Genomic DNA, 69,813 nt, shown 5'->3' with positions numbered 1-69,813 from the left:
GGCTAGCTAGCAGGGCTAGCAATGCTGACTTTGAGAGAGGAGATGATGAATGATGGTATGTGGTGAGGCGGTTTAGGCTAGCTAGCAGGGCTAGCAATTCTGACTTTGAGAGGAGGGTGATGAATGGTGGCCTATGGTGAGGTGGCTTAGGCTAGCTAGCAGGGCTAGCAATGCTGACTTTGAGGTTGGAGATGATGAATGGTGGTCTATGGTGAGATGGCTTAGGCTAGTTAGCAGGGCTAGCAATGATTTCTTTGAGAGGGGAGATGAAGAATGGTGGTCTGTGGTGAGGCGTCTTAGGCTAGCTAGCAGGGCTAGCAATTGTGACTTTGAGAGGGGAGATGATGAATGGTGGTCTATGGTGAGGTGGCTTAGGATAGCTAGCAGGGCTAGCAATTCTGACTTTGGGGGTGGAGATGATGAATGGTGGTCTATGGTGAGATGGCCTAGGCTAGTTAGCTGGGCTAGCAATGCTTGCTTTGCGAGGGGAGGTGATGAATGGTGGTCTGTAGTGGGGTGGCTTAGGCTTGCTAGCAGGGCTAGCAATGCTGACTTCGAGAGGGTAGATGATGAATGGTGGTCTGTGGTTAGGTGGCTTACACTAGCTAGCAGGGCTAGCAATGCTGACCTTGAGAGGGGAGGTGATGAATGGTGGTCTGTGGAGAGGCACCTAGGCTACCTAGCAGGGCCAGCAATGCTGACTTTGAGAGGGGAGGTGATGAATGGTGGTCTGTGGTGAGGTGGCTTAGGCTAGCTAGCAGGGCTAGCAATGCTGACTTTGAGCGTGGAGATGATGAATGGTGGTCTATGGTGAGGTGGCCTGCTGACTTTGAGAGGGGAGATGATGAATGGTGGTCTGTAGTGGGGTGGCTAAGGCTTGCTAGCAGGGCTAGCAATGCTTACTTTGAGAGGGGAGGTGATGAATGGTGGTCTGTAGTGGGGTGGCTTAGGCTTGCTAGCAGGGCTAGCAATGCTGACTTCGAGAGGGTAGATGATGAATGGTGGTCTATGGTGAGATGGCTTAGGCTAGCTAGCAGGGCTAGCAATGCTGACTTTGAGGGTGGAGATGATGAATGGTGTTCTGTGGTGAGGCGCTTAGGCTAGCTAGCAGGGCTAGCAATGCAGACTTTGAGAGGGGAGGTGATGAATGGTGGTCTGTGGTGAGGTGGCTTAGGCTAGCTAGCAGGGCTAGCAATGCTGACTTTGAGCGTGGAGATGATGAATGGTGGTCTATGGTGAGGTGGCCTGCTGACTTTGAGAGGGGAGATGATGAATGGTGGTCTGTAGTGGGGTGGCTAAGGCTTGCTAGCAGGGCTAGCAATGCTTACTTTGAGAGGGGAGGTGATGAATGGTGGTCTGTAGTGGGGTGGCTTAGGCTTGCTAGCAGGGCTAGCAATGCTGACTTCGAGAGGGTAGATGATGAATGGTGGTCTATGGTGAGATGGCTTAGGCTAGCTAGCAGGGCTAGCAATGCTGACTTTGAGGGTGGAGATGATGAATGGTGTTCTGTGGTGAGGCGCTTAGGCTAGCTAGCAGGGCTAGCAATGCAGACTTTGAGAGGGGGGTGATGAAAGGTGGTCTGTGGTTAGGTGGCTTACACTAGCTAGCAGAACTAGTAATGCTGACCTTGAGAAGGGAGGTGATGAATGGTGGTCTGTGGAGAGGCACTTAGGCTACCTAGCAGGGCCAGCAATGCTGACTTTGAGAGGGGAGGTGATGAATGGTGGTCTGTGGTGAGGTGGCTTAGGCTAGCTAGCAGGCCTAGCAATGCTGACTTTGAGCGTGGAGATGATGAATGGTGGTCTATGGTGAGATGGCTTAGGCTAGCTAGCAGGGCTTGCAATGCTGACTTTGAGAGAGGAGATGATGAATGATGGTCTGTGGTGAGGCGGATTAGGCTAGTTAGCAGGGCTAGCAATGCTTACTTTGAGAGGGGAGAACACAAATGGTGGTCTGTGGTGAGGCAGCTTAGGCTATCTAGCAGGGCTAGTAATTGTGACTTTGAGAGGGGAGATGATGAATGGTGATCTATCATGAGGTGGCTTAGGCTAGCTAGCAGGGCTAGCCATTCTGACTTTGAGAGGGGAGATGATGAATGGTGGTCTATGGTGAGATGGCTTAGTTTAGCCATCAAGGCTAGCAATGCTGACTTTGAGGGTGGAGAGGATGAATGGTGGTCTATGGTGAGGTGCTTAGGCTAGCTAGCAGGACTAGCAATGCTTACTTTGAGAGGGGAGGTGATGAATGGTGGTCTGTAGTGGAGTGGCTTAGGCTTGCTAGCAGGCCTAGCAATGCTGACTTCGAGAGGGTAGATGATGAATGGTGGTCTATGGTGAGATGGTTTAGGCCAGCTAGCAGGACTAGCAATGCTGACTTTGAGAGGGAGATGATGAATGGTGGTCTATGGTGAGATGGCTTAGGTTAGCCATCAGGGATAGCATTGCTGACTTTGAGAGTGGAGAGGATGAATGGTGGTCTGTGCTGGGATGGCTTAGGCTAGCTAGTAGGACTAGCAATGCTGACGTTGAGGGTGGAGATGAAAGGTGGTCTTTTGTGAGGTGGCTTAGGCTAGTTAACAGGGCTAGCAATGCTTACTTTGAGAGGGGAGGTGATGAATGGTGGTCTGTAGTGGGGTGGCTTAGGCTAGCTAGCAGGGCTAGCAATGCTGACTTCGAGAGTGTAGATGATGAATGGTGGTCTATGGTGAGATGGCTTAGGCTAGCTAGCAGGGCTAGCAATGCTGACTTTGAGAGGGGAGATGATGAATGGTGGTCTATGGTGAGATGACTTAGGCTAGCTAGGAGGGCTAGCAACGCTGACTTTGAGGGCGGAGAGGATGAATGGTGGTCTGTGGTGAGATGGCTTAGGCTAGCTAGTAGGACTAGCAATGCTGATGTTGAGGGTGGAGTTGAATGGTGGTCTGTGGTGAGGTGGCTTAGGCTAGCTAGTAGGACTAGCAATGCTGACGTTGAGGGTGGAGATGAAAGGTGGTCTTTTGTGAGGTGGCTTAGGCTAGTTAGCAGGGCTAGAAATGTTGACTTTGAGAGGAAAGATGATGAATGGTGGTCTATGGTGAGATGGCTTAGGCCAGCTAGCAGGGCTAGCAATGCTGACTTTGAGAGGGGAGATGATGAATGGTGGTCTATGGTGAGATGGCTTAGGTTAGCCTTCAGGGCTAGCAATGCTGACTTTGAGGGTGAAGAGGATGAATGGTGGTCTGTGGTGAGATGGCTTAGGCTAGCTAGTAGGACTAGCAATGCTGACGTTGAGGGTGGAGATGAAAGGTGGTCTTTTGTGAGGTGGCTTAGGCTAGTTAACAGGGCCTGCAATACTTACTTTGAGAGGGGAGGTGATGAATTGTGGTCTGTAGTGGGGTGGCTTAGGCTAGCTAGCAGGGCTAGCAAAGCTGACTTCGAGAGTGTAGATGATGAATGGTGGTCTATGGTGAGGTGGCTTAGGCTAGCTAGCAGGGCTAGCAATGCTGAGTTTGAGAGGGGAGATGAAGAATGGTGGTCTATGATGAGATGACTTAGGCTAGATAGGAGGGCTAGCAACGCTGACTTTGAGGGCAGAGAGGATGAATGGTGGTCTGTGGTGAGATGGCTTAGGCTAGCTAGTAGGACTAGCAATGCTGATGTTGAGGGTGGAGTTGAATGGTGGTCTGTGGTGAGGTGGCTTAGGCTAGCTAGCAGGGCTAGCAATGCTGGCTTTGAGAGGGGAGATGACGAATGGTGGTCTATAGCCAGATGGCTTATGCTAGTTAGCAGGGCTAGAAATGCTGACTTTGAGAGGGGAGATGATGAATGGTGGTCAATGGTCAGATGGCTTAATCTAGTTAGCATTGCTAGCAATGCTGACTTTGAGAGGGGGAGATGATGAATGGTGGTCTATGGTGAGGTGGCTTAGGCTAGCTAGCAGGACTAGCAATGCTGACCTTGAGAGGGGAGATGATGAATGATGGTCTGTGGTGAGGCGGATTAGGCTAGCTAGCAGGGCTAGCAATTCTGACTTTCAGAGGGGAGATGATGAATGTTGGCCTATGGTGAGGTGGTTTAGGCTAGCTAGCAGGCCTAGCAATGCTGACTTTGAGGATGGAGATGATGAATGGTGGTCTATGGTGAGATGGCTTAGGCTAGTTAGCAGGGCTAGCAATGCTTATTTTGAGAGGGGAGATGACGAATGGTGGTCTGTGGTGAGGCGGCTTAGGCTAGCTAGCAATGCTAGCAATTGTGACTTTGAGAGGGGAGATGATGAATGGTGGTCTATGGTGAGGTGGCTTAGGCTAGCTAGCAGGGCTAGCAATGCTGACTTTGAGCGTGGAGATGATGAATGGTGGTCTATGCTGAGGTGGCCTGCTGACTTTGGGAGGGGAGATGATGAATGGTGGTCTATGGTGAGATGGCTTAGGCTAGCTAGCAGGGCTAGCACTGCTGATTTGAGCGTGGAGACGATGCATGGTGGTCTATGGTGAGGTGGCTTCGGCTAGCTAGCAGGGCTAGCAATGCTGACTTTGAGAGAGGAGGTGATGAATGATGGTATGTGGTGAGGCGGTTTAGGCTAGCTAGCAGGGCTAGCAATTCTGACTTTGAGAGGAGGGTGATGAATGGTGGCCTATGGTGAGGTGGCTTAGGCTAGCTAGCAGGGCTAGCAATGCTGACTTTTAGGTTGGAGATGATGAATGGTGGTCTATGGTGAGATGGCTTAGGCTACTTAGCAGGGCTAGCAATGATTTCTTTGAGAGGGGAGATGAAGAATGGTGGTCTGTGGTGAGGCGTCTTAGGCTAGCTAGCAGGGCTAGCAATTGTGACTTTGAGAGGGGAGATGATGAATGGTGGTCTATGGTGAGGTGGCTTAGGATAGCTAGCAGGGCTAGCAATTCTGACTTTGGGGGTGGAGATGATGAATGGTGGTCTATGGTGAGATGGCCTAGGCTAGTTAGCTGGGCTAGCAATGCTTGCTTTGAGAGGGGAGGTGATGAATGGTGGTCTGTAGTGGGGTGGCTTAGGCTTGCTAGCAGGGCTAGCAATGCTGACTTCGAGAGGGTAGATGATGAATGGTGGTCTGTGGAGAGGCACCTAGGCTACCTAGCAGGGCCAGCAATGCTGACTTTGAGAGGGGAGGTGATGAATGGTGGTCTGTGGTGAGGTGGCTTAGGCTTGCTAGCAGGGCTAGCAATGCTGACTTTGAGCGTGGAGATGATGAATGGTGGTCTATGGTGAGGTGGCCTGCTGACTTTGAGAGGGGAGATGATGAATGGTGGTCTGTAGTGGGGTGGCTAAGGCTTGCTAGCAGGGCTAGCAATGCTTACTTTGAGAGGGGAGGTGATGAATGGTGGTCTGTAGTGGGGTGGCTTAGGCTTGCTAGCAGGGCTAGCAATGCTGACTTCGAGAGGGTAGATGATGAATGGTGGTCTATGGTGAGATGGCTTAGGCTAGCTAGCAGGGCTAGCAATGCTGACTTTGAGGGTGGAGATGATGAATGGTGTTCTGTGGTGAGGCGCTTAGGCTAGCTAGCAGGGCTAGCAATGCAGACTTTGAGAGGGGGGTGATGAAAGGTGGTCTGTGGTTAGGTGGCTTACACTAGCTAGCAGAGCTAGTAATGCTGACCTTGAGAAGGGAGGTGATGAATGGTGGTCTGTGGAGAGGCACTTAGGCTACCTAGCAGGGCCAGCAATGCTGACTTTGAGAGGGGAGGTGATGAATGGTGGTCTGTGGTGAGGTGGCTTAGGCTAGCTAGCAGGCCTAGCAATGCTGACTTTGAGCGTGGAGATGATGAATGGTGGTCTATGGTGAGGTGGCCTGCTGACTTTGAGAGGGGAGATGATGAATGGTGGTCTATGGTGAGATGGCTTAGGCTAGCTAGCAGGGCTTGCAATGCTGACTTTGAGAGAGGAGATGATGAATGATGGTCTGTGGTGAGGCGGATTAGGCTAGTTAGCAGGGCTAGCAATGCTTACTTTGAGAGGGGAGAACACGAATGGTGGTCTGTGGTGAGGCAGCTTAGGCTATCTAGCAGGGCTAGTAATTGTGACTTTGAGAGGGGAGATGATGAATGGTGATCTATCATGAGGTGGCTTAGGCTAGCTAGCAGGGCTAGCCATTCTGACTTTGAGAGGGGAGATGATGAATGGTGGTCTATGGTGAGATGGCTTAGTTTAGCCATCAAGGCTAGCAATGCTGACTTTGAGGGTGGAGAGGATGAATGGTGGTCTATGGTGAGGTGCTTAGGCTAGCTAGCAGGACTAGCAATGCTTACTTTGAGAGGGGAGGTGATGAATGGTGGTCTGTAGTGGGGTGGCTTAGGCTTGCTAGCAGGCCTAGCAATGCTGACTTCGAGAGGGTAGATGATGAATGGTGGTCTATGGTGAGATGGTTTAGGCCAGCTAGCAGGACTAGCAATGCTGACTTTGAGAGGGAGATGATGAATGGTGGTCTATGGTGAGATGGCTTAGGTTAGCCATCAGGGATAGCAATGCTGACTTTGAGGGTGGAGAGGATGAATGGTGGTCTGTGGTGGGATGGCTTAGGCTAGCTAGTAGGACTAGCAATGCTGACGTTGAGGGTGGAGATGAAAGGTGGTCTTTTGTGAGGTGGCTTAGGCTAGTTAACAGGGCTAGCAATGCTTACTTTGAGAGGGGAGGTGATGAATGGTGGTCTGTAGTGGGGTGGCTTAGGCTAGCTAGCAGGGCTAGCAATGCTGACTTCGAGAGTGTAGATGATGAATGGTGGTCTATGGTGAGATGGCTTAGGCTAGCTAGCAGGGCTAGCAATGCTGACTTTGAGAGGGGAGATGATGAATGGTGGTCTATGGTGAGATGACTTAGGCTAGCTAGGAGGGCTAGCAACGCTGACTTTGAGGGCGGAGAGGATGAATGGTGGTCTGTGGTGAGATGGCTTAGGCTAGCTAGTAGGACTAGCAATGCTGATGTTGAGGGTGGAGTTGAATGGTGGTCTGTGGTGAGGTGGCTTAGGCTAGCTAGTAGGACTAGCAATGCTGACGTTGAGGGTGGAGATGAAAGGTGGTCTTTTGTGAGGTGGCTTAGGCTAGTTAGCAGGGCTAGAAATGTTGACTTTGAGAGGAACGATGATGAATGGTGGTCTATGGTGAGATGGCTTAGGCCAGCTAGCAGGGCTAGCAATGCTGACTTTGAGAGGGGAGATGATGAATGGTGGTCTATGGTGAGATGGCTTAGGTTAGCCTTCAGGGCTAGCAATGCTGACTTTGAGGGTGAAGAGGATGAATGGTGGTCTGTGGTGAGATGGCTTAGGCTAGCTAGTAGGACTAGCAATGCTGACGTTGAGGGTGGAGATGAAAGGTGGTCTTTTGTGAGGTGGCTTAGGCTAGTTAACAGGGCCTGCAATACTTACTTTGAGAGGGGAGGTGATGAATTGTGGTCTGTAGTGGGGTGGCTTAGGCTAGCTAGCAGGGCTAGCAAAGCTGACTTCGAGAGTGTAGATGATGAATGGTGGTCTATGGTGAGGTGGCTTAGGCTAGCTAGCAGGGCTAGCAATGCTGAGTTTGAGAGGGGAGATGAAGAATGGTGGTCTATGATGAGATGACTTAGGCTAGATAGGAGGGCTAGCAACGCTGACTTTGAGGGCAGAGAGGATGAATGGTGGTCTGTGGTGAGATGGCTTAGGCTAGCTAGTAGGACTAGCAATGCTGATGTTGAGGGTGGAGTTGAATGGTGGTCTGTGGTGAGGTGGCTTAGGCTAGCTAGCAGGGCTAGCAATGCTGACTTTGAGAGGGGAGATGACGAATGGTGGTCTATAGCCAGATGGCTTATGCTAGTTAGCAGGGCTAGAAATGCTGACTTTGAGAGGGGAGATGATGAATGGTGGTCAATGGTCAGATGGCTTAATCTAGTTAGCATTGCTAGCAATGCTGACTTTGAGAGGGGGAGATGATGAATGGTGGTCTATGGTGAGGTGGCTTAGGCTAGCTAGCAGGACTAGCAATGCTGACCTTGAGAGGGGAGATGATGAATGATGGTCTGTGGTGAGGCGGATTAGGCTAGCTAGCAGGGCTAGCAATTCTGACTTTCAGAGGGGAGATGATGAATGTTGGCCTATGGTGAGGTGGTTTAGGCTAGCTAGCAGGCCTAGCAATGCTGACTTTGAGGATGGAGATGATGAATGGTGGTCTATGGTGAGATGGCTTAGGCTAGTTAGCAGGGCTAGCAATGCTTATTTTGAGAGGGGAGATGACGAATGGTGGTCTGTGGTGAGGCGGCTTAGGCTAGCTAGCAATGCTAGCAATTGTGACTTTGAGAGGGGAGATGATGAATGGTGGTCTATGGTGAGGTGGCTTAGGCTAGCTAGCAGGGCTAGCAATGCTGACTTTGAGCGTGGAGATGATGAATGGTGGTCTATGGTGAGGTGGCCTGCTGACTTTGGGAGGGGAGATGATGAATGGTGGTCTATGGTGAGATGGCTTAGGCTAGCTAGCAGGGCTAGCACTGCTGATTTGAGCGTGGAGACGATGCATGGTGGTCTATGGTGAGGTGGCTTCGGCTAGCTAGCAGGGCTAGCAATGCTGACTTTGAGAGAGGAGGTGATGAATGATGGTCTGTGGTGAGGCGGATTAGTCTAGCTAGCTGGGCTAGCAATTCTGACTTTCAGAGGGGAGATGATGAATGGTGGCCTATGGTGAGGTGGCTTAGGCTAGGTAGCAGGGCTAGCAATGCTGACCCTGAGGGTGGAGGTGATGAATGGTTGTCTATGGTGAGATGGCTTAGGCTAGTTAGCAGGGCTAGCAATGCTTATTTTGAGAGGGGAGATGACGAATGGTGGTCTGTGGTGAGGCGGCTTAGGCTAGCTAGCAATGCTAGCAATTGTGACTTTGAGAGGGGAGATGATGAATGGTGGTCTATGGTGAGGTGGCTTAGGCTAGCTAGCAGGGCTAGCAATGCTGACTTTGAGAGGGGAGATGATGAAAGGTGGTCTATGGTGAGATGGCTTAGGCTTGCTAGCAGGGCTAGCAATGCTGATTTGAGCATGGAGACGATGCATGGTGGTCTATGGTGAGGTGGCTTAGGCTAGCTAGCAGGGCTAGCAATGCTGACTTTGAGAGAGGAGATGATGAATGATGTTCTGTGGTGAGGCGGATTAGTCTAGCTAGCAGGGCTAGCAATTCTGACTTTCAGAGGGGAGATGATGAATGATGGCCTATGGTGAGGTGGCTTAGGCTAGGTAGCAGGGCTAGCAATGCTGACCTTGAGGGTGGAGATGATGAATGGTGGTCTATGGTGAGATGGCTTAGGCTAGTTAGCAGGGCTAGCAATGCTTATTTTGAGAGGGGAGATGACGAATGGTGGTCTGTGGTGAGGCGGCTTAGGCTAGCTAGCAATGCTAGCTATCGTGACTTTGAGAGGGGAGATGATGAATGGTGGTCTATGGTGAGGTGGCTTAGGCTAGCTAGCAGGGCTAGCAATGCTGACTTTGAGGGTGGAGATGATGAAAGGTGGTCTATGGTGAGATGGCTTAGGCTAGTTAGCAGGGCTAGCAATGCTTACTTTGAGAGGGGAGGTCATGAATGGTGGTCTGTAGTGGGGTGGCTTAGGCTTGCTAGCAGGCCTAGCAATGCTGACTTCGAAAGGGTAGATGATGAATGGTGGTCTATGGTGAGATGGCTTAGGCCAGCTAGCAGGGCTAGCAATGCTGACTTTGAGAGGGGAGATGATGAATGGTGGTCTATGGTGAGATGGCTTAGGTTAGCCATCAGGGCTAGCAATGCTGACTTTGAAGGTGGAGAGGATGAATGGTGGTCTCTGGTGAGATGGCTTAGGCTAGCTAGTAGGACTAGCAATGCTGACGTTGAGGGAGGAGATGAAAGGTGGTCTTTTGTGAGGTGGCTTAGGCTAGTTAACAGGTCTAGCAATGCTTACTTTGAGAGGGGAGGTGATGAATGGTGGTCTGTAGTGGGGTGGCTTAGGCTAGCTAGCAGGGCTAGCAATGCTGACTTCGAGAGTGTAGATGATGAATGGTGGTCTATGGTGAGATGGCTTAGGCTAGCTAGCAGGGCTAGCAATGCTGACTTTGAGAGGGGAGATGATGAATGATGGTCTATGGTGAGATGACTTAGGCTAGCTAGGAGGGCTAGCAATGCTGACTTTGAGGGCAGAGAGGATGAATGGTGGTCTGTGGTGAGATGGCTTAGGCTAGCTAGCAGGGCAAGCAAAGCTGACTTTTAGAGGGGAGATGATGAATGGTAGTCTATAGTGAGGGGGCTTAGGCTAGCTAGCAGGGCTAGCAACGCTGACTTTGAGGGTGGAGATGATGAATGGTGGTCTATGGTGAGCCCATGCAGTATCATCAGACATTGTTTGTGCAGGCAAAAACAGTGTATTCCCAGGAGGAGTAAGGGGGTGTGACCACATAGGTTATATCAAAGTGGGCCTGGTTATTTGCATTGTCAAAAAAGGTTAAAAGTGAAATCACATTGCTAATCCCCTGAAAAGGTGCTGCCTTCCTGTGCATCATCAGAAGAACTGCTGGCACCGCATGCTGTTAATCACTAGAGATGGGTATTCATGATTGGTACAATTCTTTTTTCTGTGATATAAATCTCGGCACTAAATGATTACTATGGACCCAACAAGATAAAAATTCTGATCACAGGAAAAAGAGAAACAAAACCACCCAGAAGGTGGAATTGAACCATTCTGTCGCTAAACAGCTACAGGTTTGAAGCCTGCACCCCAGACCACTGAGGCTCATCCAGGCAGTGGTGGAGCAGAACAACACCATATATATGTCACCTGTAAACAGTATCTCTAACTAATAGAGTGGGAAAGAAGCCTTTTGAACTGAATTAAACTGAGTTTCTGCTTCAGGTTTAGGACACCATTATTGATAACCTTAACTGTCCTGCTTTGATAGAAACAAATCAAGGAAAACGACGCCACTACTTGTATGTAAATCACTGCATGGACTTCTGGGTAACTTGGAAGGAGCTGCTGCTTCCTTGTATAATGTGGTCAAAGTACAGGCAATATGTTCTTCACATGTGGCGATGCTGGCAGCGCCTTGAAATCCCTGATGCTGATCCGTGGAATTATCTATGAACTGATTTATGTTTAGTATTAGTAGAGCACAGAGTTCACCACCAGGGTGGCCTCTTGGCACTTTGTGTGTATTGTACATAATGCATTTACAGGAATTATAACGTGTACACCTATCTGGGGAGCAGTAGAGGCTGTACAAGGGTGGGGGAGGTTGACAATCGCATGATCATTAGAGGAGGGGGAGCAGACTAGAGAAATCAGGGGAGCAGGGCTGGGGCTCCCCATTCAGTGGCAGCTATCTGCTGTTTTTGCTCTTTAAGCGCACACGCATCACGTTCTCCTCACTGTTTTTTTTCAGCATTTTTAACTAGAAATGTTGAGCACAGGGTAATAATAATTTCTTCTTTGTATCGCTCTTTAGCCAAAAGCGCTTTACAGAGATCAAGTTTATAAAACGATTTTTGCCCAATCGAAATTTGTGTTCATTTTATCGACCTCGGAATGATGAGAGGCGGAGCTGACCTTCCAGGGATTCACAGCAGCTTCCTGCAAATTGCAGCAGCGAGCGCTCAACCTGCTGAGCTATCTCACCAGCTGCCCAGTACATGGGGAACGGTAGTGATATTACCGCTAAAACACTAGAGGTGGTGGAAGGAAGAATGAGAGGCAAGTGGGCAATGTGAGGCAAGGCTGTGAATATACATTATCCCGTTAGATTCCACACACACCCAGCTGAGTGTCCTCGAGCCACCGCTGTGGGTGCTGCTGGGGTGGAAGGGTGAACACCTGCTGGAGATCTTCAGTAGAGTGCAGAACTGCATTGAGGAGGTGCAGGAAGTCAAATGCCCTCAGGGTAAAGGGGTTCCTTCCACTTGAGAGCAAAGCAAAGGGCCTACATCTGGAAGCCGTGCAAGGCAATACTGGAGTTTTGAGGCAATGCTGACTTTGAGAGTGTAGGTGATGAATGGTGGTCTGTGGTGAGGTCTCTTAGGCTAGCTAGCAGGGCTAGCAATGCTGACTTCGAGCGTGGAGATGATGAATGGTGGTCTATGGTGATATGGATTATGCTAGCTAGCAGGGCTAGCATTGCTGATTTGAGCGTGGAGATGATGCATGGTGGTCTATGGTGAGGTGGCTTAGGCTAGCTAGCAGGACTAGCAATGCTGATCTTGAGAGGGCAGGTGATGAATGGTGTTCTGTGGTGAGGGGCTTAGGCTATCTAGCAGGGCTAGCAATACTGACCTTGAGAGGGGAGGTGATGAATGGTGGTCTGTGGCGAGGCACTTAGGCTAGCTAGCAGGGCTAGCAATGCTGACTTTGAGAGTGTAGGTGATGAATGATGTTATGTGGTGAGGCGGTTTAGGCTAGCTAGCAGGGCTAGCAATTCTGACTTTGAGAGGGGAGATGATGAATCGTGGCCTATGGTGAGGTGGCTTTGGCTAGCTAGCAGGGCTACCAATGCTGACTTTGAGAGGGGAGATGATGAATGGTGGTCTATGGTGAGATGGCTTAGTTTAGCCATCAGGGCTAGCAATGCTGACTTTGAGGGTGGAGACGATGAATGGTGGTCTATGGAGAGGTGGCTTAGGCTAGCTCGCAGGACTAGCAATGCTGAACTTGAGAGGGCAGGTGATGAATGGTGTTCTGTGGTGAGGGGTTTAGGCTATCTAGCAGGGCTAGCAATACTGACCTTGAGAGGGGAGGTGATGAATGGTGGTCTGTGGTGTGGCACTTAGGCTAGCTAGCAGGGCTAGCAATGCTGACTTTGAGAGTGTAGGTGATGAATGGTGGTCTGTGGTGAGGTCTCTTATTCTAGCTAGCAGGGCTAGCAATGCTGACTTCGAGCGTGGAGATGATGAATGGTGGTCTATGGTGAGGTGGCCTGCTGACTTTGAGAGGGGAGATGATGAATGGTGGTCTATGGTGAGATGGATTATGCTAGCTAGCAGGGCTAGCACTGCTGATTTGAGCGTGGAGATGATGCATGGTGGTCTATGGTGAGGTGGCTTAGGCTAGCTAGCAGGGCTAGCACTGCTGATTTGAGCGTGAAGATGATGCATGGTGGTCTATGGTGAGGTGGCTTAGGCTAGCTAGCAGGGCTAGCAATGCTGACTTTGAGAGAGGAGATGATGAATGATGGTATGTGGTGAGGCGGTTTAGGCTAGCTAGCAGGGCTAGCAATTCTGACTTTGAGAGGGGAGATGATGAATGGTGGCCTATGGTGAGGTGGCTTAGGCTAGCTAGCAGGGCTAGCAATGCTGACTTTGAGGTTGGAGATGATGAGTGGTGGTCTATGGTGAGATGGCTTAGGCTAGCTAGCAGGGCTAGCAATGCTGAACTTGAGAGGGGAGATGAAGAATGGTGGTCTGTGGTGAGGCGGCTTAGGCTATCTAGCAGGGCTAGCAATACTGACCTTGAGAGGGGAGGTGATGAATGGTGGTCTGTGGTGTGGCACTTAGGCTAGCAGGCAGGGCTAGCAATGCTGACTTTGAGAGTGTAGGTGATGAATGGTGGTCTGTGGTGAGGTCTCTTAGGCTAGCTAGCAGGGCTAGCAATGCTGACTTCGAGCGTGGAGATGATGAATGGTGGTCTATGGTGAGGTGGCCTGCTGACTTTGAGAGGGGAGATGATGAATGGTGGTCTATGGTGAGATGGATTATGCTAGCTAGCAGGGCTAGCACTGCTGATTTGAGCGTGGAGATGATGCATGGTGGTCTATGGTGAGGTGGCTTAGGCTAGCTAGCAGGGCTAGCACTGCTGATTTGAGCGTGAAGATGGTGCATGGTGGTCTATGGTGAGGTGGCTTAGGCTAGCTAGCAGGGCTAGCAATGCTGACTTTGAGAGAGGAGATGATGAATGATGGTATGTGGTGAGGCGGTTTAGGCTAGCTAGCAGGGCTAGCAATTCTGACTTTGAGAGGAGGGTGATGAATGGTGGCCTATGGTGAGGTGGCTTAGGCTAGCTAGCAGGGCTAGCAATGCTGACTTTGAGGTTGGAGATGATGAATGGTGGTCTATGGTGAGATGGCTTAGGCTAGTTAGCAGGGCTAGCAATGATTTCTTTGAGAGGGGAGATGAAGAATGGTGGTCTGTGGTGAGGCGTCTTAGGCTAGCTAGCAGGGCTAGCAATTGTGACTTTGAGAGGGGAGATGATGAATGGTGGTCTATGGTGAGGTGGCTTAGGATAGCTAGCAGGGCTAGCAATTCTGACTTTGGGGGTGGAGATGATGAATGGTGGTCTATGGTGAGATGGCCTAGGCTAGTTAGCTGGGCTAGCAATGCTTGCTTTGAGAGGGGAGGTGATGAATGGTGGTCTGTAGTGGGGTGGCTTAGGCTTGCTAGCAGGGCTAGCAATGCTGACTTCGAGAGGGTAGATGATGAATGGTGGTCTGTGGTTAGGTGGCTTACACTAGCTAGCAGGGCTAGCAATGCTGACCTTGAGAGGGGAGGTGATGAATGGTGGTCTGTGGAGAGGCACCTAGGCTACCTAGCAGGGCCAGCAATGCTGACTTTGAGAGGGGAGGTGATGAATGGTGGTCTGTGGTGAGGTGGCTTAGGCTAGCTAGCAGGGCTAGCAATGCTGACTTTGAGCGTGGAGATGATGAATGGTGGTCTATGGTGAGGTGGCCTGCTGACTTTGAGAGGGGAGATGATGAATGGTGGTCTGTAGTGGGGTGGCTAAGGCTTGCTAGCAGGGCTAGCAATGCTTACTTTGAGAGGGGAGGTGATGAATGGTGGTCTGTAGTGGGGTGGCTTAGGCTTGCTAGCAGGGCTAGCAATGCTGACTTCGAGAGGGTAGATGATGAATGGTGGTCTATGGTGAGATGGCTTAGGCTAGCTAGCAGGGCTAGCAATGCTGACTTTGAGGGTGGAGATGATGAATGGTGTTCTGTGGTGAGGCGCTTAGGCTAGCTAGCAGGGCTAGCAATGCAGACTTTGAGAGGGGGGTGATGAAAGGTGGTCTGTGGTTAGGTGGCTTACACTAGCTAGCAGAACTAGTAATGCTGACCTTGAGAAGGGAGGTGATGAATGGTGGTCTGTGGAGAGGCACTTAGGCTACCTAGCAGGGCCAGCAATGCTGACTTTGAGAGGGGAGGTGATGAATGGTGGTCTGTGGTGAGGTGGCTTAGGCTAGCTAGCAGGCCTAGCAATGCTGACTTTGAGCGTGGAGATGATGAATGGTGGTCTATGGTGAGATGGCTTAGGCTAGCTAGCAGGGCTTGCAATGCTGACTTTGAGAGAGGAGATGATGAATGATGGTCTGTGGTGAGGCGGATTAGGCTAGTTAGCAGGGCTAGCAATGCTTACTTTGAGAGGGGAGAACACAAATGGTGGTCTGTGGTGAGGCAGCTTAGGCTATCTAGCAGGGCTAGTAATTGTGACTTTGAGAGGGGAGATGATGAATGGTGATCTATCATGAGGTGGCTTAGGCTAGCTAGCAGGGCTAGCCATTCTGACTTTGAGAGGGGAGATGATGAATGGTGGTCTATGGTGAGATGGCTTAGTTTAGCCATCAAGGCTAGCAATGCTGACTTTGAGGGTGGAGAGGATGAATGGTGGTCTATGGTGAGGTGCTTAGGCTAGCTAGCAGGACTAGCAATGCTTACTTTGAGAGGGGAGGTGATGAATGGTGGTCTGTAGTGGAGTGGCTTAGGCTTGCTAGCAGGCCTAGCAATGCTGACTTCGAGAGGGTAGATGATGAATGGTGGTCTATGGTGAGATGGTTTAGGCCAGCTAGCAGGACTAGCAATGCTGACTTTGAGAGGGAGATGATGAATGGTGGTCTATGGTGAGATGGCTTAGGTTAGCCATCAGGGATAGCAATGCTGACTTTGAGAGTGGAGAGGATGAATGGTGGTCTGTGGTGGGATGGCTTAGGCTAGCTAGTAGGACTAGCAATGCTGACGTTGAGGGTGGAGATGAAAGGTGGTCTTTTGTGAGGTGGCTTAGGCTAGTTAACAGGGCTAGCAATGCTTACTTTGAGAGGGGAGGTGATGAATGGTGGTCTGTAGTGGGGTGGCTTAGGCTAGCTAGCAGGGCTAGCAATGCTGACTTCGAGAGTGTAGATGATGAATGGTGGTCTATGGTGAGATGGCTTAGGCTAGCTAGCAGGGCTAGCAATGCTGACTTTGAGAGGGGAGATGATGAATGGTGGTCTATGGTGAGATGACTTAGGCTAGCTAGGAGGGCTAGCAACGCTGACTTTGAGGGCGGAGAGGATGAATGGTGGTCTGTGGTGAGATGGCTTAGGCTAGCTAGTAGGACTAGCAATGCTGATGTTGAGGGTGGAGTTGAATGGTGGTCTGTGGTGAGGTGGCTTAGGCTAGCTAGTAGGACTAGCAATGCTGACGTTGAGGGTGGAGATGAAAGGTGGTCTTTTGTGAGGTGGCTTAGGCTAGTTAGCAGGGCTAGAAATGTTGACTTTGAGAGGAAAGATGATGAATGGTGGTCTATGGTGAGATGGCTTAGGCCAGCTAGCAGGGCTAGCAATGCTGACTTTGAGAGTGGAGATGATGAATGGTGGTCTATGGTGAGATGGCTTAGGTTAGCCTTCAGGGCTAGCAATGCTGACTTTGAGGGTGAAGAGGATGAATGGTGGTCTGTGGTGAGATGGCTTAGGCTAGCTAGTAGTACTAGCAATGCTGACGTTGAGGGTGGAGATGAAAGGTGGTCTTTTGTGAGGTGGCTTAGGCTAGTTAACAGGGCCTGCAATACTTACTTTGAGAGGGGAGGTGATGAATTGTGGTCTGTAGTGGGGTGGCTTAGGCTAGCTAGCAGGGCTAGCAAAGCTGACTTCGAGAGTGTAGATGATGAATGGTGGTCTATGGTGAGGTGGCTTAGGCTAGCTAGCAGGGCTAGCAATGCTGAGTTTGAGAGGGGAGATGAAGAATGGTGGTCTATGATGAGATGACTTAGGCTAGATAGGAGGGCTAGCAACGCTGACTTTGAGGGCAGAGAGGATGAATGGTGGTCTGTGGTGAGATGGCTTAGGCTAGCTAGTAGGACTAGCAATGCTGATGTTGAGGGTGGAGTTGAATGGTGGTCTGTGGTGAGGTGGCTTAGGCTAGCTAGCAGGGCTAGCAATGCTGACTTTGAGAGGGGAGATGACGAATGGTGGTCTATAGCCAGATGGCTTATGCTAGTTAGCAGGGCTAGAAATGCTGACTTTGAGAGGGGAGATGATGAATGGTGGTCAATGGTCAGATGGCTTAATCTAGTTAGCATTGCTAGCAATGCTGACTTTGAGAGGGGGAGATGATGAATGGTGGTCTATGGTGAGGTGGCTTAGGCTAGCTAGCAGGACTAGCAATGCTGACCTTGAGAGGGGAGATGATGAATGATGGTCTGTGGTGAGGCGGATTAGGCTAGCTAGCAGGGCTAGCAATTCTGACTTTCAGAGGGGAGATGATGAATGTTGGCCTATGGTGAGGTGGTTTAGGCTAGCTAGCAGGCCTAGCAATGCTGACTTTGAGGATGGAGATGATGAATGGTGGTCTATGGTGAGATGGCTTAGGCTAGTTAGCAGGGCTAGCAATGCTTATTTTGAGAGGGGAGATGACGAATGGTGGTCTGTGGTGAGGCGGCTTAGGCTAGCTAGCAATGCTAGCAATTGTGACTTTGAGAGGGGAGATGATGAATGGTGGTCTATGGTGAGGTGGCTTAGGCTAGCTAGCAGGGCTAGCAATGCTGACTTTGAGCGTGGAGATGATGAATGGTGGTCTATGCTGAGGTGGCCTGCTGACTTTGGGAGGGGAGATGATGAATGGTGGTCTATGGTGAGATGGCTTAGGCTAGCTAGCAGGGCTAGCACTGCTGATTTGAGCGTGGAGACGATGCATGGTGGTCTATGGTGAGGTGGCTTCGGCTAGCTAGCAGGGCTAGCAATGCTGACTTTGAGAGAGGAGGTGATGAATGATGGTATGTGGTGAGGCGGTTTAGGCTAGCTAGCAGGGCTAGCAATTCTGACTTTGAGAGGAGGGTGATGAATGGTGGCCTATGGTGAGGTGGCTTAGGCTAGCTAGCAGGGCTAGCAATGCTGACTTTTAGGTTGGAGATGATGAATGGTGGTCTATGGTGAGATGGCTTAGGCTAGTTAGCAGGGCTAGCAATGATTTCTTTGAGAGGGGAGATGAAGAATGGTGGTCTGTGGTGAGGCGTCTTAGGCTAGCTAGCAGGGCTAGCAATTGTGACTTTGAGAGGGGAGATGATGAATGGTGGTCTATGGTGAGGTGGCTTAGGATAGCTAGCAGGGCTAGCAATTCTGACTTTGGGGGTGGAGATGATGAATGGTGGTCTATGGTGAGATGGCCTAGGCTAGTTAGCTGGGCTAGCAATGCTTGCTTTGAGAGGGGAGGTGATGAATGGTGGTCTGTAGTGGGGTGGCTTAGGCTTGCTAGCAGGGCTAGCAATGCTGACTTCGAGAGGGTAGATGATGAATGGTGGTCTGTGGAGAGGCACCTAGGCTACCTAGCAGGGCCAGCAATGCTGACTTTGAGAGGGGAGGTGATGAATGGTGGTCTGTGGTGAGGTGGCTTAGGCTTGCTAGCAGGGCTAGCAATGCTGACTTTGAGCGTGGAGATGATGAATGGTGGTCTATGGTGAGGTGGCCTGCTGACTTTGAGAGGGGAGATGATGAATGGTGGTCTGTAGTGGGGTGGCTAAGGCTTGCTAGCAGGGCTAGCAATGCTTACTTTGAGAGGGGAGGTGATGAATGGTGGTCTGTAGTGGGGTGGCTTAGGCTTGCTAGCAGGGCTAGCAATGCTGACTTCGAGAGGGTAGATGATGAATGGTGGTCTATGGTGAGATGGCTTAGGCTAGCTAGCAGGGCTAGCAATGCTGACTTTGAGGGTGGAGATGATGAATGGTGTTCTGTGGTGAGGCGCTTAGGCTAGCTAGCAGGGCTAGCAATGCAGACTTTGAGAGGGGGGTGATGAAAGGTGGTCTGTGGTTAGGTGGCTTACACTAGCTAGCAGAGCTAGTAATGCTGACCTTGAGAAGGGAGGTGATGAATGGTGGTCTGTGGAGAGGCACTTAGGCTACCTAGCAGGGCCAGCAATGCTGACTTTGAGAGGGGAGGTGATGAATGGTGGTCTGTGGTGAGGTGGCTTAGGCTAGCTAGCAGGCCTAGCAATGCTGACTTTGAGCGTGGAGATGATGAATGGTGGTCTATGGTGAGGTGGCCTGCTGACTTTGAGAGGGGAGATGATGAATGGTGGTCTATGGTGAGATGGCTTAGGCTAGCTAGCAGGGCTTGCAATGCTGACTTTGAGAGAGGAGATGATGAATGATGGTCTGTGGTGAGGCGGATTAGGCTAGTTAGCATGGCTAGCAATGCTTACTTTGAGAGGGGAGAACACGAATGGTGGTCTGTGGTGAGGCAGCTTAGGCTATCTAGCAGGGCTAGTAATTGTGACTTTGAGAGGGGAGATGATGAATGGTGATCTATCATGAGGTGGCTTAGGCTAGCTAGCAGGGCTAGCCATTCTGACTTTGAGAGGGGAGATGATGAATGGTGGTCTATGGTGAGATGGCTTAGTTTAGCCATCAAGGCTAGCAATGCTGACTTTGAGGGTGGAGAGGATGAATGGTGGTCTATGGTGAGGTGCTTAGGCTAGCTAGCAGGACTAGCAATGCTTACTTTGAGAGGGGAGGTGATGAATGGTGGTCTGTAGTGGGGTGGCTTAGGCTTGCTAGCAGGCCTAGCAATGCTGACTTCGAGAGGGTAGATGATGAATGGTGGTCTATGGTGAGATGGTTTAGGCCAGCTAGCAGGACTAGCAATGCTGACTTTGAGAGGGAGATGATGAATGGTGGTCTATGGTGAGATGGCTTAGGTTAGCCATCAGGGATAGCAATGCTGACTTTGAGGGTGGAGAGGATGAATGGTGGTCTGTGGTGGGATGGCTTAGGCTAGCTAGTAGGACTAGCAATGCTGACGTTGAGGGTGGAGATGAAAGGTGGTCTTTTGTGAGGTGGCTTAGGCTAGTTAACAGGGCTAGCAATGCTTACTTTGAGAGGGGAGGTGATGAATGGTGGTCTGTAGTGGGGTGGCTTAGGCTAGCTAGCAGGGCTAGCAATGCTGACTTCGAGAGTGTAGATGATGAATGGTGGTCTATGGTGAGATGGCTTAGGCTAGCTAGCAGGGCTAGCAATGCTGACTTTGAGAGGGGAGATGATGAATGGTGGTCTATGGTGAGATGACTTAGGCTAGCTAGGAGGGCTAGCAACGCTGACTTTGAGGGCGGAGAGGATGAATGGTGGTCTGTGGTGAGATGGCTTAGGCTAGCTAGTAGGACTAGCAATGCTGATGTTGAGGGTGGAGTTGAATGGTGGTCTGTGGTGAGGTGGCTTAGGCTAGCTAGTAGGACTAGCAATGCTGACGTTGAGGGTGGAGATGAAAGGTGGTCTTTTGTGAGGTGGCTTAGGCTAGTTAGCAGGGCTAGAAATGTTGACTTTGAGAGGAAAGATGATGAATGGTGGTCTATGGTGAGATGGCTTAGGCCAGCTAGCAGGGCTAGCAATGCTGACTTTGAGAGGGGAGATGATGAATGGTGGTCTATGGTGAGATGGCTTAGGTTAGCCTTCAGGGCTAGCAATGCTGACTTTGAGGGTGAAGAGGATGAATGGTGGTCTGTGGTGAGATGGCTTAGGCTAGCTAGTAGGACTAGCAATGCTGACGTTGAGGGTGGAGATGAAAGGTGGTCTTTTGTGAGGTGGCTTAGGCTAGTTAACAGGGCCTGCAATACTTACTTTGAGAGGGGAGGTGATGAATTGTGGTCTGTAGTGGGATGGCTTAGGCTAGCTAGCAGGGCTAGCAAAGCTGACTTCGAGAGTGTAGATGATGAATGGTGGTCTATGGTGAGGTGGCTTAGGCTAGCTAGCAGGGCTAGCAATGCTGAGTTTGAGAGGGGAGATGAAGAATGGTGGTCTATGATGAGATGACTTAGGCTAGATAGGAGGGCTAGCAACGCTGACTTTGAGGGCAGAGAGGATGAATGGTGGTCTGTGGTGAGATGGCTTAGGCTAGCTAGTAGGACTAGCAATGCTGATGTTGAGGGTGGAGTTGAATGGTGGTCTGTGGTGAGGTGGCTTAGGCTAGCTAGCAGGGCTAGCAATGCTGACTTTGAGAGGGGAGATGACGAATGGTGGTCTATAGCCAGATGGCTTATGCTAGTTAGCAGGGCTAGAAATGCTGACTTTGAGAGGGGAGATGATGAATGGTGGTCAATGGTCAGATGGCTTAATCTAGTTAGCATTGCTAGCAATGCTGACTTTGAGAGGGGGAGATGATGAATGGTGGTCTATGGTGAGGTGGCTTAGGCTAGCTAGCAGGACTAGCAATGCTGACCTTGAGAGGGGAGATGATGAATGATGGTCTGTGGTGAGGCGGATTAGGCTAGCTAGCAGGGCTAGCAATTCTGACTTTCGGAGGGGAGATGATGAATGTTGGCCTATGGTGAGGTGGTTTAGGCTAGCTAGCAGGCCTAGCAATGCTGACTTTGAGGATGGAGATGATGAATGGTGGTCTATGGTGAGATGGCTTAGGCTAGTTAGCAGGGCTAGCAATGCTTATTTTGAGAGGGGAGATGACGAATGGTGGTCTGTGGTGAGGCGGCTTAGGCTAGCTAGCAATGCTAGCAATTGTGACTTTGAGAGGGGAGATGATGAATGGTGGTCTATGGTGAGGTGGCTTAGGCTAGCTAGCAGGGCTAGCAATGCTGACTTTGAGCGTGGAGATGATGAATGGTGGTCTATGGTGAGGTGGCCTGCTGACTTTAGGAGGGGAGATGATGAATGGTGGTCTATGGTGAGATGGCTTAGGCTAGCTAGCAGGGCTAGCACTGCTGATTTGAGCGTGGAGACGATGCATGGTGGTCTATGGTGAGGTGGCTTCGGCTAGCTAGCAGGGCTAGCAATGCTGACTTTGAGAGAGGAGGTGATGAATGATGGTCTGTGGTGAGGCGGATTAGTCTAGCTAGCTGGGCTAGCAATTCTGACTTTCAGAGGGGAGATGATGAATGGTGGCCTATGGTGAGGTGGCTTAGGCTAGGTAGCAGGGCTAGCAATGCTGACCCTGAGGGTGGAGGTGATGAATGGTTGTCTATGGTGAGATGGCTTAGGCTAGTTAGCAGGGCTAGCAATGCTTATTTTGAGAGGGGAGATGACGAATGGTGGTCTGTGGTGAGGCGGCTTAGGCTAGCTAGCAATGCTAGCAATTGTGACTTTGAGAGGGGAGATGATGAATGGTGGTCTATGGTGAGGTGGCTTAGGCTAGCTAGCAGGGCTAGCAATGCTGACTTTGAGAGGGGAGATGATGAAAGGTGGTCTATGGTGAGATGGCTTAGGCTTGCTAGCAGGGCTAGCACTGCTGATTTGAGCATGGAGACGATGCATGGTGGTCTATGGTGAGGTGGCTTAGGCTAGCTAGCAGGGCTAGCAATGCTGACTTTGAGAGAGGAGATGATGAATGATGTTCTGTGGTGAGACGGATAAGTCTAGCAAGCAGGGCTAGCAATTCTGACTTTCAGAGGGGAGATGATGAATGATGGCCTATGGTGAGGTGGCTTAGGCTAGGTAGCAGGGCTAGCAATGCTGACCTTGAGGGTGGAGATGATGAATGGTGGTCTATGGTGAGATGGCTTAGGCTAGTTAGCAGGGCTAGCAATGCTTATTTTGAGAGGGGAGATGACGAATGGTGGTTGGTGAGGCGGCTTAGGCTAGCTAGCAATGCTAGCTATCGTGACTTTGAGAGGGGAGATGATGAATGGTGGTCTATGGTGAGGTGGCTTAGGCTAGCTAGCAGGGCTAGCAATGCTGACTTTGAGGGTGGAGATGATGAAAGGTGGTCTATGGTGAGATGGCTTAGGCTAGTTAGCAGGGCTAGCAATGCTTACTTTGAGAGGGGAGGTCATGAATGGTGGTCTGTAGTGGGGTGGCTTAGGCTTGCTAGCAGGCCTAGCAATGCTGACTTCGAAAGGGTAGATGATGAATGGTGGTCTATGGTGAGATGGCTTAGGCCAGCTAGCAGGGCTAGCAATGCTGACTTTGAGAGGGGAGATGATGAATGGTGGTCTATGGTGAGATGGCTTAGGTTAGCCATCAGGGCTAGCAATGCTGACTTTGAAGGTGGAGAGGATGAATGGTGGTCTCTGGTGAGATGGCTTAGGCTAGCTAGTAGGACTAGCAATGCTGACGTTGAGGGAGGAGATGAAAGGTGGTCTTTTGTGAGGTGGCTTAGGCTAGTTAACAGGTCTAGCAATGCTTACTTTGAGAGGGGAGGTGATGAATGGTGGTCTGTAGTGGGGTGGCTTAGGCTAGCTAGCAGGGCTAGCAATGCTGACTTCGAGAGTGTAGATGATGAATGGTGGTCTATGGTGAGATGGCTTAGGCTAGCTAGCAGGGCTAGCAATGCTGACTTTGAGAGGGGAGATGATGAATGATGGTCTATGGTGAGATGACTTAGGCTAGCTAGGAGGGCTAGCAATGCTGACTTTGAGGGCAGAGAGGATGAATGGTGGTCTGTGGTGAGATGGCTTAGGCTAGCTAGCAGGGCTAGCAATGCTGATGTTGAGGGTGGAGTTGAATGGTGGTCTGTGGTGAGGTGGCTTAGGCTAGCTAGTAGGACTAGCAATGCTGACGTTGAGGGTGGAGATGATGAATGGTGGTCTATGGTGAGCCCATGCAGTATCATCAGACATTGTTTGTGCAGGCAAAAACAGTGTATTCCCAGGAGGAGTAAGGGGGTGTGACCACATAGGTTATATCAAAGGGGGCCTGGTTATTTGCATTGTCAAAAAAAGTTAAAAGTGAAATCACATTGCTAATCCCCTGAAAAGGTGCTGCCTTCCTGTGCATCATCAGAAGAACTGCTGGCACCGCATGCTGTTAATCACTAGAGATGGGTATTTATGATTGGTACAATTCTTTTTTCTGTGATATAAATCCAGGCACTAAATGATTACCATGGACCCAAGATAAAAATGCTGATCACAGGAAAAAGAAACACATATCCGCCCAGAAGGTGGAATTGAACCACTCTGTCCTAAACAGCTACAGGTTTGAAGCCTGCACCCCAGACCACTGAGGCTCATCCGGGCAGTGGTGGAGCAGAACAACACCATATATATGTCACCTGTAAACAGTATCTCTAACTAATAGAGTGGGAAAGAAGCCTTTTGAACTGAATTAAACTGAGTTTCTGCTTCAGGTTTAGGACACCATTATTGATAACCTTAACTGTCCTGCTTTGATAGAAACAAATCAAGGAAAACGACGCCACTACTTGTATGTAAATCACTGCATGGACTTCTGGGTAACTTGGAAGGAGCTGCTGCTTCCTTGTATAATGTGGTCAAAGTACAGGCAATATGTTCTTCACATGTGGCGATGCTGGCAGCGCCTTGAAATCCCTGATGCTGATCCGTGGAATTATCTATGAACTGATTTATGTTTAGTATTAGTAGAGCACAGAGTTCACCACCAGGGTGGCCTCTTGGCACTTTGTGTGTATTGTACATAATGCATTTACAGGAATTATAACGTGTACACCTATCTGGGGAGCAGTAGAGGCTGTACAAGGGTGGGGGAGGTTGACAATCGCATGATCATTAGAGGAGGGGGAGCAGACTAGAGAAATCAGGGGAGCAGGGCTGGGGCTCCCCATTCAGTGGCAGCTATCTGCTGTTTTTGCTCTTTAAGCGCACACGCATCACGTTCTCCTCACTGTTTTTTTCAGCATTTTTAACTAGAAATGTTGAGCACAGGGTAATAATAATTTCTTCTTTGTATCGCTCTTTAGCCAAAAGCGCTTTACAGAGATCAAGTTTATAAAACGATTTTTGCCCAATCGAAATTTGTGTTCATTTTATCGACCTCGGAATGATGAGAGGCGGAGCTGACCTTCCAGGGATTCACAGCAGCTTCCTGCAAATTGCAGCAGCGAGCGCTCAACCTGCTGAGCTATCTCACCAGCTGCCCAGTACATGGGGAACGGTAGTGATATTACCGCTAAAACACTAGAGGTGGTGGAAGGAAGAATGAGAGGCAAGTGGGCAATGTGAGGCAAGGCTGTGAATATACATTATCCCGTTAGATTCCACACACACCCAGCTGAGTGTCCTCGAGCCACCGCTGTGGGTGCTGCTGGGGTGGAAGGGTGAACACCTGCTGGAGATCTTCAGTAGAGTGCAGAACTGCATTGAGGAGGTGCAGGAAGTCAAATGCCCTCAGGGTAAAGGGGTTCCTTCCACTTGAGAGCAAAGCAAAGGGCCTACATCTGGAAGCCGTGCAAGGCAATACTGGAGTTTTGAGGCAATGCTGACTTTGAGAGTGTAGGTGATGAATGGTGGTCTGTGGTGAGGTCTCTTAGGCTAGCTAGCAGGGCTAGCAATGCTGACTTCGAGCGTGGAGATGATGAATGGTGGTCTATGGTGATATGGATTATGCTAGCTAGCAGGGCTAGCATTGCTGATTTGAGCGTGGAGATGATGCATGGTGGTCTATGGTGAGGTGGCTTAGGCTAGCTAGCAGGACTAGCAATGCTGATCTTGAGAGGGCAGGTGATGAATGGTGTTCTGTGGTGAGGGGCTTAGGCTATCTAGCAGGGCTAGCAATACTGACCTTGAGAGGGGAGGTGATGAATGGTGGTCTGTGGTGAGGCACTTAGGCTAGCTAGCAGGGCTAGCAATGCTGACTTTGAGAGTGTAGGTGATGAATGATGTTATGTGGTGAGGCGGTTTAGGCTAGCTAGCAGGGCTAGCAATTCTGACTTTGAGAGGGGAGATGATGAATCGTGGCCTATGGTGAGGTGGCTTTGGCTAGCTAGCAGGGCTACCAATGCTGACTTTGAGAGGGGAGATGATGAATGGTGGTCTATGGTGAGATGGCTTAGTTTAGCCATCAGGGCTAGCAATGCTGACTTTGAGGGTGGAGACGATGAATGGTGGTCTATGGAGAGGTGGCTTAGGCTAGCTCGCAGGACTAGCAATGCTGAACTTGAGAGGGCAGGTGATGAATGGTGTTCTGTGGTGAGGGGTTTAGGCTATCTAGCAGGGCTAGCAATACTGACCTTGAGAGGGGAGGTGATGAATGGTGGTCTGTGGTGTGGCACTTAGGCTAGCTAGCAGGGCTAGCAATGCTGACTTTGAGAGTGTAGGTGATGAATGGTGGTCTGTGGTGAGGTCTCTTATTCTAGCTAGCAGGGCTAGCAATGCTGACTTCGAGCGTGGAGATGATGAATGGTGGTCTATGGTGAGGTGGCCTGCTGACTTTGAGAGGGGAGATGATGAATGGTGGTCTATGGTGAGATGGATTATGCTAGCTAGCAGGGCTAGCACTGCTGATTTGAGCGTGGAGATGATGCATGGTGGTCTATGGTGAGGTGGCTTAGGCTAGCTAGCAGGGCTAGCACTGCTGATTTGAGCGTGAAGATGATGCATGGTGGTCTATGGTGAGGTGGCTTAGGCTAGCTAGCAGGGCTAGCAATGCTGACTTTGAGAGAGGAGATGATGAATGATGGTATGTGGTGAGGCGGTTTAGGCTAGCTAGCAGGGCTAGCAATTCTGACTTTGAGAGGGGAGATGATGAATGGTGGCCTATGGTGAGGTGGCTTAGGCTAGCTAGCAGGGCTAGCAATGCTGACTTTGAGGTTGGAGATGATGAGTGGTGGTCTATGGTGAGATGGCTTAGGCTAGCTAGCAGGGCTAGCAATGCTGAACTTGAGAGGGGAGATGAAGAATGGTGGTCTGTGGTGAGGCGGCTTAGGCTATCTAGCAGGGCTAGCAATACTGACCTTGAGAGGGGAGGTGATGAATGGTGGTCTGTGGTGTGGCACTTAGGCTAGCAGGCAGGGCTAGCAATGCTGACTTTGAGAGTGTAGGTGATGAATGGTGGTCTGTGGTGAGGTCTCTTAGGCTAGCTAGCAGGGCTAGCAATGCTGACTTCGAGCGTGGAGATGATGAATGGTGGTCTATGGTGAGGTGGCCTGCTGACTTTGAGAGGGGAGATGATGAATGGTGGTCTATGGTGAGATGGATTATGCTAGCTAGCAGGGCTAGCACTGCTGATTTGAGCGTGGAGATGATGCATGGTGGTCTATGGTGAGGTGGCTTAGGCTAGCTAGCAGGGCTAGCACTGCTGATTTGAGCGTGAAGATGGTGCATGGTGGTCTATGGTGAGGTGGCTTAGGCTAGCTAGCAGGGCTAGCAATGCTGACTTTGAGAGAGGAGATGATGAATGATGGTATGTGGTGAGGCGGTTTAGGCTAGCTAGCAGGGCTAGCAATTCTGACTTTGAGAGGAGGGTGATGAATGGTGGCCTATGGTGAGGTGGCTTAGGCTAGCTAGCAGGGCTAGCAATGCTGACTTTGAGGTTGGAGATGATGAATGGTGGTCTATGGTGAGATGGCTTAGGCTAGTTAGCAGGGCTAGCAATGATTTCTTTGAGAGGGGAGATGAAGAATGGTGGTCTGTGGTGAGGCGTCTTAGGCTAGCTAGCAGGGCTAGCAATTGTGACTTTGAGAGGGGAGATGATGAATGGTGGTCTATGGTGAGGTGGCTTAGGATAGCTAGCAGGGCTAGCAATTCTGACTTTGGGGGTGGAGATGATGAATGGTGGTCTATGGTGAGATGGCCTAGGCTAGTTAGCTGGGCTAGCAATGCTTGCTTTGAGAGGGGAGGTGATGAATGGTGGTCTGTAGTGGGGTGGCTTAGGCTTGCTAGCAGGGCTAGCAATGCTGACTTCGAGAGGGTAGATGATGAATGGTGGTCTGTGGTTAGGTGGCTTACACTAGCTAGCAGGGCTAGCAATGCTGACCTTGAGAGGGGAGGTGATGAATGGTGGTCTGTGGAGAGGCACCTAGGCTACCTAGCAGGGCCAGCAATGCTGACTTTGAGAGGGGAGGTGATGAATGGTGGTCTGTGGTGAGGTGGCTTAGGCTAGCTAGCAGGGCTAGCAATGCTGACTTTGAGCGTGGAGATGATGAATGGTGGTCTATGGTGAGGTGGCCTGCTGACTTTGAGAGGGGAGATGATGAATGGTGGTCTGTAGTGGGGTGGCTAAGGCTTGCTAGCAGGGCTAGCAATGCTTACTTTGAGAGGGGAGGTGATGAATGGTGGTCTGTAGTGGGGTGGCTTAGGCTTGCTAGCAGGGCTAGCAATGCTGACTTCGAGAGGGTAGATGATGAATGGTGGTCTATGGTGAGATGGCTTAGGCTAGCTAGCAGGGCTAGCAATGCTGACTTTGAGGGTGGAGATGATGAATGGTGTTCTGTGGTGAGGCGCTTAGGCTAGCTAGCAGGGCTAGCAATGCAGACTTTGAGAGGGGGGTGATGAAAGGTGGTCTGTGGTTAGGTGGCTTACACTAGCTAGCAGAACTAGTAATGCTGACCTTGAGAAGGGAGGTGATGAATGGTGGTCTGTGGAGAGGCACTTAGGCTACCTAGCAGGGCCAGCAATGCTGACTTTGAGAGGGGAGGTGATGAATGGTGGTCTGTGGTGAGGTGGCTTAGGCTAGCTAGCAGGCCTAGCAATGCTGACTTTGAGCGTGGAGATGATGAATGGTGGTCTATGGTGAGATGGCTTAGGCTAGCTAGCAGGGCTTGCAATGCTGACTTTGAGAGAGGAGATGATGAATGATGGTCTGTGGTGAGGCGGATTAGGCTAGTTAGCAGGGCTAGCAATGCTTACTTTGAGAGGGGAGAACACAAATGGTGGTCTGTGGTGAGGCAGCTTAGGCTATCTAGCAGGGCTAGTAATTGTGACTTTGAGAGGGGAGATGATGAATGGTGATCTATCATGAGGTGGCTTAGGCTAGCTAGCAGGGCTAGCCATTCTGACTTTGAGAGGGGAGATGATGAATGGTGGTCTATGGTGAGATGGCTTAGTTTAGCCATCAAGGCTAGCAATGCTGACTTTGAGGGTGGAGAGGATGAATGGTGGTCTATGGTGAGGTGCTTAGGCTAGCTAGCAGGACTAGCAATGCTTACTTTGAGAGGGGAGGTGATGAATGGTGGTCTGTAGTGGAGTGGCTTAGGCTTGCTAGCAGGCCTAGCAATGCTGACTTCGAGAGGGTAGATGATGAATGGTGGTCTATGGTGAGATGGTTTAGGCCAGCTAGCAGGACTAGCAATGCTGACTTTGAGAGGGAGATGATGAATGGTGGTCTATGGTGAGATGGCTTAGGTTAGCCATCAGGGATAGCAATGCTGACTTTGAGAGTGGAGAGGATGAATGGTGGTCTGTGGTGGGATGGCTTAGGCTAGCTAGTAGGACTAGCAATGCTGACGTTGAGGGTGGAGATGAAAGGTGGTCTTTTGTGAGGTGGCTTAGGCTAGTTAACAGGGCTAGCAATGCTTACTTTGAGAGGGGAGGTGATGAATGGTGGTCTGTAGTGGGGTGGCTTAGGCTAGCTAGCAGGGCTAGCAATGCTGACTTCGAGAGTGTAGATGATGAATGGTGGTCTATGGTGAGATGGCTTAGGCTAGCTAGCAGGGCTAGCAATGCTGACTTTGAGAGGGGAGATGATGAATGGTGGTCTATGGTGAGATGACTTAGGCTAGCTAGGAGGGCTAGCAACGCTGACTTTGAGGGCGGAGAGGATGAATGGTGGTCTGTGGTGAGATGGCTTAGGCTAGCTAGTAGGACTAGCAATGCTGATGTTGAGGGTGGAGTTGAATGGTGGTCTGTGGTGAGGTGGCTTAGGCTAGCTAGTAGGACTAGCAATGCTGACGTTGAGGGTGGAGATGAAAGGTGGTCTTTTGTGAGGTGGCTTAGGCTAGTTAGCAGGGCTAGAAATGTTGACTTTGAGAGGAAAGATGATGAATGGTGGTCTATGGTGAGATGGCTTAGGCCAGCTAGCAGGGCTAGCAATGCTGACTTTGAGAGTGGAGATGATGAATGGTGGTCTATGGTGAGATGGCTTAGGTTAGCCTTCAGGGCTAGCAATGCTGACTTTGAGGGTGAAGAGGATGAATGGTGGTCTGTGGTGAGATGGCTTAGGCTAGCTAGTAGGACTAGCAATGCTGACGTTGAGGGTGGAGATGAAAGGTGGTCTTTTGTGAGGTGGCTTAGGCTAGTTAACAGGGCCTGCAATACTTACTTTGAGAGGGGAGGTGATGAATTGTGGTCTGTAGTGGGGTGGCTTAGGCTAGCTAGCAGGGCTAGCAAAGCTGACTTCGAGAGTGTAGATGATGAATGGTGGTCTATGGTGAGGTGGCTTAGGCTAGCTAGCAGGGCTAGCAATGCTGAGTTTGAGAGGGGAGATGAAGAATGGTGGTCTATGATGAGATGACTTAGGCTAGATAGGAGGGCTAGCAACGCTGACTTTGAGGGCAGAGAGGATGAATGGTGGTCTGTGGTGAGATGGCTTAGGCTAGCTAGTAGGACTAGCAATGCTGATGTTGAGGGTGGAGTTGAATGGTGGTCTGTGGTGAGGTGGCTTAGGCTAGCTAGCAGGGCTAGCAATGCTGACTTTGAGAGGGGAGATGACGAATGGTGGTCTATAGCCAGATGGCTTATGCTAGTTAGCAGGGCTAGAAATGCTGACTTTGAGAGGGGAGATGATGAATGGTGGTCAATGGTCAGATGGCTTAATCTAGTTAGCATTGCTAGCAATGCTGACTTTGAGAGGGGGAGATGATGAATGGTGGTCTATGGTGAGGTGGCTTAGGCTAGCTAGCAGGACTAGCAATGCTGACCTTGAGAGGGGAGATGATGAATGATGGTCTGTGGTGAGGCGGATTAGGCTAGCTAGCAGGGCTAGCAATTCTGACTTTCAGAGGGGAGATGATGAATGTTGGCCTATGGTGAGGTGGTTTAGGCTAGCTAGCAGGCCTAGCAATGCTGACTTTGAGGATGGAGATGATGAATGGTGGTCTATGGTGAGATGGCTTAGGCTAGTTAGCAGGGCTAGCAATGCTTATTTTGAGAGGGGAGATGACGAATGGTGGTCTGTGGTGAGGCGGCTTAGGCTAGCTAGCAATGCTAGCAATTGTGACTTTGAGAGGGGAGATGATGAATGGTGGTCTATGGTGAGGTGGCTTAGGCTAGCTAGCAGGGCTAGCAATGCTGACTTTGAGCGTGGAGATGATGAATGGTGGTCTATGCTGAGGTGGCCTGCTGACTTTGGGAGGGGAGATGATGAATGGTGGTCTATGGTGAGATGGCTTAGGCTAGCTAGCAGGGCTAGCACTGCTGATTTGAGCGTGGAGACGATGCATGGTGGTCTATGGTGAGGTGGCTTCGGCTAGCTAGCAGGGCTAGCAATGCTGACTTTGAGAGAGGAGGTGATGAATGATGGTATGTGGTGAGGCGGTTTAGGCTAGCTAGCAGGGCTAGCAATTCTGACTTTGAGAGGAGGGTGATGAATGGTGGCCTATGGTGAGGTGGCTTAGGCTAGCTAGCAGGGCTAGCAATGCTGACTTTTAGGTTGGAGATGATGAATGGTGGTCTATGGTGAGATGGCTTAGGCTAGTTAGCAGGGCTAGCAATGATTTCTTTGAGAGGGGAGATGAAGAATGGTGGTCTGTGGTGAGGCGTCTTAGGCTAGCTAGCAGGGCTAGCAATTGTGACTTTGAGAGGGGAGATGATGAATGGTGGTCTATGGTGAGGTGGCTTAGGATAGCTAGCAGGGCTAGCAATTCTGACTTTGGGGGTGGAGATGATGAATGGTGGTCTATGGTGAGATGGCCTAGGCTAGTTAGCTGGGCTAGCAATGCTTGCTTTGAGAGGGGAGGTGATGAATGGTGGTCTGTAGTGGGGTGGCTTAGGCTTGCTAGCAGGGCTAGCAATGCTGACTTCGAGAGGGTAGATGATGAATGGTGGTCTGTGGAGAGGCACCTAGGCTACCTAGCAGGGCCAGCAATGCTGACTTTGAGAGGGGAGGTGATGAATGGTGGTCTGTGGTGAGGTGGCTTAGGCTTGCTAGCAGGGCTAGCAATGCTGACTTTGAGCGTGGAGATGATGAATGGTGGTCTATGGTGAGGTGGCCTGCTGACTTTGAGAGGGGAGATGATGAATGGTGGTCTGTAGTGGGGTGGCTAAGGCTTGCTAGCAGGGCTAGCAATGCTTACTTTGAGAGGGGAGGTGATGAATGGTGGTCTGTAGTGGGGTGGCTTAGGCTTGCTAGCAGGGCTAGCAATGCTGACTTCGAGAGGGTAGATGATGAATGGTGGTCTATGGTGAGATGGCTTAGGCTAGCTAGCAGGGCTAGCAATGCTGACTTTGAGGGTGGAGATGATGAATGGTGTTCTGTGGTGAGGCGCTTAGGCTAGCTAGCAGGGCTAGCAATGCAGACTTTGAGAGGGGGGTGATGAAAGGTGGTCTGTGGTTAGGTGGCTTACACTAGCTAGCAGAGCTAGTAATGCTGACCTTGAGAAGGGAGGTGATGAATGGTGGTCTGTGGAGAGGCACTTAGGCTACCTAGCAGGGCCAGCAATGCTGACTTTGAGAGGGGAGGTGATGAATGGTGGTCTGTGGTGAGGTGGCTTAGGCTAGCTAGCAGGCCTAGCAATGCTGACTTTGAGCGTGGAGATGATGAATGGTGGTCTATGGTGAGGTGGCCTGCTGACTTTGAGAGGGGAGATGATGAATGGTGGTCTATGGTGAGATGGCTTAGGCTAGCTAGCAGGGCTTGCAATGCTGACTTTGAGAGAGGAGATGATGAATGATGGTCTGTGGTGAGGCGGATTAGGCTAGTTAGCATGGCTAGCAATGCTTACTTTGAGAGGGGAGAACACGAATGGTGGTCTGTGGTGAGGCAGCTTAGGCTATCTAGCAGGGCTAGTAATTGTGACTTTGAGAGGGGAGATGATGAATGGTGATCTATCATGAGGTGGCTTAGGCTAGCTAGCAGGGCTAGCCATTCTGACTTTGAGAGGGGAGATGATGAATGGTGGTCTATGGTGAGATGGCTTAGTTTAGCCATCAAGGCTAGCAATGCTGACTTTGAGGGTGGAGAGGATGAATGGTGGTCTATGGTGAGGTGCTTAGGCTAGCTAGCAGGACTAGCAATGCTTACTTTGAGAGGGGAGGTGATGAATGGTGGTCTGTAGTGGGGTGGCTTAGGCTTGCTAGCAGGCCTAGCAATGCTGACTTCGAGAGGGTAGATGATGAATGGTGGTCTATGGTGAGATGGTTTAGGCCAGCTAGCAGGACTAGCAATGCTGACTTTGAGAGGGAGATGATGAATGGTGGTCTATGGTGAGATGGCTTAGGTTAGCCATCAGGGATAGCAATGCTGACTTTGAGGGTGGAGAGGATGAATGGTGGTCTGTGGTGGGATGGCTTAGGCTAGCTAGTAGGACTAGCAATGCTGACGTTGAGGGTGGAGATGAAAGGTGGTCTTTTGTGAGGTGGCTTAGGCTAGTTAACAGGGCTAGCAATGCTTACTTTGAGAGGGGAGGTGATGAATGGTGGTCTGTAGTGGGGTGGCTTAGGCTAGCTAGCAGGGCTAGCAATGCTGACTTCGAGAGTGTAGATGATGAATGGTGGTCTATGGTGAGATGGCTTAGGCTAGCTAGCAGGGCTAGCAATGCTGACTTTGAGAGGGGAGATGATGAATGGTGGTCTATGGTGAGATGACTTAGGCTAGCTAGGAGGGCTAGCAACGCTGACTTTGAGGGCGGAGAGGATGAATGGTGGTCTGTGGTGAGATGGCTTAGGCTAGCTAGTAGGACTAGCAATGCTGATGTTGAGGGTGGAGTTGAATGGTGGTCTGTGGTGAGGTGGCTTAGGCTAGCTAGTAGGACTAGCAATGCTGACGTTGAGGGTGGAGATGAAAGGTGGTCTTTTGTGAGGTGGCTTAGGCTAGTTAGCAGGGCTAGAAATGTTGACTTTGAGAGGAAAGATGATGAATGGTGGTCTATGGTGAGATGGCTTAGGCCAGCTAGCAGGGCTAGCAATGCTGACTTTGAGAGGGGAGATGATGAATGGTGGTCTATGGTGAGATGGCTTAGGTTAGCCTTCAGGGCTAGCAATGCTGACTTTGAGGGTGAAGAGGATGAATGGTGGTCTGTGGTGAGATGGCTTAGGCTAGCTAGTAGGACTAGCAATGCTGACGTTGAGGGTGGAGATGAAAGGTGGTCTTTTGTGAGGTGGCTTAGGCTAGTTAACAGGGCCTGCAATACTTACTTTGAGAGGGGAGGTGATGAATTGTGGTCTGTAGTGGGATGGCTTAGGCTAGCTAGCAGGGCTAGCAAAGCTGACTTCGAGAGTGTAGATGATGAATGGTGGTCTATGGTGAGGTGGCTTAGGCTAGCTAGCAGGGCTAGCAATGCTGAGTTTGAGAGGGGAGATGAAGAATGGTGGTCTATGATGAGATGACTTAGGCTAGATAGGAGGGCTAGCAACGCTGACTTTGAGGGCAGAGAGGATGAATGGTGGTCTGTGGTGAGATGGCTTAGGCTAGCTAGTAGGACTAGCAATGCTGATGTTGAGGGTGGAGTTGAATGGTGGTCTGTGGTGAGGTGGCTTAGGCTAGCTAGCAGGGCTAGCAATGCTGACTTTGAGAGGGGAGATGACGAATGGTGGTCTATAGCCAGATGGCTTATGCTAGTTAGCAGGGCTAGAAATGCTGACTTTGAGAGGGGAGATGATGAATGGTGGTCAATGGTCAGATGGCTTAATCTAGTTAGCATTGCTAGCAATGCTGACTTTGAGAGGGGGAGATGATGAATGGTGGTCTATGGTGAGGTGGCTTAGGCTAGCTAGCAGGACTAGCAATGCTGACCTTGAGAGGGGAGATGATGAATGATGGTCTGTGGTGAGGCGGATTAGGCTAGCTAGCAGGGCTAGCAATTCTGACTTTCGGAGGGGAGATGATGAATGTTGGCCTATGGTGAGGTGGTTTAGGCTAGCTAGCAGGCCTAGCAATGCTGACTTTGAGGATGGAGATGATGAATGGTGGTCTATGGTGAGATGGCTTAGGCTAGTTAGCAGGGCTAGCAATGCTTATTTTGAGAGGGGAGATGACGAATGGTGGTCTGTGGTGAGGCGGCTTAGGCTAGCTAGCAATGCTAGCAATTGTGACTTTGAGAGGGGAGATGATGAATGGTGGTCTATGGTGAGGTGGCTTAGGCTAGCTAGCAGGGCTAGCAATGCTGACTTTGAGCGTGGAGATGATGAATGGTGGTCTATGGTGAGGTGGCCTGCTGACTTTGGGAGGGGAGATGATGAATGGTGGTCTATGGTGAGATGGCTTAGGCTAGCTAGCAGGGCTAGCACTGCTGATTTGAGCGTGGAGACGATGCATGGTGGTCTATGGTGAGGTGGCTTCGGCTAGCTAGCAGGGCTAGCAATGCTGACTTTGAGAGAGGAGGTGATGAATGATGGTCTGTGGTGAGGCGGATTAGTCTAGCTAGCTGGGCTAGCAATTCTGACTTTCAGAGGGGAGATGATGAATGGTGGCCTATGGTGAGGTGGCTTAGGCTAGGTAGCAGGGCTAGCAATGCTGACCCTGAGGGTGGAGGTGATGAATGGTTGTCTATGGTGAGATGGCTTAGGCTAGTTAGCAGGGCTAGCAATGCTTATTTTGAGAGGGGAGATGACGAATGGTGGTCTGTGGTGAGGCGGCTTAGGCTAGCTAGCAATGCTAGCAATTGTGACTTTGAGAGGGGAGATGATGAATGGTGGTCTATGGTGAGGTGGCTTAGGCTAGCTAGCAGGGCTAGCAATGCTGACTTTGAGAGGGGAGATGATGAAAGGTGGTCTATGGTGAGATGGCTTAGGCTTGCTAGCAGGGCTAGCACTGCTGATTTGAGCATGGAGACGATGCATGGTGGTCTATGGTGAGGTGGCTTAGGCTAGCTAGCAGGGCTAGCAATGCTGACTTTGAGAGAGGAGATGATGAATGATGTTCTGTGGTGAGACGGATAAGTCTAGCAAGCAGGGCTAGCAATTCTGACTTTCAGAGGGGAGATGATGAATGATGGCCTATGGTGAGGTGGCTTAGGCTAGGTAGCAGGGCTAGCAATGCTGACCTTGAGGGTGGAGATGATGAATGGTGGTCTATGGTGAGATGGCTTAGGCTAGTTAGCAGGGCTAGCAATGCTTATTTTGAGAGGGGAGATGACGAATGGTGGTTGGTGAGGCGGCTTAGGCTAGCTAGCAATGCTAGCTATCGTGACTTTGAGAGGGGAGATGATGAATGGTGGTCTATGGTGAGGTGGCTTAGGCTAGCTAGCAGGGCTAGCAATGCTGACTTTGAGGGTGGAGATGATGAAAGGTGGTCTATGGTGAGATGGCTTAGGCTAGTTAGCAGGGCTAGCAATGCTTACTTTGAGAGGGGAGGTCATGAATGGTGGTCTGTAGTGGGGTGGCTTAGGCTTGCTAGCAGGCCTAGCAATGCTGACTTCGAAAGGGTAGATGATGAATGGTGGTCTATGGTGAGATGGCTTAGGCCAGCTAGCAGGGCTAGCAATGCTGACTTTGAGAGGGGAGATGATGAATGGTGGTCTATGGTGAGATGGCTTAGGTTAGCCATCAGGGCTAGCAATGCTGACTTTGAAGGTGGAGAGGATGAATGGTGGTCTCTGGTGAGATGGCTTAGGCTAGCTAGTAGGACTAGCAATGCTGACGTTGAGGGAGGAGATGAAAGGTGGTCTTTTGTGAGGTGGCTTAGGCTAGTTAACAGGTCTAGCAATGCTTACTTTGAGAGGGGAGGTGATGAATGGTGGTCTGTAGTGGGGTGGCTTAGGCTAGCTAGCAGGGCTAGCAATGCTGACTTCGAGAGTGTAGATGATGAATGGTGGTCTATGGTGAGATGGCTTAGGCTAGCTAGCAGGGCTAGCAATGCTGACTTTGAGAGGGGAGATGATGAATGATGGTCTATGGTGAGATGACTTAGGCTAGCTAGGAGGGCTAGCAATGCTGACTTTGAGGGCAGAGAGGATGAATGGTGGTCTGTGGTGAGATGGCTTAGGCTAGCTAGCAGGGCTAGCAATGCTGATGTTGAGGGTGGAGTTGAATGGTGGTCTGTGGTGAGGTGGCTTAGGCTAGCTAGTAGGACTAGCAATGCTGACGTTGAGGGTGGAGATGATGAATGGTGGTCTATGGTGAGCCCATGCAGTATCATCAGACATTGTTTGTGCAGGCAAAAACAGTGTATTCCCAGGAGGAGTAAGGGGGTGTGACCACATAGGTTATATCAAAGGAGGCCTGGTTATTTGCATTGTCAAAAAAAGTTAAAAGTGAAATCACATTGCTAATCCCCTGAAAAGGTGCTGCCTTCCTGTGCATCATCAGAAGAACTGCTGGCACCGCATGCTGTTAATCACTAGAGATGGGTATTTATGATTGGTACAATTCTTTTTTCTGTGATATAAATCCAGGCACTAAATGATTACCATGGACCCAAGATAAAAATGCTGATCACAGGAAAAAGAAACACATATCCGCCCAGAAGGTGGAATTGAACCACTCTGTCCTAAACAGCTACAGGTTTGAAGCCTGCACCCCAGACCACTGAGGCTCATCCGGGCAGTGGTGGAGCAGAACAACACCATATATATGTCACCTGTAAACAGTATCTCTAACTAATAGAGTGGGAAAGAAGCCTTTTGAACTGAATTAAACTGAGTTTCTGCTTCAGGTTTAGGACACCATTATTGATAACCTTAACTGTCCTGCTTTGATAGAAACAAATCAAGGAAAACGACGCCACTACTTGTATGTAAATCACTGCATGGACTTCTGGGTAACTTGGAAGGAGCTGCTGCTTCCTTGTATAATGTGGTCAAAGTACAGGCAATATGTTCTTCACATGTGGCGATGCTGGCAGCGCCTTGAAATCCCTGATGCTGATCCGTGGAATTATCTATGAACTGATTTATGTTTAGTATTAGTAGAGCACAGAGTTCACCACCAGGGTGGCCTCTTGGCACTTTGTGTGTATTGTACATAATGCATTTACAGGAATTATAACGTGTACACCTATCTGGGGAGCAGTAGAGGCTGTACAAGGGTGGGGGAGGTTGACAATCGCATGATCATTAGAGGAGGGGGAGCAGACTAGAGAAATCAGGGGAGCAGGGCTGGGGCTCCCCATTCAGTGGCAGCTATCTGCTGTTTTTGCTCTTTAAGCGCACACGCATCACGTTCTCCTCACTGTTTTTTTCAGCATTTTTAACTAGAAATGTTGAGCACAGGGTAATAATAATTTCTTCTTTGTATCGCTCTTTAGCCAAAAGCGCTTTACAGAGATCAAGTTTATAAAACGATTTTTGCCCAATCGAAATTTGTGTTCATTTTATCGACCTCGGAATGATGAGAGGCGGAGCTGACCTTCCAGGGATTCACAGCAGCTTCCTGCAAATTGCAGCAGCGAGCGCTCAACCTGCTGAGCTATCTCACCAGCTGCCCAGTACATGGGGAACGGTAGTGATATTACCGCTAAAACACTAGAGGTGGTGGAAGGAAGAATGAGAGGCAAGTGGGCAATGTGAGGCAAGGCTGTGAATATACATTATCCCGTTAGATTCCACACACACCCAGCTGAGTGTCCTCGAGCCACCGCTGTGGGTGCTGCTGGGGTGGAAGGGTGAACACCTGCTGGAGATCTTCAGTAGAGTGCAGAACTGCATTGAGGAGGTGCAGGAAGTCAAATGCCCTCAGGGTAAAGGGGTTCCTTCCACTTGAGAGCAAAGCAAAGGGCCTACATCTGGAAGCCGTGCAAGGCAATACTGGAGTTTTGAGGCAATGCTGACTTTGAGAGTGTAGGTGATGAATGGTGGTCTGTGGTGAGGTCTCTTAGGCTAGCTAGCAGGGCTAGCAATGCTGACTTCGAGCGTGGAGATGATGAATGGTGGTCTATGGTGATATGGATTATGCTAGCTAGCAGGGCTAGCATTGCTGATTTGAGCGTGGAGATGATGCATGGTGGTCTATGGTGAGGTGGCTTAGGCTAGCTAGCAGGACTAGCAATGCTGATCTTGAGAGGGCAGGTGATGAATGGTGTTCTGTGGTGAGGGGCTTAGGCTATCTAGCAGGGCTAGCAATACTGACCTTGAGAGGGGAGGTGATGAATGGTGGTCTGTGGTGAGGCACTTAGGCTAGCTAGCAGGGCTAGCAATGCTGACTTTGAGAGTGTAGGTGATGAATGATGTTATGTGGTGAGGCGGTTTAGGCTAGCTAGCAGGGCTAGCAATTCTGACTTTGAGAGGGGAGATGATGAATCGTGGCCTATGGTGAGGTGGCTTTGGCTAGCTAGCAGGGCTACCAATGCTGACTTTGAGAGGGGAGATGATGAATGGTGGTCTATGGTGAGATGGCTTAGTTTAGCCATCAGGGCTAGCAATGCTGACTTTGAGGGTGGAGACGATGAATGGTGGTCTATGGAGAGGTGGCTTAGGCTAGCTCGCAGGACTAGCAATGCTGAACTTGAGAGGGCAGGTGATGAATGGTGTTCTGTGGTGAGGGGTTTAGGCTATCTAGCAGGGCTAGCAATACTGACCTTGAGAGGGGAGGTGATGAATGGTGGTCTGTGGTGTGGCACTTAGGCTAGCTAGCAGGGCTAGCAATGCTGACTTTGAGAGTGTAGGTGATGAATGGTGGTCTGTGGTGAGGTCTCTTATTCTAGCTAGCAGGGCTAGCAATGCTGACTTCGAGCGTGGAGATGATGAATGGTGGTCTATGGTGAGGTGGCCTGCTGACTTTGAGAGGGGAGATGATGAATGGTGGTCTATGGTGAGATGGATTATGCTAGCTAGCAGGGCTAGCACTGCTGATTTGAGCGTGGAGATGATGCATGGTGGTCTATGGTGAGGTGGCTTAGGCTAGCTAGCAGGGCTAGCACTGCTGATTTGAGCGTGAAGATGATGCATGGTGGTCTATGGTGAGGTGGCTTAGGCTAGCTAGCAGGGCTAGCAATGCTGACTTTGAGAGAGGAGATGATGAATGATGGTATGTGGTGAGGCGGTTTAGGCTAGCTAGCAGGGCTAGCAATTCTGACTTTGAGAGGGGAGATGATGAATGGTGGCCTATGGTGAGGTGGCTTAGGCTAGCTAGCAGGGCTAGCAATGCTGACTTTGAGGTTGGAGATGATGAGTGGTGGTCTATGGTGAGATGGCTTAGGCTAGCTAGCAGGGCTAGCAATGCTGAACTTGAGAGGGGAGATGAAGAATGGTGGTCTGTGGTGAGGCGGCTTAGGCTATCTAGCAGGGCTAGCAATACTGACCTTGAGAGGGGAGGTGATGAATGGTGGTCTGTGGTGTGGCACTTAGGCTAGCAGGCAGGGCTAGCAATGCTGACTTTGAGAGTGTAGGTGATGAATGGTGGTCTGTGGTGAGGTCTCTTAGGCTAGCTAGCAGGGCTAGCAATGCTGACTTCGAGCGTGGAGATGATGAATGGTGGTCTATGGTGAGGTGGCCTGCTGACTTTGAGAGGGGAGATGATGAATGGTGGTCTATGGTGAGATGGATTATGCTAGCTAGCAGGGCTAGCACTGCTGATTTGAGCGTGGAGATGATGCATGGTGGTCTATGGTGAGGTGGCTTAGGCTAGCTAGCAGGGCTAGCACTGCTGATTTGAGCGTGAAGATGGTGCATGGTGGTCTATGGTGAGGTGGCTTAGGCTAGCTAGCAGGGCTAGCAATGCTGACTTTGAGAGAGGAGATGATGAATGATGGTATGTGGTGAGGCGGTTTAGGCTAGCTAGCAGGGCTAGCAATTCTGACTTTGAGAGGAGGGTGATGAATGGTGGCCTATGGTGAGGTGGCTTAGGCTAGCTAGCAGGGCTAGCAATGCTGACTTTGAGGTTGGAGATGATGAATGGTGGTCTATGGTGAGATGGCTTAGGCTAGTTAGCAGGGCTAGCAATGATTTCTTTGAGAGGGGAGATGAAGAATGGTGGTCTGTGGTGAGGCGTCTTAGGCTAGCTAGCAGGGCTAGCAATTGTGACTTTGAGAGGGGAGATGATGAATGGTGGTCTATGGTGAGGTGGCTTAGGATAGCTAGCAGGGCTAGCAATTCTGACTTTGGGGGTGGAGATGATGAATGGTGGTCTATGGTGAGATGGCCTAGGCTAGTTAGCTGGGCTAGCAATGCTTGCTTTGAGAGGGGAGGTGATGAATGGTGGTCTGTAGTGGGGTGGCTTAGGCTTGCTAGCAGGGCTAGCAATGCTGACTTCGAGAGGGTAGATGATGAATGGTGGTCTGTGGTTAGGTGGCTTACACTAGCTAGCAGGGCTAGCAATGCTGACCTTGAGAGGGGAGGTGATGAATGGTGGTCTGTGGAGAGGCACCTAGGCTACCTAGCAGGGCCAGCAATGCTGACTTTGAGAGGGGAGGTGATGAATGGTGGTCTGTGGTGAGGTGGCTTAGGCTAGCTAGCAGGGCTAGCAATGCTGACTTTGAGCGTGGAGATGATGAATGGTGGTCTATGGTGAGGTGGCCTGCTGACTTTGAGAGGGGAGATGATGAATGGTGGTCTGTAGTGGGGTGGCTAAGGCTTGCTAGCAGGGCTAGCAATGCTTACTTTGAGAGGGGAGGTGATGAATGGTGGTCTGTAGTGGGGTGGCTTAGGCTTGCTAGCAGGGCTAGCAATGCTGACTTCGAGAGGGTAGATGATGAATGGTGGTCTATGGTGAGATGGCTTAGGCTAGCTAGCAGGGCTAGCAATGCTGACTTTGAGGGTGGAGATGATGAATGGTGTTCTGTGGTGAGGCGCTTAGGCTAGCTAGCAGGGCTAGCAATGCAGACTTTGAGAGGGGGGTGATGAAAGGTGGTCTGTGGTTAGGTGGCTTACACTAGCTAGCAGAACTAGTAATGCTGACCTTGAGAAGGGAGGTGATGAATGGTGGTCTGTGGAGAGGCACTTAGGCTACCTAGCAGGGCCAGCAATGCTGACTTTGAGAGGGGAGGTGATGAATGGTGGTCTGTGGTGAGGTGGCTTAGGCTAGCTAGCAGGCCTAGCAATGCTGACTTTGAGCGTGGAGATGATGAATGGTGGTCTATGGTGAGATGGCTTAGGCTAGCTAGCAGGGCTTGCAATGCTGACTTTGAGAGAGGAGATGATGAATGATGGTCTGTGGTGAGGCGGATTAGGCTAGTTAGCAGGGCTAGCAATGCTTACTTTGAGAGGGGAGAACACAAATGGTGGTCTGTGGTGAGGCAGCTTAGGCTATCTAGCAGGGCTAGTAATTGTGACTTTGAGAGGGGAGATGATGAATGGTGATCTATCATGAGGTGGCTTAGGCTAGCTAGCAGGGCTAGCCATTCTGACTTTGAGAGGGGAGATGATGAATGGTGGTCTATGGTGAGATGGCTTAGTTTAGCCATCAAGGCTAGCAATGCTGACTTTGAGGGTGGAGAGGATGAATGGTGGTCTATGGTGAGGTGCTTAGGCTAGCTAGCAGGACTAGCAATGCTTACTTTGAGAGGGGAGGTGATGAATGGTGGTCTGTAGTGGAGTGGCTTAGGCTTGCTAGCAGGCCTAGCAATGCTGACTTCGAGAGGGTAGATGATGAATGGTGGTCTATGGTGAGATGGTTTAGGCCAGCTAGCAGGACTAGCAATGCTGACTTTGAGAGGGAGATGATGAATGGTGGTCTATGGTGAGATGGCTTAGGTTAGCCATCAGGGATAGCAATGCTGACTTTGAGAGTGGAGAGGATGAATGGTGGTCTGTGGTGGGATGGCTTAGGCTAGCTAGTAGGACTAGCAATGCTGACGTTGAGGGTGGAGATGAAAGGTGGTCTTTTGTGAGGTGGCTTAGGCTAGTTAACAGGGCTAGCAATGCTTACTTTGAGAGGGGAGGTGATGAATGGTGGTCTGTAGTGGGGTGGCTTAGGCTAGCTAGCAGGGCTAGCAATGCTGACTTCGAGAGTGTAGATGATGAATGGTGGTCTATGGTGAGATGGCTTAGGCTAGCTAGCAGGGCTAGCAATGCTGACTTTGAGAGGGGAGATGATGAATGGTGGTCTATGGTGAGATGACTTAGGCTAGCTAGGAGGGCTAGCAACGCTGACTTTGAGGGCGGAGAGGATGAATGGTGGTCTGTGGTGAGATGGCTTAGGCTAGCTAGTAGGACTAGCAATGCTGATGTTGAGGGTGGAGTTGAATGGTGGTCTGTGGTGAGGTGGCTTAGGCTAGCTAGTAGGACTAGCAATGCTGACGTTGAGGGTGGAGATGAAAGGTGGTCTTTTGTGAGGTGGCTTAGGCTAGTTAGCAGGGCTAGAAATGTTGACTTTGAGAGGAAAGATGATGAATGGTGGTCTATGGTGAGATGGCTTAGGCCAGCTAGCAGGGCTAGCAATGCTGACTTTGAGAGTGGAGATGATGAATGGTGGTCTATGGTGAGATGGCTTAGGTTAGCCTTCAGGGCTAGCAATGCTGACTTTGAGGGTGAAGAGGATGAATGGTGGTCTGTGGTGAGATGGCTTAGGCTAGCTAGTAGGACTAGCAATGCTGACGTTGAGGGTGGAGATGAAAGGTGGTCTTTTGTGAGGTGGCTTAGGCTAGTTAACAGGGCCTGCAATACTTACTTTGAGAGGGGAGGTGATGAATTGTGGTCTGTAGTGGGGTGGCTTAGGCTAGCTAGCAGGGCTAGCAAAGCTGACTTCGAGAGTGTAGATGATGAATGGTGGTCTATGGTGAGGTGGCTTAGGCTAGCTAGCAGGGCTAGCAATGCTGAGTTTGAGAGGGGAGATGAAGAATGGTGGTCTATGATGAGATGACTTAGGCTAGATAGGAGGGCTAGCAACGCTGACTTTGAGGGCAGAGAGGATGAATGGTGGTCTGTGGTGAGATGGCTTAGGCTAGCTAGTAGGACTAGCAATGCTGATGTTGAGGGTGGAGTTGAATGGTGGTCTGTGGTGAGGTGGCTTAGGCTAGCTAGCAGGGCTAGCAATGCTGACTTTGAGAGGGGAGATGACGAATGGTGGTCTATAGCCAGATGGCTTATGCTAGTTAGCAGGGCTAGAAATGCTGACTTTGAGAGGGGAGATGATGAATGGTGGTCAATGGTCAGATGGCTTAATCTAGTTAGCATTGCTAGCAATGCTGACTTTGAGAGGGGGAGATGATGAATGGTGGTCTATGGTGAGGTGGCTTAGGCTAGCTAGCAGGACTAGCAATGCTGACCTTGAGAGGGGAGATGATGAATGATGGTCTGTGGTGAGGCGGATTAGGCTAGCTAGCAGGGCTAGCAATTCTGACTTTCAGAGGGGAGATGATGAATGTTGGCCTATGGTGAGGTGGTTTAGGCTAGCTAGCAGGCCTAGCAATGCTGACTTTGAGGATGGAGATGATGAATGGTGGTCTATGGTGAGATGGCTTAGGCTAGTTAGCAGGGCTAGCAATGCTTATTTTGAGAGGGGAGATGACGAATGGTGGTCTGTGGTGAGGCGGCTTAGGCTAGCTAGCAATGCTAGCAATTGTGACTTTGAGAGGGGAGATGATGAATGGTGGTCTATGGTGAGGTGGCTTAGGCTAGCTAGCAGGGCTAGCAATGCTGACTTTGAGCGTGGAGATGATGAATGGTGGTCTATGCTGAGGTGGCCTGCTGACTTTGGGAGGGGAGATGATGAATGGTGGTCTATGGTGAGATGGCTTAGGCTAGCTAGCAGGGCTAGCACTGCTGATTTGAGCGTGGAGACGATGCATGGTGGTCTATGGTGAGGTGGCTTCGGCTAGCTAGCAGGGCTAGCAATGCTGACTTTGAGAGAGGAGGTGATGAATGATGGTATGTGGTGAGGCGGTTTAGGCTAGCTAGCAGGGCTAGCAATTCTGACTTTGAGAGGAGGGTGATGAATGGTGGCCTATGGTGAGGTGGCTTAGGCTAGCTAGCAGGGCTAGCAATGCTGACTTTTAGGTTGGAGATGATGAATGGTGGTCTATGGTGAGATGGCTTAGGCTAGTTAGCAGGGCTAGCAATGATTTCTTTGAGAGGGGAGATGAAGAATGGTGGTCTGTGGTGAGGCGTCTTAGGCTAGCTAGCAGGGCTAGCAATTGTGACTTTGAGAGGGGAGATGATGAATGGTGGTCTATGGTGAGGTGGCTTAGGATAGCTAGCAGGGCTAGCAATTCTGACTTTGGGGGTGGAGATGATGAATGGTGGTCTATGGTGAGATGGCCTAGGCTAGTTAGCTGGGCTAGCAATGCTTGCTTTGAGAGGGGAGGTGATGAATGGTGGTCTGTAGTGGGGTGGCTTAGGCTTGCTAGCAGGGCTAGCAATGCTGACTTCGAGAGGGTAGATGATGAATGGTGGTCTGTGGAGAGGCACCTAGGCTACCTAGCAGGGCCAGCAATGCTGACTTTGAGAGGGGAGGTGATGAATGGTGGTCTGTGGTGAGGTGGCTTAGGCTTGCTAGCAGGGCTAGCAATGCTGACTTTGAGCGTGGAGATGATGAATGGTGGTCTATGGTGAGGTGGCCTGCTGACTTTGAGAGGGGAGATGATGAATGGTGGTCTGTAGTGGGGTGGCTAAGGCTTGCTAGCAGGGCTAGCAATGCTTACTTTGAGAGGGGAGGTGATGAATGGTGGTCTGTAGTGGGGTGGCTTAGGCTTGCTAGCAGGGCTAGCAATGCTGACTTCGAGAGGGTAGATGATGAATGGTGGTCTATGGTGAGATGGCTTAGGCTAGCTAGCAGGGCTAGCAATGCTGACTTTGAGGGTGGAGATGATGAATGGTGTTCTGTGGTGAGGCGCTTAGGCTAGCTAGCAGGGCTAGCAATGCAGACTTTGAGAGGGGGGTGATGAAAGGTGGTCTGTGGTTAGGTGGCTTACACTAGCTAGCAGAGCTAGTAATGCTGACCTTGAGAAGGGAGGTGATGAATGGTGGTCTGTGGAGAGGCACTTAGGCTACCTAGCAGGGCCAGCAATGCTGACTTTGAGAGGGGAGGTGATGAATGGTGGTCTGTGGTGAGGTGGCTTAGGCTAGCTAGCAGGCCTAGCAATGCTGACTTTGAGCGTGGAGATGATGAATGGTGGTCTATGGTGAGATGGCTTAGGCTAGCTAGCAGGGCTTGCAATGCTGACTTTGAGAGAGGAGATGATGAATGATGGTCTGTGGTGAGGCGGATTAGGCTAGTTAGCAGGGCTAGCAATGCTTACTTTGAGAGGGGAGAACACAAATGGTGGTCTGTGGTGAGGCAGCTTAGGCTATCTAGCAGGGCTAGTAATTGTGACTTTGAGAGGGGAGATGATGAATGGTGATCTATCATGAGGTGGCTTAGGCTAGCTAGCAGGGCTAGCCATTCTGACTTTGAGAGGGGAGATGATGAATGGTGGTCTATGGTGAGATGGCTTAGTTTAGCCATCAAGGCTAGCAATGCTGACTTTGAGGGTGGAGAGGATGAATGGTGGTCTATGGTGAGGTGCTTAGGCTAGCTAGCAGGACTAGCAATGCTTACTTTGAGAGGGGAGGTGATGAATGGTGGTCTGTAGTGGAGTGGCTTAGGCTTGCTAGCAGGCCTAGCAATGCTGACTTCGAGAGGGTAGATGATGAATGGTGGTCTATGGTGAGATGGTTTTGGCCAGCTAGCAGGACTAGCAATGCTGACTTTGAGAGGGAGATGATGAATGGTGGTCTATGGTGAGATGGCTTAGGTTAGCCATCAGGGATAGCAATGCTGACTTTGAGAGTGGAGAGGATGAATGGTGGTCTGTGGTGGGATGGCTTAGGCTAGCTAGTAGGACTAGCAATGCTGACGTTGAGGGTGGAGATGAAAGGTGGTCTTTTGTGAGGTGGCTTAGGCTAGTTAACAGGGCTAGCAATGCTTACTTTGAGAGGGGAGGTGATGAATGGTGGTCTGTAGTGGGGTGGCTTAGGCTAGCTAGCAGGGCTAGCAATGCTGACTTCGAGAGTGTAGATGATGAATGGTGGTCTATGGTGAGATGGCTTAGGCTAGCTAGCAGGGCTAGCAATGCTGACTTTGAGAGGGGAGATGATGAATGGTGGTCTATGGTGAGATGACTTAGGCTAGCTAGGAGGGCTAGCAACGCTGACTTTGAGGGCGGAGAGGATGAATGGTGGTCTGTGGTGAGATGGCTTAGGCTAGCTAGTAGGACTAGCAATGCTGATGTTGAGGGTGGAGTTGAATGGTGGTCTGTGGTGAGGTGGCTTAGGCTAGCTAGTAGGACTAGCAATGCTGACGTTGAGGGTGGAGATGAAAGGTGGTCTTTTGTGAGGTGGCTTAGGCTAGTTAGCAGGGCTAGAAATGTTGACTTTGAGAGGAAAGATGATGAATGGTGGTCTATGGTGAGATGGCTTAGGCCAGCTAGCAGGGCTAGCAATGCTGACTTTGAGAGTGGAGATGATGAATGGTGGTCTATGGTGAGATGGCTTAGGTTAGCCTTCAGGGCTAGCAATGCTGACTTTGAGGGTGAAGAGGATGAATGGTGGTCTGTGGTGAGATGGCTTAGGCTAGCTAGTAGGACTAGCAATGCTGACGTTGAGGGTGGAGATGAAAGGTGGTCTTTTGTGAGGTGGCTTAGGCTAGTTAACAGGGCCTGCAATACTTACTTTGAGAGGGGAGGTGATGAATTGTGGTCTGTAGTGGGGTGGCTTAGGCTAGCTAGCAGGGCTAGCAAAGCTGACTTCGAGAGTGTAGATGATGAATGGTGGTCTATGGTGAGGTGGCTTAGGCTAGCTAGCAGGGCTAGCAATGCTGAGTTTGAGAGGGGAGATGAAGAATGGTGGTCTATGATGAGATGACTTAGGCTAGATAGGAGGGCTAGCAACGCTGACTTTGAGGGCAGAGAGGATGAATGGTGGTCTGTGGTGAGATGGCTTAGGCTAGCTAGTAGGACTAGCAATGCTGATGTTGAGGGTGGAGTTGAATGGTGGTCTGTGGTGAGGTGGCTTAGGCTAGCTAGCAGGGCTAGCAATGCTGACTTTGAGAGGGGAGATGACGAATGGTGGTCTATAGCCAGATGGCTTATGCTAGTTAGCAGGGCTAGAAATGCTGACTTTGAGAGGGGAGATGATGAATGGTGGTCAATGGTCAGATGGCTTAATCTAGTTAGCATTGCTAGCAATGCTGACTTTGAGAGGGGGAGATGATGAATGGTGGTCTATGGTGAGGTGGCTTAGGCTAGCTAGCAGGACTAGCAATGCTGACCTTGAGAGGGGAGATGATGAATGATGGTCTGTGGTGAGGCGGATTAGGCTAGCTAGCAGGGCTAGCAATTCTGACTTTCAGAGGGGAGATGATGAATGTTGGCCTATGGTGAGGTGGTTTAGGCTAGCTAGCAGGCCTAGCAATGCTGACTTTGAGGATGGAGATGATGAATGGTGGTCTATGGTGAGATGGCTTAGGCTAGTTAGCAGGGCTAGCAATGCTTATTTTGAGAGGGGAGATGACGAATGGTGGTCTGTGGTGAGGCGGCTTAGGCTAGCTAGCAATGCTAGCAATTGTGACTTTGAGAGGGGAGATGATGAATGGTGGTCTATGGTGAGGTGGCTTAGGCTAGCTAGCAGGGCTAGCAATGCTGACTTTGAGCGTGGAGATGATGAATGGTGGTCTATGCTGAGGTGGCCTGCTGACTTTGGGAGGGGAGATGATGAATGGTGGTCTATGGTGAGATGGCTTAGGCTAGCTAGCAGGGCTAGCACTGCTGATTTGAGCGTGGAGACGATGCATGGTGGTCTATGGTGAGGTGGCTTCGGCTAGCTAGCAGGGCTAGCAATGCTGACTTTGAGAGAGGAGGTGATGAATGATGGTATGTGGTGAGGCGGTTTAGGCTAGCTAGCAGGGCTAGCAATTCTGACTTTGAGAGGAGGGTGATGAATGGTGGCCTATGGTGAGGTGGCTTAGGCTAGCTAGCAGGGCTAGCAATGCTGACTTTTAGGTTGGAGATGATGAATGGTGGTCTATGGTGAGATGGCTTAGGCTAGTTAGCAGGGCTAGCAATGATTTCTTTGAGAGGGGAGATGAAGAATGGTGGTCTGTGGTGAGGCGTCTTAGGCTAGCTAGCAGGGCTAGCAATTGTGACTTTGAGAGGGGAGATGATGAATGGTGGTCTATGGTGAGGTGGCTTAGGATAGCTAGCAGGGCTAGCAATTCTGACTTTGGGGGTGGAGATGATGAATGGTGGTCTATGGTGAGATGGCCTAGGCTAGTTAGCTGGGCTAGCAATGCTTGCTTTGAGAGGGGAGGTGATGAATGGTGGTCTGTAGTGGGGTGGCTTAGGCTTGCTAGCAGGGCTAGCAATGCTGACTTCGAGAGGGTAGATGATGAATGGTGGTCTGTGGAGAGGCACCTAGGCTACCTAGCAGGGCCAGCAATGCTGACTTTGAGAGGGGAGGTGATGAATGGTGGTCTGTGGTGAGGTGGCTTAGGCTTGCTAGCAGGGCTAGCAATGCTGACTTTGAGCGTGGAGATGATGAATGGTGGTCTATGGTGAGGTGGCCTGCTGACTTTGAGAGGGGAGATGATGAATGGTGGTCTGTAGTGGGGTGGCTAAGGCTTGCTAGCAGGGCTAGCAATGCTTACTTTGAGAGGGGAGGTGATGAATGGTGGTCTGTAGTGGGGTGGCTTAGGCTTGCTAGCAGGGCTAGCAATGCTGACTTCGAGAGGGTAGATGATGAATGGTGGTCTATGGTGAGATGGCTTAGGCTAGCTAGCAGGGCTAGCAATGCTGACTTTGAGGGTGGAGATGATGAATGGTGTTCTGTGGTGAGGCGCTTAGGCTAGCTAGCAGGGCTAGCAATGCAGACTTTGAGAGGGGGGTGATGAAAGGTGGTCTGTGGTTAGGTGGCTTACACTAGCTAGCAGAGCTAGTAATGCTGACCTTGAGAAGGGAGGTGATGAATGGTGGTCTGTGGAGAGGCACTTAGGCTACCTAGCAGGGCCAGCAATGCTGACTTTGAGAGGGGAGGTGATGAATGGTGGTCTGTGGTGAGGTGGCTTAGGCTAGCTAGCAGGCCTAGCAATGCTGACTTTGAGCGTGGAGATGATGAATGGTGGTCTATGGTGAGGTGGCCTGCTGACTTTGAGAGGGGAGATGATGAATGGTGGTCTATGGTGAGATGGCTTAGGCTAGCTAGCAGGGCTTGCAATGCTGACTTTGAGAGAGGAGATGATGAATGATGGTCTGTGGTGAGGCGGATTAGGCTAGTTAGCATGGCTAGCAATGCTTACTTTGAGAGGGGAGAACACGAATGGTGGTCTGTGGTGAGGCAGCTTAGGCTATCTAGCAGGGCTAGTAATTGTGACTTTGAGAGGGGAGATGATGAATGGTGATCTATCATGAGGTGGCTTAGGCTAGCTAGCAGGGCTAGCCATTCTGACTTTGAGAGGGGAGATGATGAATGGTGGTCTATGGTGAGATGGCTTAGTTTAGCCATCAAGGCTAGCAATGCTGACTTTGAGGGTGGAGAGGATGAATGGTGGTCTATGGTGAGGTGCTTAGGCTAGCTAGCAGGACTAGCAATGCTTACTTTGAGAGGGGAGGTGATGAATGGTGGTCTGTAGTGGGGTGGCTTAGGCTTGCTAGCAGGCCTAGCAATGCTGACTTCGAGAGGGTAGATGATGAATGGTGGTCTATGGTGAGATGGTTTAGGCCAGCTAGCAGGACTAGCAATGCTGACTTTGAGAGGGAGATGATGAATGGTGGTCTATGGTGAGATGGCTTAGGTTAGCCATCAGGGATAGCAATGCTGACTTTGAGGGTGGAGAGGATGAATGGTGGTCTGTGGTGGGATGGCTTAGGCTAGCTAGTAGGACTAGCAATGCTGACGTTGAGGGTGGAGATGAAAGGTGGTCTTTTGTGAGGTGGCTTAGGCTAGTTAACAGGGCTAGCAATGCTTACTTTGAGAGGGGAGGTGATGAATGGTGGTCTGTAGTGGGGTGGCTTAGGCTAGCTAGCAGGGCTAGCAATGCTGACTTCGAGAGTGTAGATGATGAATGGTGGTCTATGGTGAGATGGCTTAGGCTAGCTAGCAGGGCTAGCAATGCTGACTTTGAGAGGGGAGATGATGAATGGTGGTCTATGGTGAGATGACTTAGGCTAGCTAGGAGGGCTAGCAACGCTGACTTTGAGGGCGGAGAGGATGAATGGTGGTCTGTGGTGAGATGGCTTAGGCTAGCTAGTAGGACTAGCAATGCTGATGTTGAGGGTGGAGTTGAATGGTGGTCTGTGGTGAGGTGGCTTAGGCTAGCTAGTAGGACTAGCAATGCTGACGTTGAGGGTGGAGATGAAAGGTGGTCTTTTGTGAGGTGGCTTAGGCTAGTTAGCAGGGCTAGAAATGTTGACTTTGAGAGGAAAGATGATGAATGGTGGTCTATGGTGAGATGGCTTAGGCCAGCTAGCAGGGCTAGCAATGCTGACTTTGAGAGGGGAGATGATGAATGGTGGTCTATGGTGAGATGGCTTAGGTTAGCCTTCAGGGCTAGCAATGCTGACTTTGAGGGTGAAGAGGATGAATGGTGGTCTGTGGTGAGATGGCTTAGGCTAGCTAGTAGGACTAGCAATGCTGACGTTGAGGGTGGAGATGAAAGGTGGTCTTTTGTGAGGTGGCTTAGGCTAGTTAACAGGGCCTGCAATACTTACTTTGAGAGGGGAGGTGATGAATTGTGGTCTGTAGTGGGATGGCTTAGGCTAGCTAGCAGGGCTAGCAAAGCTGACTTCGAGAGTGTAGATGATGAATGGTGGTCTATGGTGAGGTGGCTTAGGCTAGCTAGCAGGGCTAGCAATGCTGAGTTTGAGAGGGGAGATGAAGAATGGTGGTCTATGATGAGATGACTTAGGCTAGATAGGAGGGCTAGCAACGCTGACTTTGAGGGCAGAGAGGATGAATGGTGGTCTGTGGTGAGATGGCTTAGGCTAGCTAGTAGGACTAGCAATGCTGATGTTGAGGGTGGAGTTGAATGGTGGTCTGTGGTGAGGTGGCTTAGGCTAGCTAGCAGGGCTAGCAATGCTGACTTTGAGAGGGGAGATGACGAATGGTGGTCTATAGCCAGATGGCTTATGCTAGTTAGCAGGGCTAGAAATGCTGACTTTGAGAGGGGAGATGATGAATGGTGGTCAATGGTCAGATGGCTTAATCTAGTTAGCATTGCTAGCAATGCTGACTTTGAGAGGGGGAGATGATGAATGGTGGTCTATGGTGAGGTGGCTTAGGCTAGCTAGCAGGACTAGCAATGCTGACCTTGAGAGGGGAGATGATGAATGATGGTCTGTGGTGAGGCGGATTAGGCTAGCTAGCAGGGCTAGCAATTCTGACTTTCGGAGGGGAGATGATGAATGTTGGCCTATGGTGAGGTGGTTTAGGCTAGCTAGCAGGCCTAGCAATGCTGACTTTGAGGATGGAGATGATGAATGGTGGTCTATGGTGAGATGGCTTAGGCTAGTTAGCAGGGCTAGCAATGCTTATTTTGAGAGGGGAGATGACGAATGGTGGTCTGTGGTGAGGCGGCTTAGGCTAGCTAGCAATGCTAGCAATTGTGACTTTGAGAGGGGAGATGATGAATGGTGGTCTATGGTGAGGTGGCTTAGGCTAGCTAGCAGGGCTAGCAATGCTGACTTTGAGCGTGGAGATGATGAATGGTGGTCTATGGTGAGGTGGCCTGCTGACTTTGGGAGGGGAGATGATGAATGGTGGTCTATGGTGAGATGGCTTAGGCTAGCTAGCAGGGCTAGCACTGCTGATTTGAGCGTGGAGACGATGCATGGTGGTCTATGGTGAGGTGGCTTCGGCTAGCTAGCAGGGCTAGCAATGCTGACTTTGAGAGAGGAGGTGATGAATGATGGTCTGTGGTGAGGCGGATTAGTCTAGCTAGCTGGGCTAGCAATTCTGACTTTCAGAGGGGAGATGATGAATGGTGGCCTATGGTGAGGTGGCTTAGGCTAGGTAGCAGGGCTAGCAATGCTGACCCTGAGGGTGGAGGTGATGAATGGTTGTCTATGGTGAGATGGCTTAGGCTAGTTAGCAGGGCTAGCAATGCTTATTTTGAGAGGGGAGATGACGAATGGTGGTCTGTGGTGAGGCGGCTTAGGCTAGCTAGCAATGCTAGCAATTGTGACTTTGAGAGGGGAGATGATGAATGGTGGTCTATGGTGAGGTGGCTTAGGCTAGCTAGCAGGGCTAGCAATGCTGACTTTGAGAGGGGAGATGATGAAAGGTGGTCTATGGTGAGATGGCTTAGGCTTGCTAGCAGGGCTAGCACTGCTGATTTGAGCATGGAGACGATGCATGGTGGTCTATGGTGAGGTGGCTTAGGCTAGCTAGCAGGGCTAGCAATGCTGACTTTGAGAGAGGAGATGATGAATGATGTTCTGTGGTGAGACGGATAAGTCTAGCAAGCAGGGCTAGCAATTCTGACTTTCAGAGGGGAGATGATGAATGATGGCCTATGGTGAGGTGGCTTAGGCTAGGTAGCAGGGCTAGCAATGCTGACCTTGAGGGTGGAGATGATGAATGGTGGTCTATGGTGAGATGGCTTAGGCTAGTTAGCAGGGCTAGCAATGCTTATTTTGAGAGGGGAGATGACGAATGGTGGTTGGTGAGGCGGCTTAGGCTAGCTAGCAATGCTAGCTATCGTGACTTTGAGAGGGGAGATGATGAATGGTGGTCTATGGTGAGGTGGCTTAGGCTAGCTAGCAGGGCTAGCAATGCTGACTTTGAGGGTGGAGATGATGAAAGGTGGTCTATGGTGAGATGGCTTAGGCTAGTTAGCAGGGCTAGCAATGCTTACTTTGAGAGGGGAGGTCATGAATGGTGGTCTGTAGTGGGGTGGCTTAGGCTTGCTAGCAGGCCTAGCAATGCTGACTTCGAAAGGGTAGATGATGAATGGTGGTCTATGGTGAGATGGCTTAGGCCAGCTAGCAGGGCTAGCAATGCTGACTTTGAGAGGGGAGATGATGAATGGTGGTCTATGGTGAGATGGCTTAGGTTAGCCATCAGGGCTAGCAATGCTGACTTTGAAGGTGGAGAGGATGAATGGTGGTCTCTGGTGAGATGGCTTAGGCTAGCTAGTAGGACTAGCAATGCTGACGTTGAGGGAGGAGATGAAAGGTGGTCTTTTGTGAGGTGGCTTAGGCTAGTTAACAGGTCTAGCAATGCTTACTTTGAGAGGGGAGGTGATGAATGGTGGTCTGTAGTGGGGTGGCTTAGGCTAGCTAGCAGGGCTAGCAATGCTGACTTCGAGAGTGTAGATGATGAATGGTGGTCTATGGTGAGATGGCTTAGGCTAGCTAGCAGGGCTAGCAATGCTGACTTTGAGAGGGGAGATGATGAATGATGGTCTATGGTGAGATGACTTAGGCTAGCTAGGAGGGCTAGCAATGCTGACTTTGAGGGCAGAGAGGATGAATGGTGGTCTGTGGTGAGATGGCTTAGGCTAGCTAGCAGGGCTAGCAATGCTGATGTTGAGGGTGGAGTTGAATGGTGGTCTGTGGTGAGGTGGCTTAGGCTAGCTAGTAGGACTAGCAATGCTGACGTTGAGGGTGGAGATGATGAATGGTGGTCTATGGTGAGCCCATGCAGTATCATCAGACATTGTTTGTGCAGGCAAAAACAGTGTATTCCCAGGAGGAGTAAGGGGGTGTGACCACATAGGTTATATCAAAGGGGGCCTGGTTATTTGCATTGTCAAAAAAAGTTAAAAGTGAAATCACATTGCTAATCCCCTGAAAAGGTGCTGCCTTCCTGTGCATCATCAGAAGAACTGCTGGCACCGCATGCTGTTAATCACTAGAGATGGGTATTTATGATTGGTACAATTCTTTTTTCTGTGATATAAATCCAGGCACTAAATGATTACCATGGACCCAAGATAAAAATGCTGATCACAGGAAAAAGAAACACATATCCGCCCAGAAGGTGGAATTGAACCACTCTGTCCTAAACAGCTACAGGTTTGAAGCCTGCACCCCAGACCACTGAGGCTCATCCGGGCAGTGGTGGAGCAGAACAACACCATATATATGTCACCTGTAAACAGTATCTCTAACTAATAGAGTGGGAAAGAAGCCTTTTGAACTGAATTAAACTGAGTTTCTGCTTCAGGTTTAGGACACCATTATTGATAACCTTAACTGTCCTGCTTTGATAGAAACAAATCAAGGAAAACGACGCCACTACTTGTATGTAAATCACTGCATGGACTTCTGGGTAACTTGGAAGGAGCTGCTGCTTCCTTGTATAATGTGGTCAAAGTACAGGCAATATGTTCTTCACATGTGGCGATGCTGGCAGCGCCTTGAAATCCCTGATGCTGATCCGTGGAATTATCTATGAACTGATTTATGTTTAGTATTAGTAGAGCACAGAGTTCACCACCAGGGTGGCCTCTTGGCACTTTGTGTGTATTGTACATAATGCATTTACAGGAATTATAACGTGTACACCTATCTGGGGAGCAGTAGAGGCTGTACAAGGGTGGGGGAGGTTGACAATCGCATGATCATTAGAGGAGGGGGAGCAGACTAGAGAAATCAGGGGAGCAGGGCTGGGGCTCCCCATTCAGTGGCAGCTATCTGCTGTTTTTGCTCTTTAAGCGCACACGCATCACGTTCTCCTCACTGTTTTTTTCAGCATTTTTAACTAGAAATGTTGAGCACAGGGTAATAATAATTTCTTCTTTGTATCGCTCTTTAGCCAAAAGCGCTTTACAGAGATCAAGTTTATAAAACGATTTTTGCCCAATCGAAATTTGTGTTCATTTTATCGACCTCGGAATGATGAGAGGCGGAGCTGACCTTCCAGGGATTCACAGCAGCTTCCTGCAAATTGCAGCAGCGAGCGCTCAACCTGCTGAGCTATCTCACCAGCTGCCCAGTACATGGGGAACGGTAGTGATATTACCGCTAAAACACTAGAGGTGGTGGAAGGAAGAATGAGAGGCAAGTGGGCAATGTGAGGCAAGGCTGTGAATATACATTATCCCGTTAGATTCCACACACACCCAGCTGAGTGTCCTCGAGCCACCGCTGTGGGTGCTGCTGGGGTGGAAGGGTGAACACCTGCTGGAGATCTTCAGTAGAGTGCAGAACTGCATTGAGGAGGTGCAGGAAGTCAAATGCCCTCAGGGTAAAGGGGTTCCTTCCACTTGAGAGCAAAGCAAAGGGCCTACATCTGGAAGCCGTGCAAGGCGATGCTGGAGTTTTGAGGCAATGCTGACTTTGAGAGTGTAGGTGATGAATGGTGGTCTGTGGTGAGGTCTCTTAGGCTAGCTAGCAGGGCTAGCAATGCTGACTTCGAGCGTGGAGATGATGAATGGTGGTCTATGGTGAGATGGATTATGCTAGCTAGCAGAGCTAGCATTGCTGATTTGAGCGTGGAGATGATGCATGGTGGTCTATGGTGAGGTGGCTTAGGCTAGCTAGCAGGACTAGCAATGCTGATCTTGAGAGGACAGGTGATGAATGGTGTTCTGTGGTGAGGGGCTTAGGCTATCTAGCAGGGCTAGCAATACTGACCTTGAGAGGGGAGGTGATGAATGGAGGTCTGTGGTGAGGCACTTAGGCTAGCTAGCAGGGCTAGCAATGCTGACTTTGAGAGTGTAGGTGATGAATGATGTTATGTGGTGAGGCGGTTTAGGCTAGCTAGCAGGGCTCGCAATTCTGACTTTGAGAGGGGAGATGATGAATCGTGGCCTATGGTGAGGTGGCTTTGGCTAGCTAGCAGGGCTACCAATGCTGACTTTGAGAGGGGAGATGATGAATGGTGGTCTATGGTGAGATGGCTTAGTTTAGCCATCAGGGCTAGCAATGCTGACTTTGAGGGTGGAGACGATGAATGGTGGTCTATGGAGAGGTGGCTTAGGCTAGCTAGCAGGACTAGCAATGCTGAACTTGAGAGGGCAGGTGATGAATGGTGTTCTGTGGTGAGGGGCTTAGGCTATCTAGCAGTGCTAGCAATACTGACCTTGAGAGGGGAGGTGATGAATGGTGGTCTGTGGTGTGGCACTTAGGCTAGCTAGCAGGGCTAGCAATGCTGACTTTGAGAGTGTAGGTGATGAATGGTGGTCTGTGGTGAGGTCTCTTATTCTAGCTAGCAGGGCTAGCAATGCTGACTTCGAGCGTGGAGATGATGAATGGTGGTCTATGGTGAGGTGGCCTGCTGACTTTGAGAGGGGAGATGATGAATGGTGGTCTATGGTGAGATGGATTATGCTAGCTAGCAGGGCTAGCACTGCTGATTTGAGCGTGGAGATGATGCATGGTGGTCTATGGTGAGGTGGCTTAGGCTAGCTAGCAGGGCTAGCACTGCTGATTTGAGCGTGAAGATGATGCATGGTGGTCTATGGTGAGGTGGCTTAGGCTAGCTAGCAGGGCTAGCAATGCTGACTTTGAGAGAGGAGATGATGAATGATGGTATGTGGTGAGGCGGTTTAGGCTAGCTAGCAGGGCTAGCAATTCTGACTTTGAGAGAGGAGATGATGAATGGTGGCCTATGGTGAGGTGGCTTAGGCTAGCTAGCAGGGCTAGCAATGCTGACTTTGAGGTTGGAGATGATGAGTGGTGGTCTATGGTGAGATGGCTTAGGCTAGCTAGCAGGGCTAGCAATGCTGAACTTGAGAGGGGAGATGAAGAATGGTGGTCTGTGGTGAGGCGGCTTAGGCTATCTAGCAGGGCTAGCAATACTGACCTTGAGAGGGGAGGTGATGAATGGTGGTCTGTGGTGTGGCACTGAGGCTAGCAGGCAGGGCTAGCAATGCTGACTTTGAGAGTGTAGGTGATGAATGGTGGTCTGTGGTGAGGTCTCTTAGGCTAGCTAGCAGGGCTAGCAATGCTGACTTCGAGCGTGGAGATGATAAATGGTGGTCTATGGTGAGGTGGCCTGCTGACTTTGAGAGGGGAGATGATGAATGGTGGTCTATGGTGAGATGGATTATGCTAGCTAGCAGGGCTAGCACTGCTGATTTGAGCGTGGAGATGATGCATGGTGGTCTATGGTGAGGTGGCTTAGGCTAGCTAGCAGGGCTAGCACTGCTGATTTGAGCGTGAAGATGATGCATGGTGGTCTATGGTGAGGTGGCTTAGGCTAGCTAGCAGGGCTAGCAATGCTGACTTTGAGAGAGGAGATGATGAATGATGGTATGTGGTGAGGCGGTTTAGGCTAGCTAGCAGGGCTAGCAATTCTGACTTTGAGAGGGGAGATGATGAATGGTGGCCTATGGTGAGGTGGCTTAGGCTAGCTAGCAGGGCTAGCAATGCTGACTTTGAGGTTGGAGATGATGAATGGTGGTCTATGGTGAGATGGCTTAGGCTAGTTAGCAGGGCTAGCAATGATTTCTTTGAGAGGGGAGATGAAGAATGGTGGTCTGTGGTGAGGCGTCTTAGGCTAGCTAGCAGGGCTAGCAATTGTGACTTTGAGAGGGGAGATGATGAATGGTGGTCTATGGTGAGGTGGCTTAGGATAGCTAGCAGGGCTAGCAATTCTGACTTTGGGGATGGAGATGATGAATGGTGGTCTATGGTGAGATGGCCTAGGCTAGTTAGCTGGGCTAGCAATGCTTGCTTTGAGAGGGGAGGTGATGAATGGTGGTCTGTAGTGGGGTGGCTTAGGCTTGCTAGCAGGGCTAGCAATGCTGACTTCGAGAGGGTAGATGATGAATGGTGGTCTGTGGTTAGGTGGCTTACACTAGCTAGCAGGGCTAGCAATGCTGACCTTGAGAGGGGAGGTGATGAATGGTGGTCTGTGGAGAGGCACCTAGGCTACCTAGCAGGGCCAGCAATGCTGACTTTGAGAGGGGAGGTGATGAATGGTGGTCTGTGGTGAGGTGGCTTAGGCTAGCTAGCAGGGCTAGCAATGCTGACTTTGAGCGTGGAGATGATGAATGGTGGTCTATGGTGAGGTGGCCTGCTGACTTTGAGAGGGGAGATGATGAATGGTGGTCTGTAGTGGGGTGGCTAAGGCTTGCTAGCAGGGCTAGCAATGCTTACTTTGAGAGGGGAGGTGATGAATGGTGGTCTGTAGTGGGGTGGCTTAGGCTTGCTAGCAGGGCTAGCAATGCTGACTTCGAGAGGGTAGATGATGAATGGTGGTCTATGGTGAGATGGCTTAGGCTAGCTAGCAGGGCTAGCAATGCTGACTTTGAGGGTGGAGATGATGAATGGTGTTCTGTGGTGAGGCGCTTAGGCTAGCTAGCAGGGCTAGCAATGCAGACTTTGAGAGGGGGGTGATGAAAGGTGGTCTGTGGTTAGGTGGCTTACACTAGCTAGCAGAGCTAGTAATGCTGACCTTGAGAAGGGAGGTGATGAATGGTGGTCTGTGGAGAGGCACTTAGGCTACCTAGCAGGGCCAGCAATGCTGACTTTGAGAGGGGAGGTGATGAATGGTGGTCTGTGGTGAGGTGGCTTAGGCTAGCTAGCAGGCCTAGCAATGCTGACTTTGAGCGTGGAGATGATGAATGGTGGTCTATGGTAAGGTGGCCTGCTGACTTTGAGAGGGGAGATGATGAATGGTGGTCTATGGTGAGATGGCTTAGGCTAGCTAGCAGGGCTTGCAATGCTGACTTTGAGAGAGGAGATGATGAATGATGGTCTGTGGTGAGGCGTATTAGGCTAGTTAGCAGGGCTAGCAATGCTTACTTTGAGAGGGGAGAACACGAATGGTGGTCTGTGGTGAGGCAGCTTAGGCTATCTAGCAGGGCTAGTAATTGTGACTTTGAGAGGGGAGATGATGAATGGTGATCTATCATGAGGTGGCTTAGGCTAGCTAGCAGGGCTAGCCATTCTGACTTTGAGAGAGGAGATGATGAATGATGGTATGTGGTGAGGCGGTTTAGGCTAGCTAGCAGGGCTAGCAATTCTGACTTTGAGAGAGGAGATGATGAATGGTGGCCTATGGTGAGGTGGCTTAGGCTAGCTAGCAGGGCTAGCAATGCTGACTTTGAGAGAGGAGATGATGAATGATGGTATGTGGTGAGGCGGTTTAGGCTAGCTAGCAGGGCTAGCAATTCTGACTTTGAGAGAGGAGATGATGAATGGTGGCCTATGGTGAGGTGGCTTAGGCTAGCTAGCAGGGCTAGCAATGCTGACTTTGAGGTTGGAGATGATGAGTGGTGGTCTATGGTGAGATGGCTTAGGCTAGCTAGCAGGGCTAGCAATGCTGAACTTGAGAGGGGAGATGAAGAATGGTGGTCTGTGGTGAGGCGGCTTAGGCTATCTAGCAGGGCTAGCAATACTGACCTTGAGAGGGGAGGTGATGAATGGTGGTCTGTGGTGTGGCACTTAGGCTAGCAGGCAGGGCTAGCAATGCTGACTTTGAGAGTGTAGGTGATGAATGGTGGTCTGTGGTGAGGTCTCTTAGGCTAGCTAGCAGGGCTAGCAATGCTGACTTCGAGCGTGGAGATGATGAATGGTGGTCTATGGTGAGGTGGCCTGCTGACTTTGAGAGGGGAGATGATGAATGGTGGTCTATGGTGAGATGGATTATGCTAGCTAGCAGGGCTAGCACTGCTGATTTGAGCGTGGAGATAATGCATGGTGGTCTATGGTGAGGTGGCTTAGGCTAGCTAGCAGGGCTAGCACTGCTGATTTGAGCGTGAAGATGATGCATGGTGGTCTATGGTGAGGTGGCTTAGGCTTGCTAGCAGGGCTAGCAATGCTGACTTTGAGAGAGGAGATGATGAATGATGGTATGTGGTGAGGCGGTTTAGGCTAGCTAGCAGGGCTAGCAATTCTGACTTTGAGAGGGGAGATGATGAATGGTGGCCTATGGTGAGGTGGCTTAGGCTAGCTAGCAGGGCTAGCAATGCTGACTTTGAGGTTGGAGATGATGAATGGTGGTCTATGGTGAGATGGCTTAGGCTAGTTAGCAGGGCTAGCAACGATTTCTTTGAGAGGGGAGATGAAGAATGGTGGTCTGTGGTGAGGCGTCTTAGGCTAGCTAGCAGGGCTAGCAATTGTGACTTTGAGAGGGGAGATGATGAATGGTGGTCTATGGTGAGGTGGCTTAGGATAGCTAGCAGGGCTAGCAATTCTGACTTTGGGGGTGGAGATGATGAATGGTGGTCTATGGTGAGATGGCCTAGGCTAGTTAGCTGGGCTAGCAATGCTTGCTTTGAGAGGGGAGGTGATGAATGGTGGTCTGTAGTGGGGTGGCTTAAGCTTGCTAGCAGGGCTAGCAATGCTGACTTCGAGAGGGTAGATGATGAATGGTGGTCTGTGGTTAGGTGGCTTACACTAGCTAGCAGGGCTAGCAATGCTGACCTTGAGAGGGGAGGTGATGAATGGTGGTCTGTGGAGAGGCACCTAGGCTACCTAGCAGGGCCAGCAATGCTGACTTTGAGAGGGGAGGTGATGAATGGTGGTCTGTGGTGAGGTGGCTTAGGCTAGCTAGCAGGGCTAGCAATGCTGACTTTGAGCGTGGAGATGATGAATGGTGGTCTATGGTGAGGTGGCCTGCTGACTTTGAGAGGGGAGATGATGAATGGTGGTCTGTAGTGGGGTGGCTAAGGCTTGCTAGCAGGGCTAGCAATGCTTACTTTGAGAGGGGAGGTGATGAATGGTGGTCTGTAGTGGGGTGGCTTAGGCTTGCTAGCAGGGCTAGCAATGCTGACTTCGAGAGGGTAGATGATGAATGGTGGTCTATGGTGAGATGGCTTAGGCTAGCTAGCAGGGCTAGCAATGCTGACTTTGAGGGTGGAGATGATGAATGGTGTTCTGTGGTGAGGCGCTTAGGCTAGCTAGCAGGGCTAGCAATGCAGACTTTGAGAGGGGGGTGATGAAAGGTGGTCTGTGGTTAGGTGGCTTACACTAGCTAGCAGAGCTAGTAATGCTGACCTTGAGAAGGGAGGTGATGAATGGTGGTCTGTGGAGAGGCACTTAGGCTACCTAGCAGGGCCAGCAATGCTGACTTTGAGAGGGGAGGTGATGAATGGTGGTCTGTGGTGAGGTGGCTTAGGCTAGCTAGCAGGCCTAGCAATGCTGACTTTGAGCGTGGAGATGATGAATGGTGGTCTATGGTGAGGTGGCCTGCTGACTTTGAGAGGGGAGATGATGAATGGTGGTCTATGGTGAGATGGCTTAGGCTAGCTAGCAGGGCTTGCAATGCTGACTTTGAGAGAGGAGATGATGAATGATGGTCTGTGGTGAGGCGGATTATGCTAGTTAGCAGGGCTAGCAATGCTTACTTTGAGAGGGGAGAACACGAATGGTGGTCTGTGGTGAGGCAGCTTAGGCTATCTAGCAGGGCTAGTAATTGTGACTTTGAGAGGGGAGATGATGAATGGTGATCTATCATGAGGTGGCTTAGGCTAGCTAGCAGGGCTAGCCATTCTGACTTTGAGAGGGGAGATGATGAATGGTGGTCTATGGTGAGATGGCTTAGTTTAGCCATCAAGGCTAGCAATGCTGACTTTGAGGGTGGAGAGGATGAATGGTGGTCTATGGTGAGGTGCTTAGGCTAGCTAGCAGGACTAGCAATGCTTACTTTGAGAGGGGAGGTGATGAATGGTGGTCTGTAGTGGGGTGGCTTAGGCTTGCTAGCAGGCCTAGCAATGCTGACTTCGAGAGGGTAGATGATGAATGGTGGTCTATGGTGAGATGGTTTAGGCCAGCTAGCAGAACTAGCAATGCTGACTTTGAGAGGGAGATGATGAATGGTGGTCTATGGTGAGATGGCTTAGGTTAGCCATCAGGGATAGCAATGCTGACTTTGAGGGTGGAGAGGATGAATGGTGGTCTGTGGTGGGATGGCTTAGGCTAGCTAGTAGGACTAGCAATGCTGACGTTGAGGGTGGAGATGAAAGGTGGTCTTTTGTGAGGTGGCTTAGGCTAGTTAACAGGGCTAGCAATGCTTACTTTGAGAGGGGAGGTGATGAATGGTGGTCTGTAGTGGGGTGGCTTAGACTAGCTAGCAGGGCTAGCAATGCTGACTTCGAGAGTGTAGATGATGAATGGTGGTCTATGGTGAGATGGCTTAGGCTAGCTAGCAGGGCTAGCAATGCTGACTTTGAGAGGGGAGATGATGAATGGTGGTCTATGGTGAGATGACTTAGGCTAGCTAGGAGGGCTAGCAATGCTGACTTTGAGGGCGGAGAGGATGAATGGTGGTCTGTGGTGAGATGGCTTAGGCTAGCTAATAGGACTAGCAATGCTGATGTTGAGGGTGGAGTTGAATGGTGGTCTGTGGTGAGGTGGCTTAGGCTAGCTAGTAGGACTAGCAATGCTGACGTTGAGGGTGGAGATGAAAGGTGGTCTTTTGTGAGGTAGCTTAGGCTAGTTAGCAGGGCTAGAAATGCTGACTTTGAGAGGAAAGATGATGAATGGTGGTCTATGGTGAGATGGCTTAGGCCAGCTAGCAGGGCTAGCAATGCTGACTTTGAGAGGGGAGATGATGAATGGTGGTCTATGGTGAGATGGCTTAGGTTAGCCTTCAGGGCTAGCAATGCTGACTTTGAGGGTGAAGAGGATGAATGGTGGTCTGTGGTGAGATGGCTTAGGCTAGCTAGTAGGACTAGCAATGCTGACGTTGAGGGTGGAGATGAAAGGTGGTCTTTTGTGAGGTGGCTTAGGCTAGTTAACAGGGCCTGCAATACTTACTTTGAGAGGGGAGGTGATGAATTGTGGTCTGTAGTGGGGTGGCTTAGGCTAGCTAGCAGGGCTAGCAAAGCTGACTTCGAGAGTGTAGATGATGAATGGTGGTCTATGGTGAGGTGGCTTAGGCTAGCTAGCAGGGCTAGCAATGCTGAGTTTGAGAGGGGAGATGAAGAATGGTGGTCTATGATGAGATGACTTAGGCTAGATAGGAGGGCTAGCAACGCTGACTTTGAGGGCAGAGAGGATGAATGGTGGTCTGTGGTGAGATGGCTTAGGCTAGCTAGTAGGACTAGCAATGCTGATGTTGAGGGTGGAGTTGAATGGTGGTCTGTGGTGAGGTGGCTTAGGCTAGCTAGCAGGGCTAGCAATGCTGACTTTGAGAGGGGAGATGACGAATGGTGGTCTATAGCCAGATGGTTTATGCTAGTTAGCAGGGCTAGAAATGCTGACTTTGAGAGGGGAGATGATGAATGGTGGTCAATGGTCAGATGGCTTAATCTAGTTAGCATTGCTAGCAATGCTGACTTTGAGAGGGGGAGATGATGAATGGTGGTCTATGGTGAGGTGGCTTAGGCTAGCTAGCAGGACTAGCAATGCTGACCTTGAGAGGGGAGATGATGAACGATGGTCTGTGGTGAGGCGGATTAGGCTAGCTAGCAGGGCTAGCAATTCTGACTTTCAGAGGGGAGATGATGAATGTTGGCCTATGGTGAGGTGGTTTAGGCTAGCTAGCAGGCCTAGCAATGCTGACTTTGAGGATGGAGATGATGAATGGTGGTCTATGGTGAGATGGCTTAGGCTAGTTAGCAGGGCTAGCAATGCTTATTTTGAGAGGGGAGATTACGAATGGTGGTCTGTGGTGAGGCGGCTTAGGCTAGCTAGCAATGCTAGCAATTGTGACTTTGAGAGGGGAGATGATGAATGGTGGTCTATGGTGAGGTGGCTTAGGCTAGCTAGCAGGGCTAGCAATGCTGACTTTGAGCGTGGAGACGATGCATGGTGGTCTATGGTGAGGTGGCCTGCTGACTTTGGGAGGGGAGATGATGAATGGTGGTCTATGGTGAGATGGCTTAGGCTAGCTAGCAGGGCTAGCACTGCTGATTTGAGCGTGGAGACGATGCATGGTGGTCTATGGTGAGGTGGCTTTGGCTAGCTAGCAGGGCTAGCAATGCTGACTTTGAGGTTGGAGATGATGAATGGTGGCCTATGGTGAGGTGGCTTAGGCTAGCTAGCAGGGCTTGCAATGCTGACTTTGAGAGAGGAGATGATGAATGATGGTCTGTGGTGAGGCGGATTAGGCTAGTTAGCAGGGCTAGCAATGCTTACTTTGAGAGGGGAGAACACGAATGGTGGTCTGTGGTGAGGCAGCTTAGGCTATCTAGCAGGGCTAGTAATTGTGACTTTGAGAGGGGAGATGATGAATGGTGATCTATCATGAGGTGGCTTAGGCTAGCTAGCAGGGCTAGCCATTCTGACTTTGAGAGGGGAGATGATGAATGGTGGTCTATGGTGAGATGGCTTAGTTTAGCCATCAAGGCTAGCAATGCTGACTTTGAGGGTGGAGAGGATGAATGGTGGTCTATGGTGAGGTGCTTAGGCTAGCTAGCAGGACTAGCAATGCTTACTTTGAGAGGGGAGGTGATGAATGGTGGTCTGTAGTGGGGTGGCTTAGGCTTGCTAGCAGGCCTAGCAATGCTGACTTCGAGAGGGTAGATGATGAATGGTGGTCTATGGTGAGATGGTTTAGGCCAGCTAGCAGGACTAGCAATGCTGACTTTGAGAGGGAGATGATGAATGGTGGTCTATGGTGAGATGGCTTAGGTTAGCCATCAGGGATAGCAATGCTGACTTTGAGGGTGGAGAGGATGAATGGTGGTCTGTGGTGGGATGGCTTAGGCTAGCTAGTAGGACTAGCAATGCTGACGTTGAGGGTGGAGATGAAAGGTGGTCTTTTGTGAGGTGGCTTAGGCTAGTTAACAGGGCTAGCAATGCTTACTTTGAGAGGGGAGGTGATGAATGGTGGTCTGTAGTGGGGTGGTTTAGGCTAGCTAGCAGGGCTAGCAATGCTGACTTCGAGAGTGTAGATGATGAATGGTGGTCTATGGTGAGATGGCTTAGGCTAGCTAGCAGGGCTAGCAATACTGACTTTGAGAGGGGAGATGATGAATGGTGGTCTATGGTGAGATGACTTAGGCTAGCTAGGAGGGCTAGCAACGCTGACTTTGAGGGCGGAGAGGATGAATGGTGGTCTGTGGTGAGATGGCTTAGGCTAGCTAGTAGGACTAGCAATGCTGATGTTGAGGGTGGAGTTGAATGGTGGTCTGTGGTGAGGTGGCTTAGGCTAGCTAGTAGGACTAGCAATGCTGACGTTGAGGGTGGAGATGAAAGGTGGTCTTTTGTGAGGTGGCTTAGGCTAGTTAGCAGGGCTAGAAATGCTGACTTTGAGAGGAAAGATGATGAATGGTGGTCTATGGTGAGATGGCTTAGGCCAGCTAGCAGGGCTAGCAATGCTGACTTTGAGAGGGGAGATGATGAATGGTGGTCTATGGTGAGATGGCTTAGGTTAGCCTTCAGGGCTAGCAATGCTGACTTTGAGGGTGAAGAGGATGAATGGTGGTCTGTGGTGAGATGGCTTAGGCTAGCTAGTAGGACTAGCAATGCTGACGTTGAGGGTGGAGATGAAAGGTGGTCTTTTGTGAGGTGGCTTAGGCTAGTTAACAGGGCCTGCAATACTTACTTTGAGAGGGGAGGTGATGAATTGTGGTCTGTAGTGGGGTGGTTTAGGCTAGCTAGCAGGGCTAGCAAAGCTGACTTCGAGAGTGTAGATGATGAATGGTGGTCTATGGTGAGGTGGCTTAGGCTAGCTAGCAGGGCTAGCAATGCTGAGTTTGAGAGGGGAGATGAAGAATGGTGGTCTATGATGAGATGACTTAGGCTAGATAGGAGGGCTAGCAACGCTGACTTTGAGGGCAGAGAGGATGAATGGTGGTCTGTGGTGAGATGGCTTAGGCTAGCTAGTAGGACTAGCAATGCTGATGTTGAGGGTGGAGTTGAATGGTGGTCTGTGGTGAGGTGGCTTAGGCTAGCTAGCAGGGCTAGCAATGCTGACTTTGAGAGGGGAGATGACGAATGGTGGTCTATAGCCAGATGGTTTATGCTAGTTAGCAGGGCTAGAAATGCTGACTTTGAGAGGGGAGATGATGAATGGTGGTCAATGGTCAGATGGCTTAATCTAGTTAGCATTGCTAGCAATGCTGACTTTGAGAGGGGGAGATGATGAATGGTGGTCTATGGTGAGGTGGCTTAGGCTAGCTAGCAGGACTAGCAATGCTGACCTTGAGAGGGGAGATGATGAATGATGGTCTGTGGTGAGGCGGATTAGGCTAGCTAGCAGGGCTAGCAATTCTGACTTTCAGAGGGGAGATGATGAATGTTGGCCTATGGTGAGGTGGTTTAGGCTAGCTAGCAGGCCTAGCAATGCTGACTTTGAGGATGGAGATGATGAATGGTGGTCTATGGTGAGATGGCTTAGGCTAGTTAGCAGGGCTAGCAATGCTTATTTTGAGAGGGGAGATGACGAATGGTGGTCTGTGGTGAGGCGGCTTAGGCTAGCTAGCAATGCTAGCAATTGTGACTTTGAGAGGGGAGATGATGAATGGTGGTCTATGGTGAGGTGGCTTAGGCTAGCTAGCAGGGCTAGCAATGCTGACTTTGAGCGTGGAGATGATGAATGGTGGTCTATGGTGAGGTGGCCTGCTGACTTTGGGAGGGGAGATGATGAATGGTGGTCTTTGGTGAGATGGCTTAGGCTAGCTAGCAGGGCTAGCACTGCTGATTTGAGCATGGAGACAATGCATGGTGGTCTATGGTGAGGTGGCTTCGGCTAGCTAGCAGGGCTAGCAATGCTGACTTTGAGAGAGGAGGTGATGAATGATGGTCTGTGGTGAGGCGGATTAGTCTAGCTAGCTGGGCTAGCAATTCTGACTTTGAGAGGGGAGATGATGAATGGTGGCCTATGGTGAGGTGGCTTAGGCTAGCTAGCAGGGCTAGCAATGCTGACTTTGAGGTTGGAGATGATGAATGGTGGTCTATGGTGAGATGGCTTAGGCTAGTTAGCAGGGCTAGCAATGATTTCTTTGAGAGGGGAGATGAAGAATGGTGGTCTGTGGTGAGGCGTCTTAGGCTAGCTAGCAGGGCTAGCAATTGTGACTTTGAGAGGGGAGATGATGAATGGTGGTCTATGGTGAGGTGGCTTAGGATAGCTAGCAGGGCTAGCAATTCTGACTTTGGGGGTGGAGATGATGAATGGTGGTCTATGGTGAGGTGGCTTAGGCTAGCTAGCAGGGCTAGCACTGCTGATTTGAGCGTGAAGATGATGCATGGTGGTCTATGGTGAGGTGGCTTAGGCTAGCTAGCAGGGCTAGCAATGCTGACTTTGAGAGAGGAGATGATGAATGATGGTATGTGGTGAGGCGGTTTAGGCTAGCTAGCAGGGCTAGCAATTCTGACTTTGAGAGGGGAGATGATGAATGGTGGCCTATGGTGAGGTGGCTTAGGCTAGCTAGCAGGGCTAGCAATGCTGACTTTGAGGTTGGAGATGATGAATGGTGGTCTATGGTGAGATGGCTTAGGCTAGTTAGCAGGGCTAGCAATGATTTCTTTGAGAGGGGAGATGAAGAATGGTGGTCTGTGGTGAGGCGTCTTAGGCTAGCTAGCAGGGCTAGCAATTGTGACTTTGAGAGGGGAGATGATGAATGGTGGTCTATGGTGAGGTGGCTTAGGATAGCTAGCAGGGCTAGCAATTCTGACTTTGGGGGTGGAGATGATGAATGGTGGTCTATGGTGAGATGGCCTAGGCTAGTTAGCTGGGCTAGCAATGCTTGCTTTGAGAGGGGAGGTGATGAATGGTGGTCTGTAGTGGGGTGGCTTAGGCTTGCTAGCAGGGCTAGCAATGCTGACTTCGAGAGGGTAGATGATGAATGGTGGCCTGTGGTTAGGTGGCTTACACTAGCTAGCAGGGCTAGCAATGCTGACCTTGAGAGGGGAGGTGATGAATTGTGGTCTGTAGTGGGGTGGCTAAGGCTTGCTAGCAGGGCTAGCAATGCTTACTTTGAGAGGGGAGGTGATGAATGGTGGTCTGTAGTGGGGTGGCTTAGGCTTGCTAGCAGGGCTAGCAATGCTGACTTCGAGAGGGTAGATGATGAATGGTGGTCTATGGTGAGATGGCTTAGGCTAGCTAGCAGGGCTAGCAATGCTGACTTTGAGGGTGGAGATGATGAATGGTGTTCTGTGGTGAGGCGCTTAGGCTAGCTAGCAGGGCTAGCAATGCAGACTTTGAGAGGGGGGTGATGAAAGGTGGTCTGTGGTTAGGTGGCTTACACTAGCTAGCAGAGCTAGTAATGCTGACCTTGAGAAGGGAGGTGATGAATGGTGGTCTGTGGAGAGGCACTTAGGCTACCTAGCAGGGCCAGCAATGCTGACTTTGAGAGGGGAGGTGATGAATGGTGGTCTGTGGTGAGGTGGCTTAGGCTAGCTAGCAGGCCTAGCAATGCTGACTTTGAGCGTGGAGATGATGAATGGTGGTCTATGGTGAGGTGGCCTGCTGACTTTGAGAGGGGAGATGATGAATGGTGGTCTATGGTGAGATGGCTTAGGCTAGCTAGCAGGGCTTGCAATGCTGACTTTGAGAGAGGAGATGATGAATGATGGTCTGTGGTGAGGCGGATTAGGCTAGTTAGCAGGGCTAGCAATGCTTACTTTGAGAGGGGAGAACACGAATGGTGGTCTGTGGTGAGGCAGCTTAGGCTATCTAGCAGGGCTAGTAATTGTGACTTTGAGAGGGGAGATGATGAATAGTGATCTATCATGAGGTGGCTTAGGCTAGCTAGCAGGGCTAGCCATTCTGACTTTGAGAGGGGAGATGATGAATGGTGGTCTATGGTGAGATGGCTTAGTTTAGCCATCAAGGCTAGCAATGCTGACTTTGAGGGTGGAGAGGATGAATGGTGGTCTATGGTGAGGTGCTTAGGCTAGCTAGCAGGACTAGCAATGCTTACTTTGAGAGGGGAGGTGATGAATGGTGGTCTGTAGTGGGGTGGCTTAGGCTTGCTAGCAGGCCTAGCAATGCTGACTTCGAGAGGGTAGATGATGAATGGTGGTCTATGGTGAGATGGTTTAGGCCAGCTAGCAGGACTAGCAATGCTGACTTTGAGAGGGAGATGATGAATGGTGGTCTATGGTGAGATGGCTTAGGTTAGCCATCAGGGATAGCAATGCTGACTTTGAGGGTGGAGAGGATGAATGGTGGTCTGTGGTGGGATGGCTTAGGCTAGCTAGTAGGACTAGCAATGCTGACGTTGAGGGTGGAGATGAAAGGTGGTCTTTTGT

The 69,813-nt window shown here is 50.5% G+C and overlaps 4 non-coding genes across 4 annotated transcripts; all 4 read right to left on the bottom strand.

The window, feature by feature from the left end:
- Positions 1–10,637: 10,637 nt before the first annotated feature.
- TRNASTOP-UCA (transfer RNA opal suppressor (anticodon UCA)) lies at positions 10,638–10,724 on the bottom strand. Its single transcript has one exon. It is a non-coding gene; the product is annotated as a tRNA-Sec (tRNA).
- Positions 10,725–24,015: 13,291 nt separating this feature from the next.
- TRNASTOP-UCA (transfer RNA opal suppressor (anticodon UCA)) lies at positions 24,016–24,101 on the bottom strand. Its single transcript has one exon. It is a non-coding gene; the product is annotated as a tRNA-Sec (tRNA).
- A 13,290-nt stretch (positions 24,102–37,391) lies between these two features.
- Positions 37,392–37,477, bottom strand: TRNASTOP-UCA (transfer RNA opal suppressor (anticodon UCA)). Its single transcript has one exon. It is a non-coding gene; the product is annotated as a tRNA-Sec (tRNA).
- Positions 37,478–54,747: 17,270 nt separating this feature from the next.
- On the bottom strand, positions 54,748–54,833 carry TRNASTOP-UCA (transfer RNA opal suppressor (anticodon UCA)). The gene has a single exon. It is a non-coding gene; the product is annotated as a tRNA-Sec (tRNA).
- Between the last annotated feature and the right edge of the window lie 14,980 nt (positions 54,834–69,813).

Source organism: Ambystoma mexicanum, chromosome 13, assembly GCF_040938575.1.
Source record: "Ambystoma mexicanum isolate Mex_15411 chromosome 13, UKY_AmexF1_1, whole genome shotgun sequence".
Taxonomy (NCBI): domain Eukaryota; kingdom Metazoa; phylum Chordata; class Amphibia; order Caudata; family Ambystomatidae; genus Ambystoma; species Ambystoma mexicanum.
The sequence above is the reverse complement of the archived record's forward strand: the minus strand, read 5'-3'. Positions and strand labels throughout refer to the sequence as shown.